The following is a 72,089-nucleotide window of genomic DNA, read 5'->3' as shown; positions in this document are numbered from 1 at the left end:
ATTCGTGCACCCCGTACGAATCATGGGTGGATCGGCTCTTTGAGCCGATTCACAGGATAACCTGAGAGCCGATCGAGGCTCTTATTTAATGTTTACGTGTATGCCATGCAGGAAACTAAGCGAGGCATCCCCATCACCTTCCTGACCAGGTATAGGTCAGGTGGCATGCCCTTGCACTTCGCATCGCCGCGTGTGACCAGAAGAGCATTGCGGGCCGTCGCTCGGAGGGGTCTCAGCCAGCCGCAGCTCTAGGCTCTTCCCGGCTCTACTAGTGTTGACAGTCGCTGCCCGCCGGTGGGTTTTGGCAGTCAACATAAGCTCAACTAAGTGTAGCAATAGCAACTAGAGCTAAGCAAGATAGGCACAAGATATATGTAGCACAAGTGATAGCAAGATATATGTACTTCAAGCACGATGGTTATCACAAGGAAAGAGAGCTCGGGTATAGAAATAACCGAGGCACGCGGAGACGAGGATGTATTCCCGTGTTCCCTTCCTTTGCAAGAAGGTACGTCACGTTTGGAGGAGTGGAGGTCCCACGAAGGATTCCCCGCACCACGAAGGCTCACCCTATTCTCCGAACCACACCCACGAAGGATAATGGCCCTTTTCTTATGGTTAGCTTTTCCTCCGCTCCGGAGATGGCAAGCTCCACAACCACTTCACAAGCTCCACGAAGAAGAAGCCCGGGCCTCTTCACAATCTTCTTGAAGAGATCACCGGAGCACCAACCGCCAAGCCAACTAGGAGGTCTTCCTCCAAGAGTAACAAGCTCACGGTCTCTCACTCGAACTAATCGTGGTGGAGAGCTCAACACTATGCAATGATGCAAAGAAAGAACACTAGAGGTGTTCAAGTCCTTCACTCTCAAATCCCACCCAAGCAACAAATGCTAAGATGAGATTGGAGATGAAGAACAATGGGGAAAGTCAACAAAAGACTCCAAGATCTAGATCCAAAGGGTTCCCCTCACTTAGAAGAGAAAATGATTGGTGGGGATGTAGATCTAGATCTCCTCTCTTAGATCCCTCAAGAAATAGCAAGAGTTATGGGAGGAATCAAAGGGGAGAGCAAGTTCTTCAAAAAGCAACAATGGAGGACAGAGAATGGAAGAACTAGCTAGCTCAAGGTGGAAGAAAGGTCTATTTATAGCTAGGAAGCAAATATACCCGTTGGGGGAAAAGACAGAGAAAAAGACAAGAAAATCGGGCAGAAAACAGACTCAGGCCGGCCTGGCGACCGGCTGACCGGATTGTGGGCTGGGGAGGCCGGTGGCCAGTCCGGTCGGGCCGGCCTGCCAGCCGGGCGGGGCGCATGGGCCGCGCGGAGGAGTCTGGCCCGGGCGGGCGAGCCGGCTGCGCCCACCGCGCGTGGGCGGCGCGTAAGCGCGCGGGCCAGGGGGAGGATCCGGTCGGACCGGGGACGCCGGGCGGGCCGGTCGTGGACTGGGCCCGAGGCCGGTCACGGGCCAAAAGCCGGTCCGGTTGGCGCCCGGTTGCGGACCGGGTGGGCCGGTGGCTGGCCCGGTCGGCCGGCTGGCCCCTCCCCTTTTCTTTTCTTTTTCTTCTTTTACTTTTTCTTTAATAACAAATGCTCCCGAACTCCGATTCGAATGAAACCAATTTTGTTTGAGAGATAAGAACAAATGCTATCCTATGGAAAGTGAAAACACAAGAATCTGTAGGAGGGGATTTTGTCATAAATATAAAAGGTAGAACCTTATATCATGAATAACCGATAGAATCACCCAACCTCGAAAACGCAATAGAAGATGCATGCGAACTCCGTTTTCGATGAACTTGGGCTTGTTGTAAAGCTAGCAACAAGATCAAGAACCTTACACATAGAAACACCAAGAAGCAATAAGGATATGCAAAGTATGCAAAGGATTGAGCTCCCTAAGACGATGTGATCAAGTTACCCAACCGAAAGCCCCTCTTGATAGTGCGGCTATCTATCCTATAATCCGGTCTCCCATCAACCACCTTGAGACCGGTAAAAGGAAAACCTATCAAGGTCATACCTTTGCCTTGCGCATCCCGCTTGATCTTGATGATAACTCTTCAAGCTCTACACAAACCAGAATGCCTCACTTGATCATTGTTGCTTTGTGAAGACTCACAAATGCTCCCCCATACACTATGATGGGAAAGCTCCATTGATGCACGTCTTCACATGTCCATTATCACCAAATGGACGGCAAGCTTCAAGCATGTGATTCACTCAAGATGCTCATCTTGAACTTGCCCAACTCAACCTTGTATCTTCTCATACTCACATAATATAGAGCATTGCTAATATTGAGTTCCACATAAGAACTCCATCTTCATTTCTTCTTCTTGATCATATCACATATATATCTTCATACCGATGATCTTGATGCCAATACACAAGGTATACCTTTATCTTCATGGCATCCATACTTGAATCCAACACATGGAGTACAAGTAGTACCTATGGAATATTCCTTCATATAAACTCAATGAAAACATTAGTCCATAGGGGTTGTCATTAATTACCATAACCACACATAGGGGCAATGTACCCTTACAGAGGAGGACCCGGACCTCCGCGCCACGCTGATGATCTCGGCGGCGGAGGAGGAGGCGAAATGGCCGCACCTCCATGCGGCCATTCGCACCTCCGAGATGGAGGAGGCGGCCCGGCGGGAGGTCGAGGAGGCGGAGGGCTGGGAGCTCTACGCCCAGGCCCGCCAGGCGCGACGGGAGGAGGAAGAGGCGGCACGGCGGGAGGAGGCCAGGCGCCGCGCCGACGAGGAGCGCCGCGAGGAGCAGCGGCGGCAGGAGGCCAGGCGCCGCGCGGAGCAGCGACGGCGCCGGGGAGGCCAAGGGCCGCGCCTGGCAGGAGAGGCAGCAGCGCCTCAGGGAGGAGGCGCTGCTCCGTGCGCCGCCGCAGCCTCGGGTGGCTCCGGACCCCCACTCGGCCTGGGAGGAGGCCCTGTGGTCTCCGTGGCCGGAGTCCCCGGCGCGGTCGAGCCACAACAGCGCCTCACCGCCCGGGGACGTCGTCCACGACGACGACGTCGCCGACGACGCCCACAGGGGCTAGGCGGCGCACCGGCGGCCACCGCGCCGCCGACCAAACCCTAATAGAGGGTTTTTAGTTTAAATTTAAAAGCCCATATAGGGGCTTCTTTTGTTAGTTATATTTGCCCAAAATAGGGCTATGTACAAATTTGCCCAAAATAGGGCATATGTTGAATGAAATTTCGTTTAAATTTGCCTTTTTTTTTGTTTTCGTGTTTCTCCGGTTATGCGATGCGTCCGCGCGTTGGGCGCAGCGCGCGACCCAAACGGACACGCGGACGCGGGCCGCTATCCGCGTGTCCGCTCGGCCACCCAAACTGCCCAAACCGGACGACCCAGCGCGTCCATTTGGGTCGCGCGGTTGAAGATGCCCTGAAAACCCTAAATCCCTTGGATTGGACGGCCGCATTCTGGTGTCGTTTCATCTTCGGAGGCATCGCCTTGGGACGACGGTGATGTGAACGATGTGGTATCGTGATGGGTGGTCGATGTGTACCGAGCCTTCCACCGGTGTTTCTGTTGGCACAACTTCTTCACGCGTCTTCTTTTGGCGGCTTCATCCTTCATCTTGTATCGTGATGGGTGGTCGATGCTGCAGACGGCAATATTCGTGAGTACCTCGTGTGAGGAGTTGGCCATGTTTGATGTTTTTCTCGTTGGCATCACATCTTGTGTGTTAATGCAAGCTCTAGGGTGAGCTGCTTTGGCTGCTGATGGTACGACACCTTTCGACCTAGAGCGAGAAGGCATGGGCCTTTTTCGGAGGATGAGGCGGATGACACGGCAACGACGACTAGCTAGTCGGGAACTAACAAAATGGTGTAGATGGATGAAGGCTTTGTTCCCAAGTGGTGTTTCTTACTATACTTTCTTATTTTGGGTGCATTGCCTGTAAGCTTGAACTTTCAGCATCTAAAGCCATATGTTCAAGGTGAAACTAGGATGCGATGGAAACTGAGCCGTCCTATCTGAACTCAAAATGGTGTGTTCCGCTGATATAATCTTCCAGTGATCACGTGGCGTACAATTTTCTTCTCCTTTTTCCAAATCATTTGGAAAAGTACAAGGTAAGGTTTAGACTGTCACTACTACTCGTTCTACTCAGTGGGCAAAAAAGGTACTCCCTCCATTCCAAATAAGATTTATATTTTATTAAAAATAAGCTAAATAAATTTTGATTAAACTCCGTCTCCTCCCCCTCCTCCTCCATTCACGCCTTCAGGCGCGCCGCCAACGCATCCGCCCGCCTCCCCCAGGCCGCCTCCGTTGCCGCCAGCGCCGACTCCCGCTGCTGACGCTCCTCCGCCGCCAGCTGCAGCGACCGCTCCATCGACTCCCGCCGCCGGCGCTCGATCGCCTCCCGCCATTCACGGTACTGCGCCTCCCGCTCCTCGCGCTGGCGATGGCGCTCATCAGTCCACCGCTGGCCAATCTCCTCCGTCCGGCGCCGCCGCACCTCTTCTGCCGTGGCGGCATCGAACGATGCAATGGTGTCCGCCAGCGCCTCCTCCTCCCACGCTGCTACCGCCGCGTTCTCATCAGCTGCGGGGTCTCCAGCGTAGAACGCCGCTGTTGCCGCCGCCTCCGTCGCATCACGCTGTTGACGGGCCCGTTGCTCGAGTGCCTCCCACCGCTGCCGCCGCCCTTCACGCCAAATCTCCGCCCCGCGTCGCCGCCGCTCTTCCTGGGCGGTGGCGGAGATATCGAGCTGCGAATCCGGTGGTGGAGGTGGAGGAGATGGTGGTGGCGTCATTGTGCAGTGGTGGTGGAGGAGACGAGGGCTTGTGGCGGAGAAAGGGGTGCCGGTGGCTGTGGTGGTTGCCATTGAGCCGGGAGGGCCTTTTATAGACGGTGGCGTTGGGAAGAAAGATGTCGTTGCCTATTCGACGGTGCCTCGGAGGAGGGATCCTCACGAGGGGGAGAAGAAGTAGGGGCCATAGGGCGGAGTGCACACGGGACGGTGGTACGCGATTTACCCAGCTTCGGAACACCTGCACGATGACAGGGCCTACTGCTGCTTGTCTGGAATTATCTGGGCGCTTTCGCGTTGTTACAATGAGTTGTGGTTGTGCCTCTAGGGATCCCAGGATCCGGCTTATAAAGACGCACAGATCTAGGGTTTACATGGAGAGTCCTAGCCGGAATACAAGTTGCCTAACTACGGTACAATGTCTTGCCGCGTACGTAAAGGATCCGCCTTCCTCCAAATACGTGCTGGATCCGGATACTTCATGGGCTGTCACGGATCCAGCCTCCTTCGTAGGTCGGTTGAGATCCGGCTTCCTGTTCCTGGGCTGGACTTCATCCTTCAGGATCTACAGCAACTGGGCCGCCCGATGGGCCACATGCCTCACCACCAACTATGGGTGACAAGGTATCAACTTGTCAATGCCTATGGATTGTAGGCTAGGGTTAAGTTGGAAGTAGAGGGTAAGTAGATCTCGAAGGTTTCAGCCGAAAAGTACTCGACGATTATGAAAACTAGGGTTTGCAGACAATGATTCGATTGATTCGTCGTCCCTCGACTCCCCCTTTATCTAGGAGGTGGAGCCGAGGGATTCGTGTTATACAAGTTTACAGAGTCCGGGACGGTTTCTAACTCATCCCGCCAGATTACAAATAACACTTCCTATTACAACTCTATCTTTCCTTAATAGATCTTGGGCTCCCGAATCTTCTTATTCTTCGGGTATTGGGCCTCTAGTAAACCCCGGGTACCATCTTCGGCAGGCCCATTTGGGATGCCTATGTCAGTAGCCCCCGAGATTTTGCTTGAATCGTATAATCAGGGAAAATCTCCACTGTTTATTTTTATTCGAGAGCTTTAACTTTTTTATATTTCTTCACATAAAATTCTATATTGTACAGGGATAATGGTAGTTGGGGCTAGTTCATCTGACGGATCAGGTACTAGTTAACTGCTCTAGTGGCAATCCGCAAAAACCTACTTCAAAATCACGTCCCTGGACATGATCTCGGGATACTGGTGTAAACTTCGACAGGTGCCGCTTAAGGTCTTACCATTCTATCGAGTCCCAGTCAAATTTATCGGGTACCTAACGCGTCCGTTAGGATTTTTCTTCGTATCTGTTGATACGGATAAAGGCAGCAGAGCGCAGTCTTTGGCGATGCCACGCCCAGCAGAACGGATCTGAGGTCTTACCTTCGCAAATTTGCGGCATTCAGAAATTGATCGCAACTTCGGCGTTCTGAGAATATATTGTCGAGTGCTTTTCCGGCTGTTGGAATGGCACATTTTACCGAGTCAAATATGACTTATATTGCTCTCCCGATGGGAGTATATGTCGAGTTAATTATAACTCGAAATATACTCTCTTGCTTTTCTATTTTTCCTTTGTTAATTTCATCGGGCACGCGAACAGCGTTCCCGATGGGAGTAGCCCCCGAGGCTACAACCAAGAACTTGTGCTTGGTTGTAGGCTCAACATTTTAGTCCACCTTGTCGCTATATTGCCATTATTTCCCAATATAATCTCTTTCTTCTTTCTCTTTTTTTTTTATCTCTCGGGTGCGCGAACAGCGCTCCCGATGGGAGTAGCCCCCGAGGCTACAGCCAAGGACTTGTGCTTGGTTGTAGGCTCCCGCAATTTCTATATTGCCATAGTTGAAATTGTACTTTTTGTCGAAGTAGCCCCCGAGCATTTGGGCAAAAACTTGTTTTTGATCAAAGGCTCCCGAAGTATTGAATAATTCTTCCTGTCGCCAATCTTCTTTTATTTTTCTTGTCGACATGCTTCCCTTAATCAAAATTACTTCATCCTTCTCGAATAGTCGTGATTTTTCTGCCCTGTGGGTCCATTGCTTCCACCACGTTGACACGTCGTGCAAGTGGGGGACACACGTCCTCCGCTTTTTCTGGCGCACGTACGGTAACGCCTATCTCAGTAAAAATACTTTTTTGCCCTTGTATCTAGAAGATCTATTCTCACCACACGATTTCTTCATCCAACGGCACACTGCTTCACCCGATTCTTATATAAACCTTTCTTCAACCTCCGTTCATCCCCTCGCTTGCGCCGCTCACCTGTTCCTCTTCGCAAAACTTCCCCTGCGCCCAACTCTCTCTGATCTTCCGCACTCGCATACATTGCTCTGCCCATTGCCGTTGATGCCACCGCGCGCGCGTCTGACTCGCCACAGCACTCCGGAATCCAAGATGGCCGCCGAGGATCTTGAGTGGGAGAGATCCAAAATCTCCAACCAAGACACCAACATGCTGAAGAGGCTTGGCCTCATGAAGAAGGAGGACGTCATCCGCTTTCCCAGCAAAGAAAGCTACCCCAAGCCTCCAATGGAGTACCGGGTTAGTTTTGTTGATCATCTCATCCGCGGCCTTTCGACCCCAATCCACGATTTCCTCCGCGGCCTTCTTTTCGTTTATGGGATTCAACTGCACCAGTTGACCCCCAATTCCATCCTTCACATTTCTATTTTCATCACGCTTTGCGAATGCTTCCTCGGAATCCCTCCCAACTGGGCTCTGTGGAAGCGCATTTTCTGCCTCCGCCGCAATGGCTCCCACAACGTCACTTATAACATAGGTGGCGTTGTTATCTGTGTTCGTACTGATGTCGACTATTTCGACGTCAAGTTTCCTGATTCTGTCCAAGGATGGCGCAAAAAGTGGCTCTACATTCACGAAGAAAACGCCAACTCCGTTGAGCACAACATAATTCCTTTCGACGGAAGTGCCAGAATTCAGCGCCGCCGCTCCTGGGATGCCGAAGCTTCTGAGGAAGAGAAAAAGGCGACAGAGGCACTCATGTCTCGCATTCATCAGCTTCAAAACACTCGAGGCAAGGAGCTGTCTGGTGTTCAAATCACTGCCTACTTCCTTAGGATTAGAGTGCAGCCTCTTCAGGCTCGCAAAAATCCCCTTTGGACGTACTCTGGTAAAAATGACGCCAACAGAATCTCCGGTGATCTTTCCACCAAGGACTTGGAGAAGTTGGTTCGAAGACTTTCTCGCCTGGGCAAGGACCCAGTTCCTTCCTCTTGTCGCGTGGAACCATACAGCTCCGCCAATCCACTCCCCGAGGTATTTTGTCTTCCCGAATTTTTATCTTGTTCCGCACTTTCTCTGCATCTCATTGTATTGTCATCTCTTTAATTTTCCTTTGGTCACTATTTTTTACAGAACCATCCTACTATGACTTCCCTTCCTCCTCTTCCTGAGGGTGGAGAAGTCGAAGAACAGGCCATCGTTGCCGAAGATACTCAAGGTTCTTCTATTCCCGAAAGTGAAGTCGCGGGTTCTCACAAATCTGCGGCTTCTCATGAAAAAGAAGTTGAGTCTGAGGCCAGTGAATCGACGCAATCCCTTCCTCCTGTTGTTTCTCCAAGGAACAAAAGGAAAAGGACTGATGCCGAGGATTCTGGCACCTCTAAGGCTGAAGAAGTTGTTCCTTCTCATCCGAAGACAGCTTACGATCCTTATGTTGAATCCCTCGTCAGCTCGTAAGTCGTCTTTATCTCTCCCTATTTTTGTACTCGAAATATTTATCTTGTCTTGCTTTTTATACTGCCGATTTTTTGATCAACAGTGATGAGGAGGAAGAAGTACCAGTTACTGACGTGGCTTCTCGGACAAGCACGTCACGTACTGTACTTGCCTCAGACACGCTAGTTGAAGGAGAAGAAACCTCGCCTCCTCAACAAAACGTCGTCACCACTACTCCACCATCAAGCCCTCTTGCTCCTTCACCAAAAAGGACAAGGGTTGAAAAGATTGTTGAACCTGCCCCTCAGTTGGGCAGTTCATCGACTCTGCTCTTAGATGATGTAAGTTTGTCGACATCTATATTTTCCTTATTTTGTTTTTTCACCTTTTCTCTTTTTCATGCCGATGTTTCTCTTGCTGTGTTCACCTTGAACAGCCTATGATCAAAGATCTTCTCCGCATCGGTTCCCAATTTATTGGGTACCGTGAATATGCTAATAGAGCCGAAGGTAACGACTTTTATACTTGCTGTTTTTCCTTGATTTTTTACTCCTGTTGCTTGTCGCGATTTTTGATCTTTCTTCTCTCTCTTTTTCATATCTCGACAGAGAAACTTGCAGAGGCCAACGAACGCGCCGACGCACTTGCTCGAAAACTTGAGCAAAGTGAGGCGGCTCGCAAGAAAGCCGAACTCGCTGCTAGCAAAGCCAAGACCGAAGCTGATGAAGCCAAGGCGAAAGCTGCTGGTGTCGAGGAACTGCAGAAAAAACTTGAGGATGCTACAGCTGCCTTAGATGAGCACAAAGCTGCGCAAGCTTCTCGTGAAGAAGGAATCCTCAAGCGCCTGAAAACTCAGAGTCGCCGCACTTTCGGTAATTTTGCTGATCCCTTCTGTTTTTAAGAGAATCGTTGTTTCTTGTCTTTTCACTGATGCTTTGTTTCCTTGACAGTCCAAACAAACCAGGAGTTTGATCTGACGAATCCTGTCGATGACCCGCTCCTTGACGCACTTTCCTATCTGGAGCTTCATGGGTCCGAGATTCGTGAAGGTGTGTCGAATGCCAACGCAGTATTGTCGGCGTTGTTCCCCTACTTCTTCCCGAAGAAAGAGGAGCCCGCGACTTTCCTCAACCTTGCCAAGATGTTCAATACGCCGGAAGACCTTGGACTGAAGATGCGCCAAGAGAATATGAAGGTTGCCGTTGAAAACACTGTCGCTTTGGTTGCTGACAGTCGACAGACTATTGACTGGATGAAAGTTGGCGACACCGAGCAAATAGAGCAATCAAGGTGGAAGTCGCTGATCAAGGCAGCCAAGCCCAACACGAAGAAGATCTTGGCCTATCTCGGGATTAAGCCAGCGTCGACTCCTAGCTCGTCAAGGCCGGAGGTCTAGTTGCATGCCTCTGTTTTTTCTTTCTGTTTCTTTTGCTCTTGTCGCCAAAGTAGTCATTTGGCGACACGTATTTCTTAGCTCCACTGTAATGCCCTTGTAATTATTCCAAGAGATTAATGAAAAACTCTATCTTTTCTTGTCGTTTGATGTTGTCCTGTTTAAATTTCAGTTGATATTTGATAACTATACTCCAACTTCCGCTCCTTCCAATGTTTCGCCTTCTTCTTCTCGCGCGAGGAGAGCTTTTGCTGATACTGCACCTGTCGACGATACCTTGTCGCAAGAACTGGATGAACTTCGACAACAACTTCAGTATGCGAAGAAGCAAACACTTGTGATGATGGAGCAATCTCGTAAGTCATCTGAAGCCGAAAAAGTTGCTCTCCAGCAAGCTCGCGAGGCCGTGGCTGCTGAGGAAATTGCTGCTTCCGAGGCTGAAAAGGCGACTACTCGAGAAAATTTCATGCTCGAATTAATGAATGAAGCCAGTGCAGATATGTCGGGTATGCCTGTTTCATCCTCTGATATCTTTCATCTTCATGCTATTGTCTCTTAAAGGTTTCCACTTCTTTGTTTTGATAGGTGCCTTTACTGATGCTGCTGCCGAGGATGAGAGGGTAAATGCTAGGACAAACCTCCTTGTTAATCTTTCCCTGGACCATGGTTCGTTGTTTTGGGCTACCCCAGAGAGGACCCGCCAAATTGTCAGATTTCAAGATCGCACCTCTCAAACTCGCGATTTCCTTGACTTCTGTACCAAGACCTTGTCCATGGTTTACAACTCCATGTTTCCTCAGAACGTCCAACCAAAAACTCTTCCTGAATTGATGGAAAGGTTCAAGGATGCTCGCAGTATCCATGATTTTGTCAAAGCTCAACTAGTAGCTGGCACCAGATTTGCTCTTATCATGCTCCAGATCTGCCACTCGAATCTTGACCTTACCCAAGTTGTCGCGAAGGTTCACCAAAAGGTAAAACGTCGGAGAGTTGGTGTTGACAGAATTAACACGAAGGTTACGCCTATAGCCGAAGAAATGATTGAGGACCTTCTTCGGATGGACGCCGACTTTTTTGCCGATGGCCATTATGCCGATTTTCTTGGTGCTGCTCCTGAGGAAAACAGAGTTACTCTTGATGACATATTGAATCAAGACTAGTTATTTTCTTCTTGTAGATATTTCTTCTTTGTAGTCCATGACTGTATTGTAAGGCAATCATTATATTTCTCTGTTTGTCTAGCCCCCGAGTGTTTCGGTGACTCTTTACTGTATTTGTATATTTGCGAGGTTTTGAACCAAGGCATTTATATATTTATGGCGAATATGAGCCCCCAAGCTTTTTATTGAGTACTATTTTGTATTTTTATTGACTCACGAGGTATTTGAATACCAAGGCAAGGCTTTTCTTTTGTCGATGAACTATATTGAAATTCGTCGGAGCAAAGACTTTGATCATGTCGATAAAGAAGAAAAGTTATTTTGACACTATCTTTATTATATTGCAGCACCGCGAGCCCGCCTCATTAAAAACCTTCTCCGGCCCCACTCGGTGCCCCGAAAAAGGAAAAGAGTGCGTCTGAAAACTCGCGGGCGTTTCAGTACATTGAAGTTTTACAAGGACTATATTTCGACTCTAGGCGTAGAACCGCCTAAGTTGCGCCACGTTCCAGGGGTTTGGCTCCTCCACCCCTGTCTTCTTGTCCTTTATCCTGTATGCTCCTCCTCCGATTACTTCCGTGACAATGTAAGGGCCAAGCCATGGTGACTCGAGTTTTTCATGACTTTTTTGCGTGAACCGAAGAACTAGGTCTCCCACCTGAAAAGATCTTGGCCGCAAGCGTCGACTGTGGTAATTCTTCAAGTCCTGTTGATATTTGGTTACCCGAGATAATACTTCATCTCGAGCTTCATCAAGTGCGTCGACGTCGTCTTCTAGCGCTCTTCTCGACGTTTCTTCATCATATTCAGCGACACGTGGAGAGTTGTGCTCTATCTCGATTGGTAGTGCTGCCTCTGCTCCATGAACCAGGAAAAACGGAGTTTCCTGCGTTGCTGTGTTTGGTGTTGTTCGGATGCTCCACAACACGCTTGGTAGTTCTTCTGGCCAGGTATGTCGAGCTTTTTCCAGTGGTCCTAACAAGCGCTTCTTGATGCCATTGCAGATGATGCCATTGGCTTTCTCGACTTGCCCATTGGTTTGAGGATGTGCAACTGACGCAAAGTTCAGCTTGATACCCACCTCTTCGCAATAATCTTTGAATTCATGGGATGTGAAGATTCTGCCGTTGTACGTGACGATGCTGTGGGGCACTCCAAATCTGAAGACGAGGCCTTTTACGAATTTTACTGCGGATGCTCCGTCTGGTGAATTTATCGGCTTCGCTTCTATCCACTTTGTAAATTTGTCGACAGCTACTAACATGTACTCCTTTCCTCCTGGCCAGGATTTGTGTAACTTGCCCACCATATCAAGTCCCCATTGAGCAAAGGGCCATGACAATGGTATTGGTGCTAGCTCTGCTGCTGGAGAGTGAGGTTTTGCGGCAAACCTTTGACACGCGTCGCAAGTTCTTACTATGTCCTTGGCGTCCTCGATTGCTGTCAACCAGTAGAATCCTGCCCGAAAAACCTTGGCTGCGATAGCTCGACTACTTGCGTGGTGGCCACATATTCCTTCGTGTACATCCTTCAGAATTATTCTTCCTTCTTCGGGTGTGACGCACCTTTGCAAGACGCCTGAAATACTTCGCTTATACAATTCTCCCTTGACCACCGTGAAAGCTTTGGAGCGTCGAATTACTCGCCTTGCCTCAACTGGGTCATCGGGTATTTCTTTCCTGAGGATGTATGATATGTACGGCTGCATCCACGGTATCTGTATCACCATGACCAGGTCCTGATCTTCTTCTTCATCCTCTTGCTTTTCCTTGGTAGCCCCCGAGGGTTTCTTCTCCTTCTTTTTTGATTTTGTCGACTTAGTGGATCTCTCTGTTATCTCTTCCCAGAATACACCTGGCGGGACTGCCAGGCATTGCGACCCGATGTTTGCAAGAACGTCGGCTTCGTCGTTGCTCAATCTACTAATATGATTTACTTCGCATCCATCGAACAACTTCTCGAGCTCGTTGTACACCTCCTTGTATGCCATCATGCTATCATTGACTGCGTCACATTGGTTCATAACTTGCTGTGCCACCAACTGTGAGTCGCCAAAGATTTTTAGTCGAGTTGCACCGCAGGCTTTCGCCATCTTCATCCCGTGTATGAGAGCCTCATATTCTGCTTCATTGTTAGATGCGTTAGGGAACGTCATCCGAAGGATGTACTTCAACTTGTCGCCTTCAGGTGATATGAGTACTACTCCTGCGCCAGCCCCTTCTAGTCTCTTGGACCCATCAAAGTTCATGGTCCAGGTTCTCGATAAGTCTGGGGGTCCTGTGTTTTGCAACTCCATCCACTCTGCGATGAAGTCCGGCAGAACTTGCGACTTGATTGCTTTTCTTTTTTCATACGTGATGTCCCGAGGGGAAAGTTCTATTCCCCAAAGGGAGACACGACCCGTAGCTTCTGGGTTGTTCAATATATTTGACAAAGGAGCTTCATTGACCACTACGATCGGATGTGCCGAAAAATAGTGGCGCAATTTTCGTGCTGTCGTGAACACTCCATATGCTATCTTTTGGTACTGAGGATACCTTTGTTTTGAAGGCGATAAAACTTCGCTTACGAAGTATACTGGCCTCTGCACGCCGTGGAGTTTTCCTTCTTCTTCCCTTTCGACAACTAGCACCGTGCTCACCACTTGGGGCGTGGCTGCGATATACAGCAGGAGGGGTTCCCTTTCTTTTGGTGCTACCAAAATTGGTGGTGTCGAAATTGTGCGCTTCAAATCCTCGAAAGCTCTGTCGGCTTCTTCGTTCCACTGGAATTTATCTCCTTGTTTTATCAAGGCGTAGAACGGCAGCGCTTTTTCTCCCAACCTCGCGACGAATCTGCTCAAAGCTGCGACTCGCCCAGTTAGCTGTTGTATTTCTTTCAACTTTGTTGGCTTTCTCATTGTTATGATAGCTTGTATTTTATCGGGATTTGCTTCAATCCCTCTTGCTGAGACTAGGAACCCCAGAAGTTCTCCTGCTGGGACGCCGAAAGAACACTTCGTCGGGTTCAGTTTGAGGCAGAACTTATCAAGATTTTCGAAGGTTTCCTTGAGATCCTCGATCAGCGTTGCCCCCTTTTTTGATGTTATGACGACATCATCAATGTATACTTGCACGTTCTTCCCAATCTGTGTCGCCAAACACTTCTGCATCATCCTCTGATATGTTGCTCCCGCATTTTTTAGACCAAAGGGCATTGTTCTGTAGCAAAACACGCCGTAAGGTGTAATAAACGCAGTTTTTACTTCATCTTCTTCTTTCAATCTGATCTGGTTATAACCAGAGTATGCATCCAGGAAGGAAAGACGTTCACATCCAGCCGTGGAGTCGATAATTTGATCGATCCTTGGGAGGGGAAAGTGATCCTTTGGACAATGTTTATTGAGACACGTAAAGTCGACGCACATGCGAAGGACCTTAGTGTTTTTCTTCGGCACCAGCACAGGATTTGCTACCCATGTGGCTTCTGTGAATATCTCTTTGATAAATCCAGCTTCTTGTAGTCGATTGATTTCTGACAGCATGGCTTTGCGGTTTGGTTCCGAAAAACGCCGCAAAGGTTGTTTGATTGGTCTCGCTAGTGGATCCAAGTTTAGGTGGTGCTCGGCAAGTTCCCTGGGTACTCCTGGCATGTCAGCTGGACACCATGCGAAGATTTTCCAGTGCTCACGGAGGAACTCGACGAGCGCGCTTTCCTATGCGATATCCATGTCGTTTGCGATAGATGTCGTCTTTTTTGGATCTGTCGGGTGAATCTGCACCTCTTTTGAATTTTTCTCGGTACTAAAAGTTGATTCTTTGTTTGGCCTTCCAACGTCTGGCAGTACGTCGTAATCAGTCATGCTTTTTGACGCCAAGTACTCAGCTTGCATCCCGAAAGTTTCTGACAACCGGTGGAAATCCTTGTCGCACTTATCGGCTAAGGCAAAGCTTCCTTTGACTGTGATTGGTCCCTTTGGTCCAGGCATCCTCCACAACAAGTATGTATAGTGTGGCACTGCCATAAATCTAGCATATGCTGGTCGTCCCAACAGAGCGTGATATTGCGACGGAAAATCCACGACTTCAAACTCGAGCCTCTCGATTCTATAATTTTCTCGGGTCCCAAACTGAACGTCGAGATTGATCTTTCCCAATGGATAACTTGGTTTTTCCGGTGTGATGCCGTGGAACCTTGTGTCTGTTGGTTTCAAGTTTGCTAAAGATATGTTCATCTTCCTCAATGTATCTGCATACATAAGGTTTAAGCTGCTGCCGCCGTCTATGAATACTCGAGAGACATCAAATCCCGCGATAAGCTTCTTGGCGAATAAGTGCTGACTGCCCTGGTCGAGGAACTTGCTGCGGATGATCTGCTATTGTGAAGCCGATATCTTGTCCTGACCAATTAAGGTACTCAACTGTTGGTGGAGGCATTTTCTCTGCCATAAACACCTGTCGTGAGATTACTTTCTGAGCTCTATTGGACGGCCTTCCCTTCTGAATCATCGACACTGCTCCATTGGAGTTAGGATCAACATAAGGTGGTGGTGCAGGTGCTGCCGCTATTCTGAGCTGATGCCGATTGTCTTCTGTAATCGCGGGAGGAGGCGGCAAGTGAATCTCGCTTCTGGGTTCTCGAGGATTTCTCTGTGCTGCCCGCGCATTAGCGTTCTCTGCATACCGCAACATTGCTTGAAAATTTCGACAGTCCTTCTGCAAGTGCCCTGACTGCCTTTTGCCGTTACTGTCGAGGAAAAAGTGCATCTGGCACGGTCCGTTCATCATCTCTTCAGGGGACACGAAAGGTCTTGGGAACCTAGGCCCGCTATTTTGCCTGTTGCGTGAATCATCCCTGTTATCACCTCGCTGTTCACTGCTTCTCTGGTAATCATCTCTGTTGCTTCCTCCTGTATTTGTCCGAAAACCTGCCGAAATTTGTCCTGGAGCGTCGTAGTTCTGGTACGTCCGAGGAAAACTTCGCCTCGGTTGATAGTTTCGACCGCGGTCCTCCTCTGGCGACCTGTGTCGTTTGTTGTGGACAGCGTCTTCTCCATCTGCCCATTTATTTGCTATCTCCATTAACGCGGATACTGTCTTTGGATTGGTCCTTCCCAAGTCCTCGACAAAATCTCCACGCCTGACTCCTGCGACAAACGCATCTATTGCTCTCTCGTCAGATATATTTTCTGCCGAGTTTTTGATGATATTCCACCTCTGGATGTACTTTCTCATTGGCTCATCTGGCTTTTGTCGACACGCTCTCAACTCCTCTAACGACGCGGGTTTTTTGCATGTGGATCTGAAGTTCTTGACGAACACATCCTCGAAACTTTCCCAGCTGTCGATGGACCCTGGAGCGAGTTTCTTTATCCAAGATCGTGCGGCTCCACTCAAGTGCACCTGTATGCTTTGCATGGCTGTTGCCCTGGTTCCTCCTGTGAGCTTCACCGTCTCCAGATAGTCGACTAGCCAATCCTCTGGATCTTGAAGACCGTCGAACTTCTTGAAATTATCGGGTAACTTGAATCCTGAGGGGACTCGAGTTTTTCGGACTCTCCTCGTAAAGCATGGCAAGCCACACATATCTTCATCGTTCAGTTCCGGAGATTGCCGATGATCCCTTCTGCTCTGCCGCGCTCTGTCGACTCTTGCTTGTGCTGCTGTGTCTCTTGCTCCACTTGGCCCTTCAGGTGCTGCCGCTGTTGCTGCTACGGGTCGTGGACTATTTTGCCTTGCCGCTCCTTCGGGAGGCGTTGATACAAACGCTGTCCCCATAGCTCCAACTCCTGCTACCGCCATATTGTACAGTGTTTCCCTTGGATCACCTGGAGGTGGTTTAGATGCAAGGATAAAAGCATGTGTCGCCATATACCCAGCCTCTGGTGTCTTAGGGATGATGTTTCCTCTTGTATCTATCGACATAAAGGACATGTCGAGGTTTTGGACCAAGTGCACTCTTTCTGCTTCGGGTATGTGTTGCAGCCTTGATCTTGCTCTGTTCCGCGCCTCCCGATGGCTATCACCCGTAGTTCTAGATTGTCGACTTAGATCTGCCCTTCTCCTGCTGGATGCAGAAGCTGCCTCCTTTCTCCTGTTCAACTCAGCTGTCTGTTTTTCCAATTCCCTGGCAGCTCTTGCGAGCCTATATTGATATGCTTGCAGTTCTTCTGGTGTGGCTGTGGTAGCCATTGGTTCTGTGCCGTTCATAGCTCTCGCGGCTCTGTCCCACGCTGCTTGTGAAAGTTGAACTCTATCTCGCGGCTCTGGCCCGACGTATTTGTTGCCCAGGCCTTGTCGCAGATTGGAGGGATCGACGTATGGATTTCCCAGACTGTCGAAAGCCTCAGATGTTTCCTCTTGATCTTCAATGGCGTAAATCTGATGATACTTTGTACTCAGATCTACGTTGGGTTTGGTGATATCATCGTTGAGATTGATGAAGACCTTGCCCACTGTGAGAGATTTGTCGATGAAGTCGTAACTGTCGACATCGCTTGAGCCATCGCTTATATATGAGTCCGCAGATGACTCAAACGACATGTCGTTGAAGATCTTGGCGAGTTTCTCTCTTGCTCTGGTGCTGACGTAGCGTGTCGCCGAGGTTTCTTCTCCTGACTCGGTTGACGATGCATAGTTTGAAAAATCGGAATCGACCATCGACGATCCCGACGAAATCGGAATCTCGACACGATACGATCCTTCCTTCTCGACGCGAAAGTGAAACCTTCCGAACGTCATCTCCATGGGCTCCGCCAGATACGCATATGCATCCAAACGGGAGGGTGGGTGAGGAACAAAATCGACAAGACCAGCAGCGATCTGTTTACCTCGATCCATTGTGTTGCTTGCGGTTGACGATGTCGAAGATCTTGAGCGTGCCATCGAGATCAGCTCCTTACGCCTCTAGTTCCCACAGACGGCGCCAATTGACAAGGTATCAACTTGTCAATGCCTATGGATTGTAGGCTAGGGTTTAGTTGGAAGTAGAGGGTAAGTAGATCTCGAAGGTTTCAGCCGAAAAGTACTCGACGATTATGAAAACTAGGGTTTGCAGACAATGATTCGATTGATTCGTCGTCCCTCGACTCCCCCTTTATCTAGGAGGTGGAGCCGAGGGATTCGTGTTATACAAGTTTACAGAGTCCGGGAACTCATCCCGCCAGATTACAAATAACACTTCCTATTACAACTCTATCTTTCCTTAATAGATCTTGGGCTCCCGAATCTTCTTATTCTTCGGGTATTGGGCCTCTAGTAAACCCCGGGTACCATCTTCGGCAGGCCCATTTGGGATGCCTATGTCAATGGGCCACCCGGGCTTGCCGGATCTAGGCCATGCCGTTGATATACCCATAAAGTATACCCACAACAGTAGCCCCCGAAGTTCTCCGAGATTCATCATTCCTCCGACTCCATTCAGCTCAGATCCGAAGAGAATCTCGAAGAGCTTCAAAACTTTTACTCGATTCCGGGTTCATTCACTCGGAAATCCTTTGTCTTCAGATCGGGTATTGCAACGGAGATTCCATCTTTCCCACGCATAACCTCCTTATTTCCCGCGCTAAATTTTCGCAGATGCAAATCTCTAACCGGAAATTTCGGGAATGCATGGTTAAGTTACCTCCACGTCGTTTTACCGCACTTGACCTAAGACACGTGTCATCCATCCAACGGTGCGACCGTTCCGTTTCCACCGTCGGATCCGAATCCTGAATCTCCGCGCGTGGCCTATAAATACCCCGCGGCTCGGTAATTTCTTCATTCTTTCACTGCACCTCACCACTTCATCTTCTTCCTCGCACCGCGCCGCCCGACGGATCTCAACTCCGGCGAACCTTCCTCACGGGAGCTTCACGCGCCGCCGCCTCAAGCCTCTCCTTCAACCAAGATTGCCACGGTTGATCAAGAAATCAACTCCGCCGCCGATTCGTGGTCATCGGAGGCTCGAAATCGCCAGCTCATCGACCTCCACTTCGCCGGAACTTCGCCGGACCGTCGCGCCATTGCCGGTACGTGCACCGGTCTTGTAGAAGAAGAAGTAGTCGTAGCGTAGATTTTCCGGTTACTCAACTTAGCTCGCATGGGTGCAGCCGGAAGCATGCCTCACGGTTCTCCCCATAGCACTGGTAGTTCTCCGAGTAACCCGGATCCCCTTGCATTCCTACCACCATATGTTTCCGACATCCGGCTAGCTCAACCATTTTCCGCATCTTCCAGCACCACTCCAGGCCGGATCCCCTCCCTCAAAGAACTCCAAGAGGAACTCGAAGGTCAAGCGAGGATGGCAACCAAAGTGCAGGAAGCGGAAAACAAGAGGGCTTCCAAAGCTCGGATCCGCGAAGGAGAACGGGGTCAATGGTGGCCCTGTGAAACCACCGATGCGGAGCTTAGAGAGCTCCAAAACGAGGGTATGATTTCCGCCCACTGGAGCTTCATACGCGACACCGACGTCCCCAAGCCCGGAGCCGATGAAGTGGTTATGACCAAAGCTTGGGTGGAGCGCGGATTGTCGCTCCCTTGTTCGAAGTTTTTCCTCTCCATCCTCAGCACATATGGGCTCCAGCCTCACAACATCTGTCCAAACTCATACCTCCTCCTCTCCAACTTTGCAACACTTTGCGAAGGGCACCTCGGAATCCGACCGGATGTCAAGTTATGGCAGTTTTTCTTCCGAGTGAAGAAGGAAACAAAAGACAAAGCAATGGTGAACTGTGGGAGCATGACGTTTATGCTCCGACCTGGACGCATGTATCCATCACATGATTCGCATGAATCCGTCCGGTACTGGAACGCCGGATGGTTCTATGAAAAGAACATTTCAGTTCCGAACATCCATGATGGCCTGCCCAAGTTTGTCAACGAGCCTCCGGAAGAATTCGCAAGCTGGAGCTTCGTTCCCTCACTCGCTCAAACTCCGATCTTGGAGAAAGCGGCGCGGAGAATATCTTCGTTAGTCCATGACGGGCTAACCGGAGCTCAACTCACTCTTAGCTGGTTCACCCGGCGGATCCAGCCACTGCGGCACAATGCGCGGTTAATCTGCGCATACACCGGGGCGGACGACCTGCTCCGGGCTACCCGCCACGACCTTCCGGCTGACTCCCTCAAAAGGAGAATCAAAACGCTCATGAAGATAGGCCGGGGCCAACCGGTCCCGGAATTGATCAGGGATATTCACACAAACAACCAGTGTCCTCCGGTAAGCTCTATTTCTTTTGCTACTTCAAACTTCACAAGTTTTTGGATATTGACTTTAACTTATATTCTTATTCCCTCCAGCTCGATACTCTGGCGAAGGAAAACTTTCGCACCATTCTTCGTGTTCCTGTCAGCGGCGACGGGGCGGAGGAGGTTCCGGATGACGAAGAAGAGGAAGAGGAACACGCACCCCGTAAGGCGGCCCCTCAACCTTCAAAGCGTCCCCGCGCCAAAGCTTCCGGCTCAGAAGCCGGAGCCAGCGGCGAGGCCTCCGCCAAAAAGCCCAAAACCGTGAAGCCCCCTCCGCTAAATTCGAAGAAAGCGGAGCAAGCTCGTCTGAAAATGCTGGCAACAGCTGGCAAACGCTCGCGCCCCATCATCCACGGTGCCCCGTAAGTTTCCGAGTATGGCGCATCTCTATTTTGATGAAGTTATTTATGATGTGAACCCCTTCGCTTGCTTGTAGGAATCCAAGTACCGCCGCCACCCGGACCACCAGCCAAGAGCCCATTACCAAATACATGAAAAAGTCTCCGGCTGTTGGTCCCCCTACTCCAGCTCCGCCAAGCACATCTCACACTGCTCCTCAAGCGTCCCCCTCTCAAGGTGATCGTTCTCCCCCTCCTACCGCCAATACTCCACCGGAAATTGTTCTGATTAGTAGCGAGAAGGTGGGCGGGGAAGATCCTAAAGACAAAGGACCTGCTCAAGACGAAGCAGGAGTACAAGGTCAAGGAGAAACTGAAGTCACTTCTTCCGAAAGAGCCGGAGCCGGTGCTGGCGATATTGTCGTGTTTCCGAAGAATTTTGGAGATCCGACTGACCTCACTTCCACCCCCAAGGCATACGCGACTAAGTTTTTCAATAAACTTACTGAGGCGGAGAAATGGGAGCTTGAACAAGACTTGCTCAATGCCATGATGAACAACGCCTGGGGGAAACCTGATGTCGCCACATCGGAGATTCAGGATTTTAAGAAGAACATCGGCCAGTTCCTCGACAAACTCGTCTGCAAGCAAAAGGTACTCCTCAGTAGCCCCCAAGCATGTAGGCGGAAACGTAGATGCACGTTAGCGCTTAAATGCTTAGACAAATATCACTTCTGGAGAGATTTTTAGGTTGAAGCAGTAGCCCCCAAGCATGATGGCGGAAAGGTTCCGGCAATAATGCTTTAAAGGAATCCACTGATACAGGCGGAATTTTTACTCCTGCTCTATCTAATTTTACAGGAACAGCAGGCGCTGCATTACGAGCTGCACAAAAACATTGCCCTTCAGCGCCGCGTTACCTTAAGTCAGGCGGAAAATATCCGGACTCTGAAAGATGCGAATGCAGAACTGAACAAACAACTGGCGGAAGCTCAAGGTTGGTTTCCGCCCTTTGCTCATCACTTAATTCACATTCCGATTTTGACCTGTGTTATTATAGGCGCATCCTCGTCCCTTGTCACAGCCTCCTCGGAACTTGAGAACCTGCGCTCCTCGTACCAAGAATTGGAAACGAAACTAAAGGAGGCGGAACTAAAAAGGGGGCAAGCCGAGAAACAGCTGGCGGAGAAAAACTCCGAGCACGTCAGGGAGAAAGGCAAATTTGTATTGAAAAGAAATGCTGACAGCGAGACCATCAAGAAGCAGTAGAGAGAGCTCAATGGGCTCCAGAAGTATATGGAGACCGCGGAACATCACTGGGACTTGCTCAGCGAGAACATCTTGGGTACTATGCTGGAACCTTGTCTAGATGTTTGCTCCGACCTTTTTCTTGTGCTCAAATTGCATACTTATATCCTGATTATCTCATGCAGAGCCGCTTGGGTATCCGGAAAAGCGTCGGAATTTGTTCCCCCGAGACGACCTCCTTCAACTAGCAGGGGATGATTGCAAAGACCTCATCTCCGCCTCCCAGAAGATATGCTACAACTTATCCATCAAGAGGAGTCGTACTTGCAATGTTCGCAAGCTTATACAAAAGATGGACGTTCTTCCGGAGCTGGTGACGGATCTACAAGCATCATCAGCCCGAGGCGTAGCTGCGATGGCCTTGACCATGTGTTTGGCGCATAACTCGGAGCTTGATCTTGACCAGGTGACCGCCGGTGTTCCTCCGGATGCGAATGTCAATGCGCTCCTAGATGCAGTAAACGGCTACGACACCCGCATCGCGCGCAGGATCCGGCATGAAGAATTCTACGACAAGTTCGTGCTTCCTGCAGACGAGCCCCTGGAAGCCGAACTTCAGAAGGAGCGTGACGCGGAGGCACGACCTACGGAATCCGGCACCCAGTTTACCTGGACCAGCTCCAAGGATGCCCCCCAAGAGGAACCCAAGGATGGCGCTGCAGCTTCGAAGGAAGAAAGTGAAGAGGACGTGTCATCTCCGGCAGAGGATGCCGAGGAAGGGGACCCAAAGGGCAAAACTTCTCCAGCTAAGGGGGAGTGAAAACTTTCTTCCCGCGGGAAAAACAATGCATCATTTTGGCCCCAGCGAGGGTTTGTAATATAACTTTAAATTCTTAAGTAGCTAGGGACGAAACATTTTATGCATGGGCGGAAACAACTTATCCTGCTATCCTTTAATAGTGTTTGCATGTTTCGTTTTGTTTGGAAAGCAAGTGCTGATTTCTATGTTTTCCAGCTTACTCGCTTGACCTTCCACGAGCCGGAAGACCTTTAGCCGGAAACGCTCGCCAGCGGCGACGAAGCCCAATGGCAATCCGTCAATAACCGCGGAAACAAGCCCCCAGCCGAGGTGCCGGAAATCGCTACTAGGAATCCACGAGTTCGCAACAGAAAAAATTTCCATCAGAAAACTTAAGCTTACGTCCTAAAGGACGATTTTGAGAAATCACAACTTTCATACACGCCTAGGCGGAAATATCCAGCTCTGCGGTTTTAGTCGGAAAAAGCATACACGATCTAAAATGAACAAGTAAAGGAGGTAAAAGACTCAAAGAGTGAACCAAAAGCTTTATTTCATTGATCATGTATGATTGTTACAATGTATGTAATTCTATGCTAAGTGTGGAAAGGACGTAGCTGTGCAATGTTCCAAGGACGCTCTGTTTCGTCGTAGATGTCACCCGGATCCTCCCTTTTGCGTTTCCGGCGCCAGTTAGCAGGTCTATCCTTTAGCTCTCGGAAATCGACAAGGTAGTACGATCCGTTGTGAAGCACTTTGCTAACGACGAAGGGTCCTTCCCATGGAGATTGGAGCTTATGATCTTTCACCTGGCGAAGGCGGAGGACCAAGTCTCTGGCCATGAATGAGCGATTCCGAACTCGGCGACTATGGTAGCGTCGGAGTTTCTGCTGGTAAATGGTGGAACGTTGGTCTGCTAAATTCCGAGCTTCTTCAATCAGGTCCACAGATAGCTGTCTGGCCTCGTCAGCAGTTTCTTCGTTGTAGGCGGAGACTCGCGGTGAATCATGGATGATGTTGGAGGGGAGCACGGCTTCGGATCCGTAAACCAGGAAAAACGGAGTGAATCCTGTTGACCTGTTGGGGGTAGTTCGTAAACTCCACATGACGGAGTCTAACTCCTCTGCCCAAGCTCCGGCTGCGCGGCGCAGCGGTTCTTCAAGGCGTGGTTTTATTCCGGATAAGAGGAGTCCATTGGCTCTTTCGACCTGACCATTGGACTGTGGATGAGCCACTGATGCCAAGTCTAGTCGGATCCCAACATCCTGGCAGTAATCCTTTAATTCTCCTTGAGCGAAGTTCGTGCCATTATCTGTGATTATGCTGTGCGGGATGCCGAATCTCGTTACGAGGCTGCAGACGAATTTGAGTGCCGTAGCACCATCGGCTTTTCTCACTGGCTTTGCCTCGATCCATTTACTGAATTTATCAATAGCGACCAAGAGGTACTCAAAACCGCCAGGAGATGATTTCTTTAACTTATCAACCATATCAAGCCCCCAGACCGCAAACGGCCAGGTGATAGGGATGGTCTTCAGCTCTTGGGCTGGAGCGTTTGGTTGAGTAGCGTAGTACTGACAACCTCGGCAAGTTTTTACCAGTTTATCAGCATCTTCTTTGGCTGTGAGCCAGTAAAATCCAAGCCGAAAAGCTTTTGCAACGAGTGATCTGGGAGCGGCGTGATGCCCGCAATCCCCAGCATGGATCTCTCTGAGTATCTCAATACCATCTTGACTGGAGACGCATTTGAGGAAAACTCCCGTTGCGCTTCGTTTGTAGAGCTGTCCATCAACGATTGTGTAGGATCTTGCTCGTCTGATGATCTGTCGTGCTAGGACCTCGTCCTCTGGCAACTTCTGATCAATGAGATAGTCCAGGAAAGGCTGGGTCCAAGCCGGAATGATAGCCATCACTTCCTTTGCCGGAGATACTGCCACCTCTGGGTTTTCCGGGTTAGCGCCCTTAACTGAGGGTATCCGTAAGTGCTCCAGGAAAATGCCAGGCGGAATTTGCTTCCTGCCGGATCCGAGCTTGGATAGCATGTCTGCCGCTGCGTTATCGTCTCTCCTGACGTACTTGACTTCGTATCCGAGGAAGCACTTAGCGATCTCGTCAACTTCGTCTCTATAGGCCGCCATGACGGAGTTTCTGGCGTTCCAGGTTCCGGCTACTTGTTGTGCCACCAAGTCGGAATCTCCACAGCATATAATGTGTTTGATCCCGATTTCCTTAGCGATGCACAGACCGTGTAGTAGAGCCTCGTATTCCGCCATATTGTTTGTGGCTTCGAAGTGGATCTGCAGAACATAGTGCAGTTCTTCTCCGGTAGGGGACTTTAGGGTGACTCCGGCTCCTGAGCCTTGATGCTGCTTGGATCCATCGAAGTGCATGACCCATGTTTCTGGTTCCGGCTCCAGACTTGCATCCGGAGCTTCTGTCCAATCTGCGACGAAATCTGCCAAGACTTGGGATTTAACCGCAGTCCTAGGTTTGTAAGCGATGTCGAAGGCGGATAATTCGATGCCCCATTTTGCCGTACGTCCTGTTGCGTCAGCGTTGTTGAGAATCGTCGATAGCGGAGCCTTGCTCACGACTGTTACTGGGTGCTCTTGGAAGTAATGTCTCAGCTTCCGGCTGCCTAGGAACACTCCATAAGCTAGCTTCTGAAAGTGAGGGTATCTTTGTTTTGACTCCGTCAGTACCTCGCTAATGTAATAGACTGGCCTTTGGACGTCATATTCATGACCTTCTTCCTTTCGCTCCACCACGATGACGAGACTGATGACTTTGTTGGTAGCTGCCAGGTAAAGGAGCATTGGCTCTGACTCTGCTGGGGCTGCCAAGATAGGTGGGGAGGTGAGTATTTCCTTCAACCCCCGAAGAGCTGCGTCAGCTGCGTCGTCCCAGATGAATTTGTTTGTTTTCTTCAGCAGCTTGTACAAAGGTAGCGCCTTCTCGCCAAGATGACTAACAAACCTACTGATTGCTGCGACGCAACCAGTTAGTCGTTGCACATCTTTGAGACAAGTTGGCCGTTTGATACACAGGATTGCCTTGATTTTTTCCGGGTTAACCTCAATGCCTCTATGGGAGACTATGAAGCCAAGGAGTTTTCCGGCTGGCACGCCAAAGACGCACTTCAGCGGATTCAATATCATCTTGTACCTGCGGAGATTGTCGAAGGTTTCTGTGAGGTCGCTGATCAAGTCGGATCCTTTCCGGGTCATGACCGCGATGTCGTCGACGTAGGCGTGCACGTTCTGGCCGATTTGGTCCTTCAGGCACCGCTGCATCGTACGTTGTTTGGTGGCACCTGCATTTTTCAAACCAAAGGGCATGGTGACATAGTAGTAAGTGCCGAAGGGGGTGATGAACGAAGTCGCCTTTTGGTCAGACTCCTTCATCCGGATCTGATGATACCCGGAATACGCATCAAGAAAACACAGAAGTTCCGCCCCCGCCGTCGAATCAATGACTTGGTCAATGCGCGGCAAGGGGAAAGGATCCTTCGGGCAATGCTTGTTCAAGCCGGAGTAATCGATGCACATTCTTAGTATTTCAGTGTTCTTTTTGGGTACAAGGATGGGATTTGCGACCCAATCAGTGTGGATAACTTCTATTACAAAACCTGCCTCTAGTAACTTAGCTAGTTCCATTCCTATAGCGCGGCACTTCTTATCTCCAAAGCGTCGCATAGCTTGCTTCACCGGTTTAGCCCCCGGATTTATGTTGAGGTAGTGCTCGGCGAGTTCCCTAGGTACTCCGGACATGTCAGAAGGTTCCCATGCGAAGATATCCATGTTAGCGCGGAGGAACTCGACGAGCGCGTCTTCCTATTTGGGGTCCATGTTGGCTCCGACTGAAACCTGTTTGGAAGGGTCGCCTACAATGAGGTCGTGCTTCTTGGTTTCTATCGCGGCCTTGAAGGAGGTCTTCTGTTCAGAGATCTGCTTCTTGGTGGTCTGCATCTCAGTCGGATCCACCGCGGCTTTGTAGCCTCGCAGCTCCTCTCCAGATATCACAGACTCTGCGAAGGCGGCTTCGCCTAACTCGCATTCATGAGCCTTTTTGTAGTCTCAGGATACGGTAATCATACCTTTGGGACCCGGGATCTTGAGCTTGGTGTAGATGTAGCACGCTCTAGCGTGAAACTTGTGGTAGGTGGGCCTGCCGAAGATGACGTGGTAGGAGCTCTTGAAGGGCACGACCTCAAATGTGATCATCTCTTGGCGGAAGTTATTTGCATCGCCGAAGGCCACGGGAAGTCTGATGCTGCCCAGGGAATTTGCCTTTTTACCCGGAACCACACCATGAAACTCAGTGGTGCTGTGCTTTAGCTGTTCCTTGGTAAGGTTCATCCGCTCCAAAGTTTCCAGGTACATGATGTTTAGGCTGGCTCCTCCATCCATGAGGCATTTGGAGAAATCATACCCGTCGATGCGGGGACTTACAACCAAGGCGTAGCACTCTTTCGGAATGACAGTAGGATGATCCTTCCTGTCAAACGTACATGGAGTTTCTGACCACCTGACATACTGCGGCACAGCGGGAACTGTGGCGTTCAGGATCCGGAGAGCTGATTTGCTTGCACGGACTGTTGGAGTTCCAAGGAAAGTGTGGTATGCGCCCGCACTCTTTTTGTCGAATGGGTTAGGTTTAGCTGCGGATCCGGCTTTGGGATCTGGCGAAGCGTCATCCTCATCCATCGCCTCGGATCTGTCTTCATCCTTGTCCTTGTTCTTGCCCTTGCCTCCTTTGCCTCGTGGGCGGTGCTTCCGGGCTCGCTTGTATCCTGCTTCCGGGTCAGATTTTAGGTCATTGACCCACTTGCAGTTGCGATTTGTGTGAGTGGACTTCCCTGTAGCCGGATCCAGGTGGGCCAGGCAAGGCATGTCTCTGTACTCTTCATAAGTTTGGGGAGCGCGAGTTCCGGCAGCAGTGACCTCATCGCCATGCTGCTGGGCCCTTCCAGCTCCACCACCGCGGCCGCGGCCTCTTCCGCCTCCTTGGCCTCCGCGCTGGAAGGCCATGGCGATCAAGTCGGATCCACCGCTCTTTTGGTCATCAGGGTTTTTCCGCTTGGTGCCACTGCTGCTGCCGTTATCACGGTTCTTCTTTTGCTGGTGCAGGGGGATTGCTGTAGCTGCTAGATCTCCGCCTGCGTCGTCATCGGCGGCAGTATGATCACTGGCGATGGTGATCATGTCATCCAAAGTCAGCTTATTTGCATTGACCAAGCAGGTCAGCTTGTGCCGCAGCAGTCCTCCTCGCTGCAAGCCACCAATGAAGGCGTGCATTGCTGTGCGGTTATCGACGTTCTCGCACTCATTTCTGCATGCCAACCATCGGGTGAGGAAATTCCTTGATGTTTCACCCTTCTTCTGGATACATGCCTGCAGGTCGCTTGTTGTGGCAGGTCTCTTGTAGGTGCCCCTGAAGTGTTTCTCGAAAGCGTTCTTCAGGTCAAACCAGCAAAAGATGGAATTCTTCTCGAGGTCGCTGAGCCAGATCCGGGCTGGACCTACAAGGTACAACTGAAGCATGCAACAGGCGATGTTAGGGGTTCCTCCGGCGAAGGTTACAGCATTATAGTAATCCTCAATCCAGGTATCTAGCCTTTCCGTGCCATCATAATTCTTCAGATTTCCGGGTAGCTTGAGATTCATCCTTGGCTTTGGTTCCTCTCGAATCATCCTTCCAAAGCATTTTGGGCCAATGTAGTCAGATCTGTACTCATTGAGGCGTTCTCGGGCATCGCGTGGGCCGCCGCCTGGGGTTTTTGAGCGGTAGCGGGATCTTCGGCCGCCGCCTCCGCCTCCGCCGCTGGGTGGTGGTGAAGGGGACCTGCGAGGGGGCTTGTAAGATTTTTTGCTTCCGCCTTCTGAATCCCGGCGGTCTTCCCGAGGCTCGCTCCGGCTTCGGTGGCTACCTTCACCTTGGTGATAGTCTCCTCCGTCATTCCGGCTCCGGTGAGGCTCTGGCGCATGTTCCGCGTTCCGGCTCCTCCTGGGCTCCGGCTCGCGATCATTATTCCGGCTCCTTCTGGGCTCGGGCTCATGATCGTTGTTCTGGTTCCGGCGTGGTTCCGGCGCACGCGCCCTGGTCCTTGGCGGCAGCATATTGTCGCGGATGTTAATTCCACCAGCCCCATGGGGCCTGGTGTTTCCGGCTGGACTGCGGCGGCGGGGTGGCGGGGGACGCGGGTACCCATTAGGCGGAGGTGACGGATCTCGGTACTTGTTCCTACCAGTGTACATTGCATCCTTTCCCTTCTTCGGATCTGACGGAGGCGTCTTTGATGGCACGGGGATTGGATTCGGGTGCTCCCTTGCTTTTCTTCTGCGCTCCGTGGATCCGGTGCGCGACTCATCATCAGGGTAGCGATTGATACGGGCGTCCTTCTGCGCGGTGGATAGACAGTGATCCGGATTGGATTACAACCTGCGCGAAGTATCGGCCTTACTCTGCTGCTGCATTGCAGAAGCAACGAGCTTGCGGACGTAATCAATATCAATTTCCTCGTCCTTTTTGTTCAGGATTTCCGCTGCTTTCTGCATGTTATCCTTTGGAGTTGCGAGCGGCTGCTGTTCGACGGGGGTTGCGAAGTTGATCCTGCGGGGAGGGATTGCTTCTCTGATGATTCTATCAGCCTCCGCCTGTGCGTAGGTCATTTTCACCTCCCACTCTTTTCTCATACTCTTGACTTGCTCGAGTGTTGCGGTGATTTCGCGATCCTGTCTTTCGAAACGGTCCATGAGATGCGCAGCTTCTTCCCTCTCATCCAATATAGCAGCTGCGGTATTGGCAAACTTCTTGGGTGTGGCCAGCATCTCCTTTCTGGTGGCCTATAAAGCCTCTGGATCTGCGGCGTCGCCAGGAGTTATTGGCTTGTTGAGGACGTCTGACTTTGCGACCAAATCCATGCGTGCTTGTGCAACTATTTCTTCTGGAGACAGGACATCCTCGTATGGTAGTCCCCGATCTAGCGGAGATCCTACATTGGACGGTCCCTGATGAGGTCTAAGACCCCGTGTGTGGCCCGATCTCGCGGATTGACTTCGAAACCAAGAGGGAAGATGGGAAAACGCGAGGAACACGAAGAACACGACGAACACGAGGAACTCCGAGACTCACGCACGCACACCAACCCGATACACCCGATACTTACCCCCGTGGCTCGATGGACCACGCCAATAGAATCACCCGGAAGAGGCACGCGGCAGAATTCCCGGTGAGAGATTGGTGTTGGAGAAGAAGAGATTGGTGAGGGAGAGAGAGTAGCTTGTACTAGAATCTCACTCAACAATATCCAAATCAGCAACAAGGATGGCCTTGATTATAGAGGGATGATACCCAAGGGAGACTAAGCTCAAAGGTAGGTTTGAGTTCAAAACAAGTCTAAAGAGGTAAAGGGGCGTCTGGGGTGCTTATATAGTCTTACAAGGCGTTACGGGCCGAAAAGGTATAAGTGAAACAAGTTCGGGCCGATTTGGCGACTTAAGTCGTGCAGGCCGGTCAGGAGGCCGGTCAGACTGGGCCTGGGACCGGGCTGGCCGGTTCAGACCGGGCCTGGGACCGGGCGGCAACCGGACGAGGTTCCGGGGCCCCTGGATAGCGCCCGGATGGCACAAGCGGAGAATCCGGTTTTGGACCGGGTGGCCCGGTCAGGAGGCCGGTCAGACCGGGTTATGGACCGGGTGACCCGGTCAGGAGGCCGGTCAGACCGGGTTCTGGACCGGCCGGCCATCTTCTCTTCCTTGCGCTCTTCGGGCGACTTCCGGTCCAGCTCCATGTCCATCTTCGCGTCCAGCTGCTCCTCTCCTCCTCTTGACCATGGTGTGTCCTCCTCTTCGTGCTCTTGATGCTCCTTGTACCTAATGACACATAACACGTCGGCATGAGGTAGCAATCCATCCAAAGGGGTACCAAGATCAAGGGTGGTGAGGAGCGAGTTCACCTCATCATGAAGAGCTTTAACTCAGGCTCGCGTCATTGGTCCACTTGGGGGACTTGTTGGTCTTGGTGTGGAGGTGACCGAAGGCCACCCCGCATCATCTCCCCCCCCCCCTTGGGAAAGAGTTGTCCTCGACTCTTGTTCCTCCTCATCTCCATGATATGGCGATAAGTCCGCAACGTTGAATGTGTTGCTCACCAAGTACTTGGAGGTGGGGATGTCGATGACGTAAGCGTTGTTGTTGATGCGTTTGAGGACCTTGAAGGGGCCATCTCCTCTTGGCTTGAGCTTCGAGTTGCGTTCATGAGGGAATCTTTCCTTCCGGAGGTGGATCCAAACGAGGTCGCCTTCTTGAAATATGCGTTCCTTCTTCTTGGCGCTGAGGCGGGTAGCTTGACGACGCACATGTTCTTGAATGGTAGCTCTTGTTTCTTCATGAAGTTTCTTCACGGCGGCGGTGCGCTTGTCGAAATCCATGTTGATCCGCTCATGAAGGGGGAGCGGGAGTATGTCGAGTGCCGTGAGCGGCTCAAACCCGTAGACGACCATGAAGGGACTCCTTGATGTAGTCGAGTGCTTGGCACGGTTGTAGGCGAACTCCGCGTGTGGAAGACATTCTTCCCATGACTTCAAGTTCTTCTTCACGAGAATGCGTAGGAGGGTGGAGAGGCTTCGATTGACCACTTCCGTTTGGCCGTCCGTTTGCGGGTGCGATGATGATGAGAACAAGAGCTTCACTCCAAACTTCGCCATGAGCGACTTCCAAAGATAACTCATGAACTTGACGTCTCGATCCGACACAATGCTTTGCGGTACTTGATACGTCTCCGACGTATCGATAATTTCTTATGTTCCATGCCACATTATTGATGTTATCTACATGTTTTATGCACACTTTATGTCATATTCATGCATTTTCTGGAACTAACCTATTAACAAGATGCCGAAGTGCCAGTTGCTGTTTTCTGCTGTTTTTGGTTTCAGAAATCCTAGTAAGGAAATATTCTCGGAATTGGACGAAATCAAAGCCCAGGGGCCTATTTTCTCACGAAGCTTCCAGAAGTCCGAAGGAGAGACGAAGAGGGGCCACGGAGGGGCCACACCCTAGGGCGGCGCGGCCCCCCCCTTGGCCGCGCGGCCCTGTGGTGTGGGGCCCCCGTGCCGCCTCTTGACCTGCCCTTTCGCCTATAAAAAGTCTCCGTGACGAAAACCCCAGTACCGAGAACCACGATACGGAAAACCTTCCAGAGACGCCGCCACCGCCGATCCCATCTCGGGGGATCCAGGAGATCGCCTCCGGCACCCTGCCGGAGAGGGGAATCATCTCCCGGAGGACTCTACGCCGCCATGGTCGCCTCCGGTGTGATGTGTGAGTAGTCTACCCCTGGACTATGGGTCCATAGCAGTAGCTAGATGGTTGTCTTCTCCCCATTGTGCTATCATTGTCGGATCTTGTGAGCTGCCTAACATGATCAAGATCATCTATCTGTAATCCTATATGTTGCGTTTGTTGGGATCCGATGAATAGAGAATACTTGTTATGTTGATTATCAAAGTTATGCTTATGTGTTGTTTATGATCTTGCATGCTCTCCGTTACTAGTAGATGCTCTGGCCAAGTAGATGCTTGTAACTCCAAGAGGGAGTACTTATGCTCGATAGTGGGTTCATGCCTGCATTGACACAGGACGATGTCAGAAAGTTCTAAGGTTGTGTTGTGCTGTTGCCACTAGGGATAAAACATTGATGCTATGTCTAAGGATGTAGTTGTTGATTACATTACGCACCATACTTAATGCAATTGTCTGTTGCTTTGCAACTTAATACTGGAAGGGGTTCGGATGATAACCTGAAGGTGGACTTTTTAGGCATAGATGCAGTTGGATGGCGGTCTATGTACTTTGTCGTAATGCCCAATTAAATCTCACTATACTCATCATGATATGTATGTGCATGGTCATGCTCTCTTTATTTGTCAATTGCCCAACTGTAATTTGTTCACCCAACATGCTGTTCGTCTTATGGGAGAGACACCTCTAGTGAACTGTGGACCCCGGTCCAATTCTCTTTACTGAAATACAATCTACTGCAATACTTGTTCTACTGTTTTCTGCAAACAATCATCTTCCACACAATACGGTTAACTCTTTGTTACAGCAAGCCGGTGAGATTGACAACCTCACTGTTTCGTTGGGGCAAAGTACTTTGGTTGTGTTGTGCAGGTTCCACGTTGGCGCCGGAATCCCTGGTGTTGCGCCGCACTACATCCTGCCGCCATCAACCTTCAACGTGCTTCTTGGCTCCTCCTGGTTCGATAAACCTTGGTTTCTTTCTGAGGGAAAACTTGCTGCTGTGCGCATCATACCTTCCTCTTGGGGTTGCCCAACGAACGTGTGAAATACACGCCATCAAGCATATTTTCTGCGCCGTTGCGGGGAGATCAAGACACGCTGCAAGGGGAGTCTCCACTTCTCAATCTCTTTACTTTGTTTTTGTCTTGCTTAGTTTTATTTACTACTTTGTTTGCTGCACTAAATCAAAATACAAAAAAATTAGTTGCTAGTTTTACTTTATTTACTATCTTGTTCTCCATATTAAAAACACAAAAAAAATTAGTTACTTGTTTTACTTTACTTAATATCATGCATGTTTTTACTTCACTAGTTAAGCATAATGGAAAACAACAAAAATATGAGAGATCTTTATGAATTTTATCTTGAATTAGGACATGATGTGTTTGAAGAGAGAATTAAAAAACCCATGGAACTTTATATGCATGCTAATGGGAATGTTATTACTATGAATGCTTTGAACACCATTGTTGCTAATGCTATGGAAAATTCTAAGCTTGGGGAGGCTGGCTCTGATGAGCATGATCTTTTTAGTCCCCCAAGCATTGAGGAGAAAATTTTCTTTTATGATTACAATATGCCTCCTATATATGATGATAGCCACTTTGTTGAATTTGCTCCCACTACAACTAATAAAATTGATTATGCTTATGTGGAGAGTAATAATTTTATGCATGAGACCCATGATAAGAATGCTTTATGTGATAGTTACATTGTTGAGTTTGCTCATGATGCTACTGAAAATTATTATGAGAGAGGAAAATATGGTTGTAGAAATTTTCGTGTTACTGAAACACCTCTCTATGTGCTGAAATTTTTGAAGCTACACTTGTTTTATCTTCCTGTGCTTGTTACTTTGCTCTTCATGAACTTGTTTATTTACAAGATTCCTATGCATAGGAAGCATTTTAGACTTAAATGTGTTTTGAATTTGCCTCTTGATGCTCTCTTTTGCTTCAAATACTATTTCTTGCGAGTGCATCATTAAAACTGCTGAGCCCATCTTAATGGCTATAAAGAAAGAACTTCTTGGGAGACAACCCATGTTTTTACCTACAGTACTTTGTTTTTATTTTGTGTCTTGGAAGTTGTTTACTACTGTAGCAACCTCTCCTTATCTTAGTTTTGTGTTTTGTTGTGCCAAGTTAAGCCTTTGATAGAAAAGTAAGTACTAGATTTGGATTACTGCACAGTTCCAGATTTCTTTGCTGTCACGAATCTGGGTCCACCTCCCTGTAGGTAACTCAGAAAATTAAGCCAATTTACATGCATGATCCTCAGATATGTACGCAACTTTCATTCAATTTGAGCATTTTCATTTGAGCAAGTCTGGTGCCATTTTAAAATTCGTCAATACGAACTGTTCTGTTTTGACAGATTCTGCCTTTTATTTCGCATTGCCTCTTTCGCTATGTTGGATGAATTTCTTTGATCCACTAATGTCCAGTAGCATTATGCAATGTCCAGAAGTGTTAAGAATGATTGTGTCACCTCTGAATATGTCAATTTATATTGTGCACTAACCCTCTAATGAGTTGTTTCGAGTTTGGTGTGGAGGAAGTTTTCAAGGATCAAGAGAGGAGTATGATGCAACATGATCAAGGAGAGTGAAAGCTCTAAGCTTGGGGATGCACCCGGTGGTTCACCCCTGCATATATCAAGAAGACTCAAGCGTCTAAGCTTGGGGATGCCCAAGGCATCCCCTTCTTCATCGACAACATTATCAGGTTCCTCCCCTGAAACTATATTTTTATTCCATCACATCTTATGTGCTTTTTCTTGGAGCGTCGGTTTGTTTTTGTTTTTGTTTTGTTTGAATAAAATGGATCCTAGCATTCACTTTATGGGAGAGAGACACGCTCCGCTGTAGCATATGGACAAGTATGTCCTTGGTTTCTACTCATAGTATTCATGGCGAAGTTTCTCCTTCGTTAAATTGTTATATGGTTGGAATTGGAAAATGATACATGTAGTAATTGCTATAAATGTTTTGGGTAATGTGATACTTGGCAATTGTTGTGCTCATGATTAAGCTCTTGCATCATATGCTTTGCACCCATTAATGAAGAAATACATAGAGCATGCTAAAATTTGGTTTGCATATTTGGTTTCTCTAAGGTCTAGATAATTTCTAGTATTGAGTTTGAACAACAAGGAAGATGGTGTAGAGTCTTATAATGTTTTCAATATGTCTTTTATGTGAGTTTTGCTGCACCGGTTCATCCTTGTGTTTGTTTCAAATAAGCCTTGCCAGCCTAAACCTTGTATCGAGAGGGAATACTTCTCATGCATCCAAAATACTTGAGCCAACCACTATGCCATTTGTGTCCACCATACCTACCTATACTACATGGTATTTTTTCCGCCATTCCAAAGTAAATTGCTTGAGTGCTACCTTTAAAATTCCATCATTCACCTATGCAATATATAGCTCATGGGACAAATAGCTTAAAAACTATTGTGGTATTGAATATGTAATTATGCACTTTATCTCTTATTAAGTTGCTTGTTGTGCGATAACCATGTTTACTGGGGACGCCATCAACTTTTCATTGGTTGAATTTCATGTGAGTTGCTATGCATGTTCGTCTTGTCTGAAGTAAGGGCGATCTACACTGAGTTGAATGGTTTGAGCATGCATATTGTGAGAGAAGAACATTGGGCCGCTAACCGAAGCCATGTTCCATGGTGGAAGTTTCAGTTTTGGACAAACATCCTCAAATCTCTAATGAGAAAAGAATTAATTGTTGTTGAATGCTTAAAGCATTAAAAGAGGAGTCCATTATCTGTTGTCTATGTTGTCCCGGTATGGATGTCTAAGTTGAGAATAATCAAAAGCGAGAAATCCAAATGCGAGCTTTCTCCTTAGACCTTTGTACAGGCGGCATAGAGGTACCCCTTTGTGATACTTGGTTAAAGCATATGTATTGCGGTGATAATCCAGGTAGTCCAAGCTAATTAGGACAAGGTGCGGGCACTATTGGTACACTATGCATGAGGCTTGCAACTTATAAGATATAATTTACATGATGCATATGCTTTATTACTACCGTTGACAAAATTGTTTCATGTTTTCAAAATCAAAGCTCTAGCACAAATATAGCAATCGATGCTTTTCCTCTATGAGGACCATTCTTTTACTTTCAATGTTGAGTCAGTTCACCTATTTCCCTCCACCTCAAGAAGCAAACACTTGTGTGAACTGTGCATTGATTCCTACATACTTGCTTATTGCACTTATTATATTACTCTATGTTGACAATATCCATGAGATATACATGTTACAAGTTGAAAGCAACCGCTGAAACTTAATCTTCTTTTGTGTTGCTTCAATGCCTTTACTTTGAATTATTGCTTTATGAGTTAACTCTTATGCAAGACTTATTGATGCTTGTCTTGAAGTGCTATTCATGAAAAGTCTTTGCTATATGATTCACTTGTTTACTCATGTCATATACATTGTTTTGATCGCTGCATTCACTACATATGCTTTACAAATAGTATGATCAAGATTATGATGGCATGTCACTCCGTAAATTATCTGTGTTATCGTTTTACCCGCTCGGGACGAGCAGAACTAAGCTTGGGGATGCTGATACGTCTCCGACGTATCGATAATTTCTTATGTTCCATGCCACATTATTGATGTTATCTACATGTTTTATGCACACTTTATGTCATATTCGTGCATTTTCCGGAACTAACCTATTAACAAGATGCCGAAATGCCGATTCTTTGTTTTACTGCTGTTTTTGGTTTCAGAAATCCTAGTAAGGAAATATTCTCGGAATTGGACGAAATCAAAGCCCAGGGCCTATTTTCTCACGAAGCTTCCAGAAGTCCGAAGGAGAGACGAAGAGGGGCCACGGAGGGGCCACACCCTAGGCGGCGCGGCCCCCTTGGCCGCGCGGCCCTGTGGTGTGGGGCCCCGTGCCGCCTCTTGACCTGCCCTTTCGCCTATAAAAAGTCTCCGTGACGAAACCCGCAGTCGAGAACCACGATACGGAAAACCTTCCGGAGACGCCGCCACCGCCGATCCCATCTCGGGGATCCAGAGATCGCCTCCGGCACCCTGCCGGAGAGGGGAATCATCTCCCGGAGGACTCTACGCCGCCATGGTCGCCTCCGGTGTGATGTGTGAGTAGTCTACCCCTGGACTATGGGTCCATAGCAGTAGCTAGATGGTTGTCTTCTCCCCATTGTGCTATCATTGTCGGATCTTGTGAGCTGCCTAACATGATCAAGATCATCTATCTCGTAATCCTATATGTTGCGTTTGTTGGGATCCGATGAATAGAGAATACTTGTTATGTTGATTATCAAAGTTATGCTTATGTGTTGTTTATGATCTTGCATGCTCTCCGTTACTAGTAGATGCTCTGGCCAAGTAGATGCTTGTAACTCCAAGAGGGAGTACTTATGCTCGATAGTGGGTTCATGCCTCGCATTGACACCGGGACAAGTGACGAGAAAGTTCTAAGGTTGTGTTGTGCTGTTGCCACTAGGGATAAAACATTGATGCTATGTCTAAGGATGTAGTTGTTGATTACATTACGCACCATACTTAATGCAATTGTCTGTTGCTTTGCAACTTAATACTGGAAGGGGTTCGGATGATAACCTGAAGGTGGACTTTTTAGGCATAGATGCAGTTGGATGGCGGTCTATGTACTTTGTCGTAATGCCCAATTAAATCTCACTATACTCATCATGATATGTATGTGCATGGTCATGCTCTCTTTATTTGTCAATTGCCCAACTGTAATTTGTTCACCCAACATGCTGTTCGTCTTATGGGAGAGACACCTCTAGTGAACTGTGGACCCCGGTCCAATTCTCTTTACTGAAATACAATCTACTGCAATACTTGTTCTACTGTTTTCTGCAAACAATCATCTTCCACACAATACGGTTAACTCTTTGTTACAGCAAGCCGGTGAGATTGACAACCTCACTGTTTCGTTGGGGCAAAGTACTTTGGTTGTGTTGTGCAGGTTCCACGTTGGCGCCGGAATCCCTGGTGTTGCGCCGCACTACATCCCGCCGCCATCAACCTTCAACGTGCTTCTTGGCTCCTCCTGGTTCGATAAACCTTGGTTTCTTTCTGAGGGAAAACTTGCTGCTGTGCGCATCATACCTTCCTCTTGGGGTTGCCCAACGAACGTGTGAAATACACGCCATCAGTACTCCATGTAGGCGGACAATTTCCCTGAAAAACAATGAAGCAATGTGTGAAGCATCGTCGCTCTTATGGCAAGGTATGAAATGAGCCATCTTAGAGAATCTATCCACTACCACGAATATAGAATCATGACCATGCTTAGTGCGAGGCAATCCTAGAACAAAATCCATGCTAATATCGGTCCATGGTGCATGTGGAATAGGCAAAGGAGTGTAAAGGCCATAAGGGTTGGAGGTAGACTTAGCTTGTAAGCATGTGGTGCACCGGCGGCAAAGGCGTTTGACGTCGCGGTACATTCTTGGCCAATAGTAGTGGGTTGAGAGCATGGCATATGTCTTCTCTCGACCAAAGTGTCCCATAAGACCACCTCCATGTGACTCTTGCAAAAGCAATTTTCGAAGCGAAGACTCGGGAATGCAAATCTTGTTAGCTTTGAACAAGTAGCCATCATGCAAATAGAAATCATCCACTCCTCGCTCAACGGAGCACTTCTCAAAAATTGGAGCAAAGAAAGAATCGGAAGGATAGAGTTCTTTGATCTCTTCAAGTCCCAAAACATGAAAATCCAAACGAGTTAGCAAAAGGGTGTTTTTGCGGGAAAGAGCATCCGCCACAACATTGTCCTTGCCCTTCTTGTATTTGATCACATATGGGAAGGACTCAATGAACTCGACCCATTTTGCATGTCGTTTGTTCAAGTTGTGTTGGCTTTTCAAATATTTCAAGGACTCATGGTCGGAATGAATGATAAACTCTTTTGGCCAAAGATAGTGTTGCCAAACTTCAAGAACACGAACCAAAGCGTAGAGCTCCTTGTCATATATAGGATAGTTGAGGCGTGCGCCATCTAACTTCTCACTATAGTATGCCACGGGTTTGCCCTCTTGCATAAGAACACCACCAATACCAAGCCCACTTGCATCACACTCAATCTCAAAAGTTTTTGCAAAATTTGGAAGAACAAGAAGGGGAGCTTCGGTAAGGCGTTTCTTCAACTCATCAAAAGCATTTTGTTGGGCCTTGCCCCAAACAAACGGAACATTCTTCTTGGTAAGCTCATTCAAAGGGCAAGCAATGGTGCTAAAATCTTTCACAAAGCGGCGGTAAAACCCGGCAAGTCCATGGAAGCTTCGGACTTGACCAACATTTGTAGGAGTAGGCCAATTGTGGATGGCCTCCACCTTGGAAGAATCAACTTCAATCCCATTAGCGGAAACCACAAAACCAAGGAAAACCAATTTGTTTTGAGCAAAGGTGCACTTGGGGAGGCTAGCATAAAGCTTTTCATGACGCAAGATGCACAAGACCTCTCTCACATGTTGCACATGGTCCTCGAGGTTTTTGCTATAAATAAGAATATCATCGAAGTAGACAACCACGCTCTTGCCAATGAGAGGACGCAAGATGTGATTCATGAGGCGCATGAAAGTTGATGGAGCATTGGAAAGACCGAAAGGCATAACGAGCCATTCATAGAGACCGAGTTTGGTCTTGAATGCCGTTTTCCATTCATCACCAATAGCCATGCGGATTTGATGGTAACCACTACGCAAATCGACTTTAGAGAAAATCGTGGCACCACTAAGTTCATCAAGCATGTCATCTAAACGCGGAATGGGATGGCGGTAACGGACGGTAATGGCATTGATGGGGCGACAATCCATACACATCCGTTGTGTCTCATCCGGTTTAGGCACAAGAATCACGGGAACCGCACAAGGGCTAAGGCTTTCGCGGACGTACCCTTTGGCGAGGAGATCTTGAATTTGGCGTTGGATCTCCTTTGTCTCTTCGGGGTTGGTGCGGTAGGCGGCACGGTTTGGAAGCGGAGCGCCGGGTATGAGGTCGATGCGGTGTTCTATGCCTCGGAGTGGTGGTAGTCCATGAGGGAGCTCGTCGGGGAAGACGTCTTGAAATTCCTGCAAAAGAGACAACAAAGACGGAGGAATGTTGGTTAAGTCGTTAGCCGCCGACGAGGGTCCCTTGCATATGAGCACGTAGTGCAATATGGTGGATGGGTTCTCTTGGAGCTCTCTCCACTCACTCTTGGTGGCTAGAAGGACACTCTTGGACTCACTCATATATGGCTTGTGGCACTCACTCTCTTTGTGGTGGGTCGCTCCCTCTCCTCTCATCTCACTATGGTGGGTGCGGAGTTGTGCCCTCGCTAAAGCCTTCGCATTATCCGCGATGATTTGGCTAGGAGTCATCGGGCGCAACTCGAACTTCTTGTCGTTGACCTTGAAGGTGTATGTGTTGGAGAGTCCATCATGTATAGCCTTCTTGTCATATTGCCAAGGGCGGCCAAGCAACATGTGGCACACCGTCATGGGTACCACGTCACACTCGATAGTGTCCTCATAAGGTCCAATATTGAAAGTGACGGTGACGGTATGTTGTATCTTGACGTTCCCTTGTCACTCAACTATTGGATATGGTAAGGGTGAGGATGCTTGCGGAGAGTGAGGTTGAGCTTCTCACACAACTCGGTGCTCGCAAGGTTATGGCAACTTCCACCATCTATGATGACCTTGATCGACTTGCCACCAATTCCGGCACGGGTTTGGAAGATGTTGCACCGTTGTTCTTCCATAGCATGAGGTTGTGTGGTTAGCACCCTTGTGACCACAAGTGAGGGACTTGGGTCATGCTCACATAAGAGAGGATCTTCTCCACTTTCTTGCTCATAAGCTTCTTCACTTTCCACGGCGGCTTGCACAAGGGCCTCGTATTCTTCTTCATCTAGTGTCTCGATGTCACCATTCTCCATAGTGATCATAACCTTGGTGTTCTTGCACTCAAACGATTTGTGACCTTGGGTGCCACACTTGAAGCAAGTGACACTAGAGGGTCCCGTGGATGCCTTAGAGGAGGCGGTGGAGGAGACCGTTTGCTTCATGCGACTTTGGATAGTCGGTTTCTTGGATGGAGTAGAGGACACGTCGGCCTTGGCACTTGTAGCATGAGGAGTTGATGTAGAAGGAGGAGTCAATGTAGCGAGCTTGGAGGAGAAATAAGTCTTGGCCTTGGAGTACTTGATGTCCTCAATCACTTGGCGCTCGGCCTTCGATGCTTGGTGGACCAACTCAACCATGTTGGAGTAGGGTTGGAACTCGACGATCCTCTTGATGGGGTAAGTAAGGCCATTGAAGAAACGAGCAATGGTTTGTTCCTCGGACTCTTGGATGTTGGCTCGCATCATAGTGAGCTCCATCTCCTTGTAGAACTCCTCAACGGTCTTGGTGCCTTGCTTCAACTTTTGGAGCTTGTTGAAGAGGTCGGTCATGTAGTGCGTGGGGACAAAGCGAGCATGCATCTCTTTCTTCATGTCTTCCCAAGTGTCAATAGGAGGTTCACCCTTTTCTTCTCGAAGAGTGAGGACTTGCTCCCACCAAGTGTTAGCGTAGTCTTCAAACTCAAGAGACGCCATAGCCACCTTCTTGGCACCGGAGTAGTTGTGGATGCGGAAGATCTTGTCCACCTTGAGTGCCCATGAGAGGTAGGCTTCGGCGTCGTCTTCACCTTTGAACTTGGGCATGTTGAACTTGAGTTTGCCATACATGTTCTCTTCATCCTCCAAGGTTCTTCTACGAGGAGGGGCGCCTTCATCTCTTGCGGCTAGAGGAGGAATAGGAGGTCTTCTACGACCAACCATAGCATTGGGTTGGCGTTGAAGATGAACGCTTGCTTCACTTGGTTCACGGTGAGGATGTTGTTGAAGATCTTGTCGCGGTTGAGGGCGATGCTCAATGTTGGGTCTCTCATCTTGATCATAGTGCGGCTCTCCTCGTCCACGTTGGTCATGGCGAGGGTGGCGACGGAGATCTCGCCGAGGTTGATCTTGAGGACCTTGGTCTTGGGGATGGCCATCACGCCCATGGTGGGCATGGCGATTCGCTTGGTGACGATCTTGTTGAAGGTCTTGGTCTTGTGGAGGACGCTCATGTGGACGAGCATGGCGATGTATTTCTCCACGCCTAGAGTTGGAGCGAGAGTCTTCATGACGAGCATGTGGGCGATGAGGTCGATGATGGTCTTCATGCCTTGAGGAAGAGCTTGAGGACGAAAGGCCACCATGAGAGTAATAGTCTTGTGGCGAGCTTGATGAAGATGAAGTAGAGCGGTGTCGACGATGACGACCCAAGTTGGTGATGGCGCGCTCGAGGCTATCCATGCGCCGCTCCATGTTGGCATCATTGGCCGCCATTTGGCCATTCAAGTTGTCCGTAGCTTCACGAAGAAGAGCCAAGTCTTGGTTCACGGCGGAGAAGTTGTGAGCCACCTCATCGTATTGCTCATCGATGCGGGTCTCGAAGAGGGTGAGTTGCTCCTTGAACTCTTGTCGTTGCGTCCATAGGTTGTGTTGAGTAGCCAACCTCTCGGTGTTGCGGAGGATCTCTTCATCCCTATTGGTATCTCCGTTCCTATCCATGATGGAAAGACAAGAACTATGTTGTGTATGTTAGTGGAAGGAGACTACCTCACACTCTTACCAAGGTAAGATAGTATTGAGGCAATCCACCAAGCCGAAAGCAAGATCAAGTGTATCGGGAACACACGCAAAACCACACGCAAAAGCTAGCAAATATGGTGTTAGGCGAGTGTTGTGGAAAGCCAAAAGACAAATCCAAGATCGAGTATGTTGTTAAAAGTGGGTGAGGTCCAAAAATCCAAATGTCAATGTGAAAATCACTATAAACACGGAAAAAGTTGTGGAACACACACACGAGATAAGCGGGGTTAGTGCAACCAAAAGTGAGCGGAAAAGTGTATGTATAAGTGCTCGGTGTCACACTAACACAAGGAGAGCCAAAGCTTCGGTTGCAAAGGAAGAGACAACAAGATTCACACGTGGCCTCTCTTCTCCTATCTCTCTTTTGCTTAAAAGCTTTTTCTCTTTTGTATATGGTGGCACTTGCACTCGTTTGTATCTTTGGTGGCACGTGGACACTTTTGTATGTATGGGCGTATGGATGTATGGATGTATGGATGTATGGTGCTACTCGCACTCTTTTTGTGTTTTTGGGGCTTTTTCACGCACTATGTTAGCGTTAGCCTCGCTTTTGCTATCTTGCCACACGAGTGTTTGCTTCGGTGCCTTACTCAACGCGACACACACACCTCACAATGCGGGGCCACGTGCAATGTCTCGCAACACTAGACAAGCAATGCTCGATGGGATAGATCGCAAAAGGAAGAGGGGTTACAAGGTGAAAGCTGCAAGTTATACCTGCGATGGTGGTGGTGGTGGTGGTGGTGGTGGAGATCGCCGGAAGACGAGGTCGAAGGAGGGCGCGAGGAGGCGCCCGGTCTGGGGCCCGGTCGGACCGGATCCTGGACCGGCTTGCCCGGTCGCCGCCCGGTCGACCGGGTTCTGGGCTGGCTCGGCCGGTCGTGGGCCCGGTTGACCGGGTTCTCAACCGGATTTCGCGGGCTGGAGCTTTCTCTCTCCTGTTCTTCCCCAAACCAAATCCAAATCGACCAAAACGAAGGGAAACGATGGAATCGGAGGCTCAAAGTTGGGGAAATAGTAGATCAAGCACAACAACACCAGATCCACGGACCAAAACCACTCAAAACGCAACCAAATCACAGATCGGTCAAGAGGCAATTTAGGGCTATTTTTTTTGGGATTTTTTGGAAAATTTTCTAGGAACGAAATCGAGTGGGTGGAAGGTCAAATCCGCGGTAACCAAGAGCTGCTGATACCATATGATGAGGTCTAAGACCCCGTGTGTGGCCCGATCTCGCGGATTGACTTCGAAACCAAGAGGGAAGATGGGAAAACGCGAGGAACACGAAGAACACGACGAACACGAGGAACTCCGAGACTCACGCACGCACACCAACCCGATACACCCAATACTTACCCCCGTGGCTCGATGGACCACGCCAATAGAATCACCCGGAAGAGGCACGCGGCAGAATTCCCGGTGAGAGATTGGTGTTGGAGAAGAAGAGATTGGTGAGGGAGAGAGAGTAGCTTGTACTAGAATCTCACTCAACAATATCCAAATCAACAACAAGGATGGCCTTGATTACAGAGGGATGATACCCAAGGGAGACTAAGCTCAAAGGTAGGTTTGAGTTCAAAACAAGTCTAAAGAGGTAAAGGGGCGTCTGGGGTGCTTATATAGTCTTACAAGGCGTCACGGGCCGAAAAGGTATAAGTGAAACAAGTTCGGGCCGATTTGGCGACTTAAGTCGTGCAGGCCGGTCAGGAGGCCGGTCAGACCGGGCCTGGGACCGGGCTGGCCGGTTCAGACCGGGCCTGGGACCGGGCGGCAACCGGACGAGGTTCCGGGGCCCCTGGATAGCGCCCGGATGGCACAAGCGGAGAATCCGGTTTTGGACCGGGTGGCCCGGTCAGGAGGCCGGTCAGGGTTATGGACCGGGTGACCCGGTTAGGAGGCCGGTCAGACCGGGTTCTGGACCGGCCGGCCATCTTCTCTTCCTTGCGCTCTTCGGGCGACTTCCGGTCGAGCTCCATGTCCATCTTCGCGTCCAGCTGCTCCTCTCCTCCTCTTGACCATGGTGTGTCCTCCTCTTCGTGCTCTTGATGCTCCTTGTACCTAATGACACATAACACGTCGGCATGAGGTAGCAATCCATCCAAAGGGGTACCAAGATCAAGGGTGGTGAGGAGCGAGTTCACCTCATCATGAAGAGTTTTAACTCGGGCTCGCGTCATTGGTCCACTTGGGGGACTTGTTGGTCTTGGTGTGGAGGTGACCGAAGGCCACCCCGCATCAGTCCCGGATCGGAGGCGGTGTTTTCATCTTCGGGTTCCTGCTGATCCAGCTGTGCCACGGTTGCGAGAACCTGCATGGGCTGGGCGGACTCAACGTCGGGTTGTTCACCGTATCCGTATTCTTTTATCTTCCGATCGAACTCTTCGGTGTCCATGGAATCCCCGGACATTGGGCTTAGGTTGCCGAGGATTGATTCCTCAGGGTTTCCGGCACCCTCTGGACCCGGAGCGTCGCTTTCTCCGACAGCCTCCTGCTGATCCGGAGCGACAGCGTTTTCCGGCGCCTCATCCTGCACGGGGCCAGCTCCGTCTTCTTGAGGGGCGGCTCCGGCGGTATGGGCTATGAAGTGCACGAAGTGACACCTTTGCTTCTCTAACACCTGGGAGACCCAGGCGGATCTGCATTGGTCTTCCACCGTTATTTCCTGCTCAGGGGCGGATTGGGTGGGTTTTGATTTTTCCAGATCTAAGGCGGAATCTTCCTTAGGAAATTCCTGCGACTCAGATCGGATCTTCGCGACTGCGTCCTGCTCAGCGGCGGTCGCGTCTGCGCTACTTACCAGTGGGTTTCCGTCGGAATCGACGGTTTCCCCGATGAAGATGTGTATGCCGCCAACTGGGACGATGGAGAGCTTGACGGGGTCTGTCTTAGCCGGAATCCAGCACTCATCCGGAGGGACGATCGGCAGATTTCCGGCGTAGAGGACGCGCCCCACAGCGATCGTGTCGTCGTAGCTTCCCATGGCGGAACCCTCCCGGTTCCGGCCTCCAGACGCCGCAGGCCCCACGGTGGGCGCCAACTGTCGTTGCCTATTCGACGGTGCCTCGGAGGAGGGATCCTCACGAGGGGGAGAGTCCTAGCCGGAATACAAGTTGCCTAACTACGGTACAATGTCTTGCCGCGTACGTCAAGGATCCGCCTTCCTCCAAATACGTGCTGGATCCGGATACTTCATGGGCTGTCACGGATCCGGCCTCCTTCGTAGGTCGGTTGAGATCCGGCTTCCTGTTCCTGGGCTGGACTTCATCCTTCAGGATCTACAGCAACTGGGCCGCCCGATGGGCCACATGCCTCACCACCAACTATGGGCCACCCGGGCTTGCCGGATCTAGGCCATGCCGTTGATATACCCATAAAGTATACCCACAACAAAAGCGACAGAAGAGGCGAGAAACAGCGGGAAGAAAGCGCGGGAACGTGCGGTGGCGTGCGAACGCCGGCGACGCGTGGAGGCTACGCAGCACCGACAAGACGTCCCGCTTGCCCCTCCGTCGCCATTAAGGCAAAGCTGCGACGCTTCGGTCGTGTGTCACTGCGCGCGAATAACTTCTGCCTCGAGGTAGGCGACGGTTAGGTCCAAACTTGAATGTGTCGCTGATGCGTCGGTCCCGCCACTTCCCGCCTCGCTTTTCGTTGTGTCCGGCGTGCCCGGAGCGTCCCCTGTGGGACGGGGACGGGCTCGGTGCGCCGAACACCGTACCGGGCCGCGCCAGACAAAAAGAGGGTTTGGGGGACGCGGCTGGGAACATTTTTTTGTCCGGCGCGCTCCAAATCCCTTTGGGGAACGATTTGGAGGACGCGGCTGGGAACATTTTTTTTTTTGTCCGGCGCACCCCAAATCTCTTTGGGGAACGATTTGGAGGACGCGGCTGGAGATGCTCTAAGGTTTAGACTATTACTACTACACTTCTACTGCGTGGGTAAAAAAGGTACTCCCTCCGTTCCAAGTAAGATTTATATTTTATTAAAAGTAAGCTAAATAAATTTTGATTAAACTTTTAGAAAAAACTAAGGAGTATTGTAATATTATGTACATATCATATAAAAATACATTTCAAACGACATTGGTTTTATATTACACATATTAATATTTTATATAAAAAACTAGTCAAAATGTACATATTATGACTTTTCAAAAATAAATTATTCGTACAAGCTGACGAAATTGAAAGAGGTGGGCCGGGTCAACTTTGAGCGGCCGCTGGTCGTTGGCATGGCACGGTGGAATTGACCAGCAAGTGGGTCGGCGCGCGGTCCGGACGTTGCTTCTACGGTGGTGCAGAATCCGATTCCGCCTCCGGTTACGATTCAGACCCTGCTCCTCCAGCCTATATAGCAGCACCTCATCGGCTCCGGGTTACATATGCGATCTGCAATCGCTGGAAGATCGCGTGCCGTGGTGATTAGCTCTCGATCGATCCTCGGTCGCGCGCCTGCACGCACGAGCACGGACGATCGAACCGCGGCGCGCGATGGCGGCGGTGGCGCAGCGGAAGACGAAGGGGCCATCGGCGGCGAGCGCCGGCGGCGCCAAGACGAAGAGGAGGAGGAAGACGAAGGTGCTCCCGCCGCTGCTGTCGCCGGGGACGGCCGTGGAGGTGCTCCGGAACGGGAAGTGGGTGGGCGGCGGCACGGTGACGATCCGGAACGACCGCACCTACATGGTCAGCCTCCCCGAAGGCATGACCGTGCTCATGACACGGGGGAGGGTCCGGCCTACCGACGGATACGGCACGCTTTATTCGTAGGGATCAATCGGATCGGACAGCCTCAAGGAACGGCGGCGACGCCGGAGCGGAAGGGTCTGCTCGCCGACTTCGGGGTTTCTTTACTTCCACGTCTAGCCCTTAGATTCTTTTCTTCCATTTACATAGATTCTTTTCTTCCATTTACAAGAATAGAGAAAGGAAGATCTGACATGTAGTGTCTCGGAATCAAGGTTTGTTTCAGGTTCCATCTCACTGTATTTCTGCTGTGTATTTGTACTCATGTAGTGTAATTATATTGGATATTACCTGATGCAGTTGTTAATATCTTATCTGAATGAAAATTTGAGCGAAATCAGTCAAATTCCCAGCCTTGCAGGCTGGACATAATCTTTGCGGCAACGTCCATGATTTTGCCAGGTCTCAATTTACTGTTTGGTCGATGGTACATCAGGAAGAAAATTAAATCTATATTACCATCAATTATCACGAGACAAGTTGATGTGTGCAGGTGAATAAATAAACCATACTTCAGACCAGAGTCAAATAAACTCATTCCGAAATCAGTAGCAAGATGAATCTTGATTGACCTAATACACAGTGCAGCTTGGCAGCAAGGAGAGTATTTCAGCACTAACTAGACCAGGGCTCAATTTACACCAGGGAAAACAACTAAACCTATATTCCAAGTACCAGCATACATAAACCCAGTCTTCAGACGAGATGGAACAAACTCATTGTGAGATCAGTAGCAAATTGAGTCTTGATTGACCTAATACAGAGTGTAGCTTGGCAGCAAGCAGGGTATTTCAGCATTAACTAGTAAAATGAAAAAGCTGCGAAGCAACTACTTGGTTCTCTTGACTGCACGCCTTCCCTGGCCCTTCTTTGGTGGACCCTTGCCACGACGCTTGAGCATTTCAAGCTTGGTAAGACGCCTGCATAGTTTACAGAGAAAGATACAAGTTGTTAAGACAGAGTTGTCACAGCACACTATTAAGCATCAAATCAGCCTTCCTAGAAGAAAATCTTTCGTCTATGGTTGTTATGAATGATATCACGGCAAAGGAAATAAACCATGTGAGGTGGTGAAAATGGTAAGAACAGTGATGCATTTCACAACAGGGGACACCACTGATAACTACAACATTTTCTATCTGAACATCCCATGCCGTTGGTTCCATCGTGATTATGCAAATTTCGCATGACATGAAAAAATGCACCTAGGTACATGCCAAGATGGTCAATCGATTCAGCCTATGAAAACAGGACAACTTCAGGGAATTTCGCAGAAAATTTGGTTAGCTCAAATATTGGCCATATAATATCATGTTTATTACAACTCAAGTTCTTACAGTTGACTACCACTACCAACATATTCATTCTAAAGGGACAAATACAGAGTAAGCAAGCAACCACTATGCCCACAGTATTTTGGTAAAGCCAGAAAATAAAGACTGAGATAGGACACGATGCAAAATTGGTGCAGCCCAATGAAGAATTGCCACATGGTGCGTGATGTCAGCAACACGAAAATCTTGTCATCCGCTCCAAGATCACATGGTTGGGATCGCATCGTGCCCTATGGCAAGAGTTGCCACATTTGCCCAATATTTTCCTGAAAATAGTCTTGCTGGGCCTTTCAGTGGCAAAGCCAGCAATAGGAAAGGATTTGATAGACCACACATTTTGAAAGTCATTACTTGTTAGCGAGCAAGGAAATACAAAGGTGGTCACTCATGCCAAATGTAAAGAAATACAGCCAACCTATCAAACAAAATATACGCATCTGGTAAGACTTGCTTTTACATGATTATAATCAGCACTCCAGTTACCTCTGACTAACCGAGTAACCGATCACAAGAACTGGCCTGACTGAAGCAGATGCATAAAGTACTCATGGGCTAAAGGTAACAGATTTACCTAACATCCTCTAGCATATGCATATGCACATGCATATCCACACAGCCAAAAAAGATACAATTACCTATTCATAAAAACCAACATTCGCAAAATTGCACATCACTCAGGCATACCAATAAGAGAGAGATGCATAGCAAGTACACACCAAATATATGCAAAACAACAGCCAAACACAATCCCTGTCTTGATCAAACTACCCTAGATTTGGACAAATGAGACCTAGAGAAGCAAATGGAATAGGTATTTGTGATCTTAAGAGCGGCAATCTAAACATTAGTGCTGAAAGTAGCTTTCTCAAAACTACGGTCAAGAATCAAAACAGCGAATTTATAGCAATGACAGGCTGTTAATCCGCTCTGAGCCTGCAACCACAAAATGATGCATGTACCAATAAAAATCACCGCACATTTGCTACCTGGAATCGCCGAGCTAGTAATTAGCGAGGGCAGTCGGGCGACCAAATGCGTAGACATCAGCAAGCAACGAAATAATACTGAGCCAGCACCTGACGGCTCACCAGGGCGGCGAGCCATACAAGCAATCACATGGCGTCAACAACACCTCTCCGAGGAATGAAGCATAACGACGAACACTTGGCGGGCGAGCGCAACCCCAAGACGGCGCAACGAAGGTATTAGTTAGAGAGGAAAGAAGCGCGCGAAAGGCGTGTGCTGGGAGCTTACTCTTTCTCCTCGCGTGCCATGACGATGGGGTCGTCCCGCTTGATGTCGTAGGGGTACCACTGCGCCAGCTGCTCTCCGATGAACTTCTTCCGCAGCAGCTTCGTCGCCGCGCGCTTCCCCGAAGGGTTGACCGCGTGGCCGAACACCGCGGCGTGCGCCTCCGCTGCCCCCGCCGTCACCGCCGCCGTCAGTAGCTGCCGCAGCCCGCCCGCCGCCGCGCTCATCTCGCTGGCTCTTTCTCTCGCTGGATCGGACGCTCCCGGGCTTTTGGGGCCTCTTTACATTGTTTCTTATTACGTGGGCCTGAGGATCAGTGGGCTGGCCCGGATCAAACTTTTTTTGCAAAATACCATCCTTCCATTTGTAGTGGTCGCACAATGCTCAAATTTGTTTTTGTAGTGGTCACACTCAAAGAAACCTTATTTTTGTAGTCTAGCCATGCGTGATAGCTATGAATTCTAAGAAAAACATGATGAATATATCGGAAAGTATCACATGATCCCAAACTTGGAATGATACCACTTCTTAAAAATCAAATTTACTAGTTTCTAAAATAGTTGAAAAATATATGTTAAGTGTTCACAAGATGTGTGATGATGGCTAAGCCTTAATTGTGTGGCCCGATCTCACGAATTGACCTAGAAATAGAGGGAATGAGGGATGAACAAGAACAACAACGAAGAACACGATAAACGCACGCAACATAACCTAATACGATCTGGTTTGCTCTCAACGCTCAAAAACACCGTTCGATAGAATCTCTCGAGGAAAGACACGAAGTAGAATCTCCAAGAAAGAGATTGGTATGCAATTGATGGAATCACTCGTATGAGAGACCGAAATAAAATCACACAAGTGAGCAATCAATCACATAAAAGAGGGCTTTGATACAACTCATAGATTTGTGTCTAATAGACAAGGGGGTTTCCCTAATCCACTAAACCAAGTTCTAGTTCATCATGGACTAGCTAATTAAGGGGTGGGTGGGTGCCTATTTATAGGAAGCCACTAAGAGCATCACTACTAGAGCCCTTAAAAGAGCTAAACCCTTAAAATAATTGTTTTTAAGGGCTGAAGCATTTTCACGGCGCAGATCAGTGCCCCTAAAACTATAAAGCCGTAAAAAATTAGAGATCCGACCCTCTTTTGACTCGTCAACCCTCACTTCCCCTCCCTCGCTTGCACCGTGGCTCTCCTGGAAACCCTATACCCCTTCCCTCTCCCTCGCGACGTCGCATCCCCTTTCTCCCCTCTTTTATCTCTTCTCTGTGAGCACGAGCGCACCCACCGCAACCATGTCGCCGTCGCGCCAATGATGCAGACCACCTCGGAATAAGATGTGTGCACGTTGAGCTCCATCTCGTCTCCCCTGCGTTCTGGGTGAAGGAATTTTCCCGGGAGTCCCTCAGTGCGTCGTCACCGTCGTCGATGTCCTCTCCGGCCACCGCAAACCTCCATCGATTTTGCCGGACATGGACCTCCTCCTGCTTTTATGAAAACACCAGCGTGCTCCTGGTACTGCAGCGCATCTCCCGAACCACTCGCTCGTCTCCATCCCCTCTGTTTCATCTTCCCGGTGGTGATCGGTGCTGTTTTCCGCAAGTCCTCGTTGACGGCTACAGTCCGGCGGTCCTCCGGTGACCCTTTCGAAACTGATGAGGACATCCCATCTATTGATACAACCGCTGTACCTACAGCCACACAAATACAAGGACCAATCACTCGAGCTCGTGCCAAACAACTTAACTATCAGGTACTTTCGTTTCTTGGAACTGTTCCTCATATACATGAGAATATGATGCTGCCTAAATCAGATATGTTTGTTACTCTTAGGAATGATGGATCTAGCATGGATGAGGAGGACAAGCATTGGAGCATGATCACACATGGAGGAGATGGCAGCAAGCACTTGAGGATTGAAGATGACGCCACAAGTGGAGATTTCAGGACTTTGAAGCCACCATAAGAAGAGATGAAGACATGGACGAAATATAGAGTTCTCCACTTCATAATTTCGTCCATAGCATAATATGGTGCTGCGTCACCTTTAGTGCTGCGTCACCTTTAATACGTATGGCTGGTCGAAACCCCACCTTTTCCTCCTTTAAATACCCCCATAGCCGTCACGTTTAGACTCGGATTTTGATTAGATTAAAAGTTAGCCATTGCTGCAACTCTCGTGTACTTCTTTTGAGGCCAACGCCCAGAACAAGACCGACTATTCGGAATCCCACCTTTTCAATAAAGCTTTCATCTATATCCGCAATATTCTGATTGCATTATTAGTTCTTATTTGTTCTCGATTTCAGGTAGGAATTAAGACCCTCGCTAGTCAGGCTGATCGTGCATCCGCAAGATCAGTAGCTCCCGGAGATTGTCCTAGCGATTGCATTGGCGCACGAGCTTTGCACGTGTAGTCGGATCGTCAAGCACGAACTCCACCAACAAATCGACGCTATCATACTCTCATCGAAAGATCGGCCACCTTTGTCCTATCAAGTGGTATCAGATTTCAGGTTGCTCGGTGAGATTTTACTGTTCTCCTAGTGTAGATTGCATCTGCCATCATACCCATAAACCACGAAAAAGCCAAAAATACAGTTAGGGTTTAGATCAGCTCGTCCCATAAACCCCCCTGCCACGCCTTGCATTGTCTTTTCAGTTTTGCATAGTTGAATTTGTGTCTGCATCTTCGTGTCGAGTTGCTGGTCTTAGCGTCTAGTTCCTTTAGAGTTTCGAGTTCTGGTCATAGTAGTTACGCCGCCGCCGCATACTCGCATCGCTCGCAGATCATCACCCACCATATTCTTCCGCCATCGCCAGATACACCTGCCGTATACATACTGCCATATACTTCCGCCATCGACATATACACCTGCCATATACATCCTGCCATATACTTCCGCCATCGCCATATACACCTGCCATATACCCCGGTTCCTACCACGACACGGATTTGTGCTGTTCCTCTGCCGCGACAGAGTCCGTGTAGACTAAGGTTTTTCTGTTTTTCCTTAATAGCTGTTGCCTTCTAACTTCATCCTGTGCTGTAGAAAAATTTTCCGTGAGATAAGTTTCGGCCGCCAGTAAAGAATTGGAAGGAGAGCAAAAAAAAAAAAAAGTCTGGAACCGCCTCCGAAAAAAATTTCTGGCTACATTGGTTTTCCACCTTGGCGATCACTTTTCGCCACTGGCCGTTATAGCGACATTTTTTTTGCGCCTGCGCGCTTTTCAGAGCACTTTCCAGAAATTTCGACAACAAAATTTTCTGAGGCTATACTGTTTTTAGACCTTGGGGATCAGTTTGAGACACTTGCCATCATAGTGATTTTTCGCACCTCGCGTCGCCACATCATCGCCACCTCATCGCTGCTAGTTGCTTGTGTGCCGCGCCGTGACCTCGTTAGTGTTCTAGGCTCGCGTCTCTAGTACGGACTAGCCTAGGACCAGCACAGTACCGTTGTTGAGCATACTTTCAATACTGCATCGCTGTTTTGACAATTGCTGTTTTGCTACCATATATAAGCCATCCTACAGCTCCACATATTGTCTCCACGTGCACTGTGTCGACCCCAGGTAATCGCTTTGGCAATCTTTGGAGACGCTGATCCTTGTTGGTTGCCGTATCACCTTCCTCCTGTTTGGTAAGAACTTGTAAGAGCTTTGTATTTTGCTTGACGAATTGTGCGTGAACCACCATATTCCGTAGTTTCTAGGCATATACATTGTTGCTTGTTGCATACTAACTATGACAGGCACAGAGTCGGCGAACGTTGACCCGGATAAGATGATGAATGCAGAGATGCATGCTCACTTCACCCATCTTTTGGGCGGGCATGCAACCGACGTGGATGGGCGCCTCGGTGATGTTGACGCCAAACTCACCGACGCGCTAGACAAGATCGATGGCCTCGAGGCATCCTTCAACTCCAAGCTCGACGCCAAGTTCCAGGAGTTGTTGACTCGGTTACCGCCGCCTCGCGCCAATGTGCAACGCCGCGCACGCCGCGTTCCTCGTGCGGACGTTCCTGCAGGTACCGCTGCTGCTGCTGCAGCCGCACATGACGCGTCTTCTGATGAAGGATACGAGGATTATGGAGGGAACGAGGATGAGCACGTAGATGAGAACGTGCTGGATGATGAGGAGGTCCAACAACCTGCTCCTGGTCGTCCACGGCAGCTGAACCGCCACGCTCGACCACCTCCACGGCCGGTACGTGATGATGATCATGTTGCTAAACTAAAATTGAATATTCCGCCATTTGAGGGTAGATATAATCCTGATGCATATCTTACATGGGAATTGAAAGTAGAGCAACGCTTTGCATGTTTACGCTATCCTGATCATTTGCGCGTTAGTGCTGCTACTTGTGAGTTCACAGATTTTGCATCTATTTGGTGGTCTGAGCATTGTAGAGTACACCATGCTAATATTCCTACTACTTGGGTTGGTTTAAAACTTGCTATGCGTACTCGTTTTGTTCCTCCACATTATCAACGTGATTTGCTTAAAAAATTGTCTCGCTTAGAATAATGAAAAAATTCGGTAGAAGACTATTATCAAGAATTGCAAACTGGTATGATTCGCTGTGGTATTGTAGAGGATAATGAGGCTATGCTTGCACGTTTCTTTGGTGGTTTAAATAAAGAGATTCAGCATATTTTAGATTATAAGGAGTACAACACTATTACTCGCTTGTTTCATCTTGCTTGCAAAGCTGAACGTGAAGTACAGGATCGTCAACCACCATGGAGAAAAGCTAATGTTTCTGCAGGTCGTACATCGTCATGGACTTCGCGACAATCAGCGCCACCATCTCGTGGGGCTGCACCAGCACCTCCTACCTCCAAGTACACCGCGTCTGCATCACGAACTCCATCTGCTGCTGCTCCACCACCATCTGCTGGTCCTCCTCGGAGTTCATCTTCGATGGCCTCCACGGGGAAGACGCGCGACATACAATGTCGCAAATGCTTGGGATTTGGACACATAGAGAGAGAATGCAGAACCAAGCGTGTGATGTTGGTGCGTGAAGATGGCGAATATGATTCTGCAAACGACTTTGATGAAGATACATTGGCCCTTATTGCTGCACGTGATTGTGCCAATTCTGATTCTGAGAGAGAGATGGAGGTAATGGAAGCTGACACTGCTGATCAGTACAGGAGCTTAGTTGCACAGCGTGTGTTGAGCGTGCAATTGAGCAAAGCTGAGCATGATCAACGCCACAATCTGTTCCAAACACGAGGCGTTGTAAAAGAGCGAGCTATAAGGATCATCATTGATGGAGGGAGCTGCAATAATCTGGCTAGCGTTGACATGGTGGAGAAGCTTTCTCTCCCTACAAGACAGCGCACACATCCATACTACATTCAATGGTTTGAGAGCTCTCGGAAGCTCAAGGTAACAAGAACTACACGTGTGCATTTTACTATTGGTACATATTCTGATTTTGTTGATTGTGATGTTGTACCTATGCAAGCTTGTTCTTTGTTACTTGGTAGACCTTGGCAATTTGATAGAGAATCTGTTCACAATGGTAAAACTAATCAGTATTCTCTTATGCATGATGGAAAGAAAATTGGTCTCAAACCTATGACTCCTGAACAAATACTAAAAGATGATCTTGCTAGAGCTAGTAGAGTAAAAAACGAGGAGAAACATAAGAGTGAGAATCAGATTGTTGCTGCAGATTTTGTTCCACATAAGGCTAATACTAAATCTGATTCGAACCATGCTACTGAAATTCGTTTAAAAAATCCTTGTTTGCTTGCTAGCAAATCTGATATTGCTGAACTTGATGTGAACACTACTCAATGCTATGCTATTATTTGCAAATAAGTTCTATTTTCATTTGAGGATATGCCTCCTTCTTTGCCACCTGCGGTTGCTAACCTTTTGCAGGAGTTTATTGATGTGTTCCCACAAGATGTACCACCTGGACTACCACCTATCCGTGGGATAGAACACCAGATTGACTTGATTCCAGGTGCTTCGCTGCCCAACCGTGCGCCATATCGTACCAATCCTGAAGAGACGAAAGAGATTCAGCGACAAATTCAGGTTCTCCAAGATAAAGGTTACATTCGTGAGTCTCTTAGTCCATGTGTTGTTCCTATTATTTTGGTACCTAAGAAGGATGGTTCTTCACGCATGTGTACTGATTGTAGAACTATTAATAATATTACCATTCGTTACCGTCATCCTATACCTCGTTTAGATGATATGCTTGATGAATTGAGTGGTTCTATTATGTTCTCTAAAGTTGATTTGCGTAGTGGTTACCACCAGATTCGTATGCAATTAGGAGATGAATGGAAAACAGCGTTTAAAACTAAGTTCGGTTTATATGAGTGGTTAGTAATGCCTTTTGGTTTAACTAATGCACCTAGTACTTTCATGAGACTGATGAACGAAGTTTTACGTGCTTTTATTGGACGTTTTGTGGTGGTATACTTTGATGATATTCTGATTTATAGCAAATCTTTGGAGGAACATTTGGATCATTTACGTGATGTTTTCAATGCTTTACGTGATGCACGTTTGTATGGTAATCTTGAGAAGTGCACCTTTTGCACCAATCGAGTTGCGTTTCTTGGCTATGTTGTTACTGCGCAGGGAATTGAAGTTGATCCAGCCAAGATTGAGGCAATTGAGAGTTGGCTGCAGCCTAAGACGGTCACACAAGTGAGGAGTTTTCTTGGCCTCGCTGGTTTTTATAGGCGCTTTGTGAAAGATTTTGGATCCATTGCTGCGCCGCTGAATGAGCTTACAAAGAAGGATGTGCCCTTTGTGTGGGGTGATGCACAACAAGAAGCCTTCATGATACTAAAAGATAAGTTAACACATGCTCCATTACTCCAACTTCCTGATTTCAATAAGACTTTTGAGCTTGAATGTGATGCTAGTGGAATTGGATTGGGAGGTGTGTTATTACAAGAGGGCAAACCTGTTGCATATTTGATGGCGTGTATTTCACACGTTCGTTGGGCAACCCCAAGAGGAAGGTATGATGCGCACAGCAGCAAGTTTTCCCTCAGAAAGAAACCAAGGTTTATCGAACCAGGAGGAGCCAAGAAGCACGTTGAAGGTTGATGGCGGCGAGATGTAGTGCGGCGCAACACCAGGGATTCCGGCGCCAACGTGGAACCTGCACAACACAACCAAAGTACTTTGCCCCAACGAAACAGTGAGGTTGTCAATCTCACCGGCTTGCTGTAACAAAGGATTAACCGTATTGTGTGGAAGATGATTGTTTGCGAAAACAGTAGAACAAGTATTGCAGTAGATTGTATTTCAGTAAAGAGAATTGGACCGGGGTCCACAGTTCACTAGAGATGTCTCTCCCATAAGACGAACAGCATGTTGGGTGAACAAATTACAGTTGGGCAATTGACAAATAAAGAGAGCATGACAATGCACATACATATCATGATGAGTATAGTGAGATTTAATTGGGCATTACGACAAAGTGCATAGACCGCCATCCAACTGCATCTATGCCTAAAAAGTCCACCTTCAGGTTATCATCCGAACCCCCTCCAGTATTAAGTTGCAAAGCAACAGACAATTGCATTAAGTATGGTGCGTAATGTAATCAACAACTACATCCTTAGACATAGCATCAATGTTTTATCCCTAGTGGCAACAGCACAACACAACCTTAGAACTTTCTCACATCGTCCCAGTGTTAATGCAGGCATGAACCCACTATCGAGCATAAGTACTCCCTCTTGGAGTTACAAGCATCTACTTGGCCAGAGCATCTACTAGTAACGGAAAGCATGCAAGATCATAAACAACACATAAGCATAACTTTGATAATCAACATAACAAGTATTCTCTATTCATCGGATCCCAACAAACGCAACATATAGAATTACAGATAGATGATCTTGATCATGATAGGCAGCTCACAAGATCCGACAATGATAGCACAATGGGGAGAAGACAACCATCTAGCTACTGCTATGGACCCATAGTCCAGGGGTAGACTACTCACTCATCACACCGGAGGCGACCATGGCGGCGTAGAGTCCGCCGGGAGATGAGTCCCCTCTCCGGCAGGGTGCCGGAGGCGATCACCGGGATCCCCCGAGATGGGATCGGAGGCGGCGGCGTCTCCGGGAAGGTTTTCCGTATCGTGGCTCTCGATCGGGGGTTTCGTCACGGAGGCTATTTGTAGGCGGAAGGGCAGGTCAAGAGGCGGCACGGGGGCCCCACACCACAGGGCCGCGCGGCCAAGGGGGGGGGCCGCGCCGCCCTAGGGTGTGGCCCCCTCGTCGCCCCTCTTCGTCTCTCCTTCGGACTTCTGGAAGCTTCGTGGAAAAATAGGCCCCTGGGCTTTGATTTCGTCCAATTCCGAGAATATTTCCTTACTAGGATTTCTGAAACCAAAAACAGCAGAAAACAAAGAATCGGCACTTCGGCATCTTGTTAATAGGTTAGTTCCAGAAAATGCACGAATATGACATAAAGTGTGCATAAAACATGTAGATAACATCAATAATGTGGCATGGAACATAAGAAATTATCGATACGTCGGAGACGTATCAGCATCCCCAAGCTTAGTTCTGCTCGTCCCGAGCAGGTAAAACGATAAATACGTATAATTTCTGGAGTGACATGCCATCATAATCTTGATCATACTATTTGTAAAGCATATGTAGTGAATGCAGCGATCAAAACAATGTGTATGACATGAGTAAACAAGTGAATCATATAGCAAAGACTTTTCATGAATAGCACTTCAAGACAAGCATCAATAAGTCTTGCATAAGAGTTAACTCATAAAGCAATAATTCAAAGTAAAGGTATTGAAGCAACTCAAAAGAAGATTAAGTTGCAGCGGTTGCTTTCAACTTGTAACATGTATATCTCATGGATATTGTCAACATAGAGTAATATAATAAGTGCAATATGCAAGTATGTAGGAATCAATGCACGGTTCACACAAATGTTTGCTTCTTGAGGTGGAGAGAAATAGGTGAACTGACTCAACATTAAAAGTAAAAGAATGGTCCTTCATAGAGGAAAAAGCATCGATTGCTATATTTGTGCTAGAGCTTTTGATTTTGAAAACATGAAACAATTTTGTCAACGGTAGTAATAAAGCATATGCATCATGTAAATTATATCTTATAAGTTGCAAGCCTCATGCATAGTGTACTAATAGTGCCCGCACCTTGTCCTAATTAGCTTGGACTACCTGGATTATCACCGCAATACATATGCTTTAACCAAGTATCACAAAGGGGTACCTCTATGCCGCCTGTACAAAGGTCTAAGGAGAAAGCTCGCATTTGGATTTCTCGCTTTTGATTATTCTCAACTTAGACATCCATACCGGGACAACATAGACAACAGATAATGGACTCCTCTTTTAATGCTTTAAGCATTCAACAACAATTAATTCTTTTCTCATTAGAGATTTGAGGATGTTTGTCCAAAACTGAAACTTCCACCATGGATCATGGCTTTAGTTAGCGGCCCAATGTTCTTCTCTCACAATATGCATGCTCAAACCATTCAACTCAGTGTAGATCGCCCTTACTTCAGACAAGACGAACATGCATAGCAACTCACATGAAATTCAACAATGAAAAGTTGATGGCGTCCCCAGTAAACATGGTTATCGCACAGCAAGCAACTTAATAAGAGATAAAGTGCATAATTACATATTCAATACCACAATAGTTTTTAAGCTATTTGTCCCATGAGCTATATATTGCAAAGGTGAATGATGGAATTTTAAAGGTAGAACTCAAGCAATTTACTTTGGAATGGCTGGAAAATACCATGTAGCATAGGTAGGTATGGTGGACACAAATGGCATAGTGGTTGGCTCAAGTATTTTGGATGCATGAGAAGTATTCCCTCTCGATACAAGGTTTAGGCTAGCAAGGCTTATTTGAAACAAACACAAGGATGAACCGGTGCTGCAAAACTCACATAAAAGACATATTGAAAACATTATAAGACTCTACACCGTCTTCCTTGTTGTTCAAACTCAATACTAGAAATTATCTAGACCTTAGAGAAACCAAATATGCAAACCAAATTTTAGCATGCTCTATGTATTTCTTCATTAATGGGTGCAAAGCATATGATGCAAGAGCTTAAACATGAGCACAACAATTGCCAAGTATCACATTACCCAAGACATTTATAGCAATTACTACATGTATCATTTTCCAATTCCAACCATATAACAATTTAACGAAGGAGAAACTTCGCCATGAATACTATGAGTAGAAACCAAGGACATACTTGTCCATATGCTACAGCGGAGCGTGTCTCTCTCCCATAAAGTGAATGCTAGGATCCATTTTATTCAAACAAAACAAAAAACAAAAACAAACCGACGCTCCAAGAAAAAGCACATAAGATGTGATGGAATAAAAATATAGTTTCAGGGGAGGAACCTGATAATGTTGTCGATGAAGAAGGGGATGCCTTGGGCATCCCCAAGCTTAGAGCTTTCACTCTCCTTGATCATGTTGCATCATACTCCTCTCTTGATCCTTGAAAACTTCCTCCACACCAAACTCGAAACAACTCATTAGAGGGTTAGTGCACATTATAAATTGACATATTCAGAGGTGACACAATCATTCTTAACACTTCTGGACATTGCATAATGCTACTGGACATTAGTGGATCAAAGAAATTCATCCAACATAGCGAAAGAGGCAATGCGAAATAAAAGGCAGAATCTGTCAAAACAGAACAGTTCGTATTGACGAATTTTAAAATGGCACCAGACTTGCTCAAATGAAAATGCTCAAATTGAATGAAAGTTGCATACATATCTGAGGATCATGCACGTAAATTGGCTTAATTTTCTGAGCTACCTACAGGGAGGTGGACCCAGATTCGTGACAGCAAAGAAATCTGGAACTGTGCAGTAATCCAAATCTAGTACTTACTTTTCTATCAACGGCTTAACTTGGCACAACAAAACACAAAACTAAGATAAGGAGAGGTTGCTACAGTAGTAAACAACTTCCAAGACACAAAATAAAAACAAAATACTGTAGGTAAAAACATGGGTTGTCTCCCATAAGCGCTTTTCTTTAACGCCTTTCAGCTAGGCGCAGAAAGTGTGTATCAAGTATTATCGAGAGATGAAGTGTCAACATCATAATTTGTTCTCATAATAGAGTCAAAAGGTACCTTCATTCTCTTTCTAGGGAAGTGTTCCATACCTTTCTTGAGAGGAAATTGATATTTTATATTACCTTCCTTCATATCAATGGTAGCACCAACAGTTCGAAGAAAAGGTCTTCCCAATATAATGGGACAAGATGCATTGCATTCAATATCCAAGACAACAAAATCAACGGGAACAAGATTATTGTTAACGGTAATGCGAACATTATCAACTTTACCCAAAGGTTTATTTGTAGAATGATCAGCAAGATTAACATCCAAATAACAATTTTTCAGCGGTGGCAAGTCAAGCATATTATAAATTTTCTTAGGCATAACAGAAATACTTGCACCAAGATCACATAAAGCATTACAATCAAAATCTTTAACCTTCATCTTAATGATGGGCTCCCAACCATCCTCTAACTTTTTAGGAATAGAGGCTTCACGCTCTAGTTTCTCTTCTCTAGCTTTTATGAGAGCATTTGTAATATGATGCGTGAAAGCCAAATTTATAGCACTAGCATTAGGACTTTTAGCAAGTTTTTGCAAGAACTTTATAACTTCAGAGATGTGGCAATCATCAAAATTCAAACCATTATAATCTAAAGCAATGGGATCATCATCCCCAATGTTGGAAAAAATTTCAGCAGCTTTATCACAGGCAGTTTCAGCAGTTTTAGCAATTTCAGGCAGTTTTTCGCTTTGCATTCGAAGTGGAAACATTGCTAACACCAATTCTTTTATTAGTATTAGTAGTGGGTGCAGCAACATGTGTAGCATTAGCATTACTAGTGGTGGTAATAGTCCAAACTTTAGCTATATTCTTCTCTTTAGCTAGTTTTTCATTTTCTTCTCTATCCCACCTAGCACGCAGTTCAGCCATTAATCTTATATTCTCATTAATTCTAACTTGAATGGCATTTGCTGTAGTAACAATTTTATTATGATGATTCTCATTAGGCAAAACTTTTGATTTCAAAAGATCAACATCAGCAGCAAGACTATCGACTTTAGAAGCAAGTATATCAATTTTCCCAAGCTTTTCTTCAACAGATTTGTTAAAAGCAGTTTGTGTACTAATAAATTCTTTAAGCATGGCTTCAAGTCCAGGGGGTGAACTCCTATTATTGTTGTAAGAATTTCCATAAGAATTACCATAGCCGTTGCCATTATTATAAGGATATGGCCTATAGTTGTTACTAGAATTGTTCCGGTAAGCATTGTTGTTGAAATTATTATTTTTAATGAAATTTACATCAACATGTTCTTCTTGTGCAACCAATGAAGCTAATGGAACATTATTAGGATCAATATTAGTCCTATCATTCACAAGCATAGACATAATAGCATCAATCTTATCACTCAAGGAAGAGGTTTCTTCGACAGAATTTACCTTCTTACCTTGTGGAGCTCTTTCCGTGTGCCATTCAGAGTAGTTGATCATCATATTATCAAGAAGCTTTGTTGCTTCACCAAGAGTGATGGACATAAAGGTACCTCCAGCAGCTGAGTCCAATAAATTCCGTGAAGAAAAATTTAGTCCTGCATAGAAGGTTTGGATGATCATCCAAGTAGTCAGTCCATGTGTTGGGCAATTTTTAACCAAAGATTTCATTCTTTCCCAAGCTTGAGCAACATGTTCAGTATCTAATTGTTTAAAATTCATTATGCTACTCCTCAAAGATATAATTTTAGCAGGGGGATAATATCTACCAATAAAAGCATCCTTGCATTTAGTCCATGAATCAATACTATTCTTAGGCAAGAGATAGCAACCAATCTTTAGCTCTTCCTCTTAATGAGAAAGGGAACAATTTTAGTTTAATAATATCACCATCTACATCTTTATATTTTTGCATTTCACATAGTTCAACAAAATTATTAAGATGGGCAGCAGCATCATCAGAACTAATTCCAGAAAATTGATCTTTCATGACAAGATTCAGTAAAGCAGGTTTAATTTCAAAGAATTCTGCTGTAGTAGCAGGTGGAGCAATAGGTGTGCATAAGAAATCATTATTATTTGTGGTTGTGAAGTCACACAACTTAGTGTTTTCAGCGTTGGCCATTTTAGCAACAGTAAATAAAACAAACTAGATAAAGTAAATGCAAGTAAACTAATTTTTTTGTGTTTTCGATATAGCAAACAAGATAACAAGTAAAGTAAAACTAGCAACTAATTTTTTTGTATTTTGATTTAGTGCAGCAAACAAAGTAGTAAATAAAACTAAGCAAGACAAAAACAAAGTAAAGAGATTGAGAAGTGGAGACTCCCCTTGCAGCGTGTCTTGATCACCCTGCAACGGCGCCAGAAAATATGCTTGATGGCGTGTATTTCACACGTTCGTTGGGCAACCCCAAGAGGAAGGTATGATGCGCACAGCAGCAAGTTTTCCCTCGTAAAGAAACCAAGGTTTATCGAACCAGGAGGAGCCAAGAAGCACGTTGAAGGTTGATGGCGGCGAGATGTAGTGCGGCGCAACACCAGGGATTCCGGCGCCAACGTGGAACCTGCACAACACAACCAAAGTACTTTGCCCCAACGAAACAGTGAGGTTGTCAATCTCACCGGCTTGCTGTAACAAAGGATTAACCGTATTGTGTGGAAGATGATTGTTTGCAGAAAACAGTAGAACAAGTATTGCGTAGATTGTATTTCAAGAAAGAGAATTGGACCGGGGTCCACAGTTCACTAGAGATGTCTCTCCCATAAGACGAACAAAGCATGTTGGGTGAACAAATTACAGTTGGGCAATTGACAAATAAAGAGAGCATGACAATGCACATACATATCATGATGAGTATAGTGAGATTTAATTGGGCATTACGACAAAGTGCATAGACCGCCATCCAACTGCATCTATGCCTAAAAAGTCCACCTTCAGGTTATCATCCGAACCCCCTCCAGTATTAAGTTGCAAAGCAACAGACAATTGCATTAAGTATGGTGCGTAATGTAATCAACAACTACATCCTTAGACATAGCATCAATGTTTTATCCCTAGTGGCAACAGCACAACACAACCTTAGAACTTTCTGTCACTATCCCAGGTGTTAATGCAGGCATGAACCCACTATCGAGCATAAGTACTCCCTCTTGGAGTTACAAGCATCTACTTGGCCAGAGCATCTACTAGTAACGGAAAGCATGCAAGATCATAAACAACACATAAGCATAACTTTGATAATCAACATAACAAGTATTCTCTATTCATCGAATCCCAACAAACGCAACATATAGAATTACAGATAGATGATCTTGATCATGATAGGCAGCTCACAAGATCCGACAATGATAGCACAATGGGGAGAAGACAACCATCTAGCTACTGCTATGGACCCATAGTCCAGGGGTAGACTACTCACTCATCACACCGGAGGCGACCATGGCGGCGTAGAGTCCTCCGGGAGATGATTCCCCTCTCCGGCAGGGTGCCGGAGGCGATCTCCTGGATCCCCCGAGATGGGATCGGCGGCGGCGGCGTCTCTGGAAGGTTTTCCGTATCGTGGCTCTCGGTACTGGGGGTTTCATCACGGAGGCTATTTGTAGGCGGAAGGGCAGGTCAAGAGGCGGCACGGGGGCCCCACACCACAGGGCCGCGCGGCCAAGGGGGGGGCCGCGCCGCCCTAGGGTGTGGCCCCCTCGTCGCCCCTCTTCGTCTCTCCTTCGGACTTCTGGAAGCTTCGTGGAAAAATAGGCCCCTGGGCTTTGATTTCGTCCAATTCCGAGAATATTTCCTTACTAGGATTTCTGAAACCAAAAACAGCAGAAAACAGCAACTGGCACTTCGGCATCTTGTTAATAGGTTAGTTCCAGAAAATGCACGAATATGACATAAAGTGTGCATAAAACATGTAGATAACATCAATAATGTGGCATGGAACATAAGAAATTATCGATACGTCGGAGACGTATCAATATTTTAGTGAGAAATTGAGTGGGTCTAGTCTGAACTATTCTACTTATGATAAAGAATTATATGCGCTGGTTCGGACATTAGAAACTTGGCAACATTATTTATGGCCTAAAGAATTTGTTATACATTCTGATCATGAATCTTTGAAGCATATTCGTAGTCAAGCTAAGTTGAATCGTCGCCATGCAAAGTGGGTTGAATTTATTGAGTCTTTTCCTTATGTTATCAAACACAAAAAGGGTAAAGATAATGTTATTGCTGATGCTTTGTCGCGCCGTTATACTATGCTATCTCAACTTGACTTCAAGATTTTTGGATTAGAAACTATAAAGGAACAATACTTGCATGATGCTGATTTCAAAGATGTGTTGCTGAATTGTAGAGATGGTAGAACATGGAACAAATTCGTCCTCAATGATGGATTTGTGTTCCGTGCTAACAAACTATGCATCCCAGATAGTTCCGTTCGTCTTTTGTTGTTGCAGGAGGCGCATGGAGGAGGGTTGATGGGTCACTTTGGTGTCAAGAAGACGGAAGATGTACTTGCTGCACACTTCTTTTTGCCACGTATGCGTCGAGACGTTGAGAGATTTGTGGCACGCTGCACTACATGTCAAAAAGCTAAGTCTCGCCTTAATCCACATGGTTTATATATGCCTCTTCCTGTTCCTAGTGTACCTTGGGAGGATATTGATACGTCTCCGACGTATCGATAATTTCTTATGTTCCATGCCACATTATTGATGTTATCTACATGTTTTATGCACACTTTATGTCATATTCGTGCATTTTCTGGAACTAACCTATTAACAAGATGCCGAAGTGCCAGTTCCTGTTTTCTGCTGTTTTTGGTTTCAGAAATCCTAGTAACAAAATATTCTCGGAATCGGACGAAATCAACGCCCAGGTTCCTATTTTGCCCGGAAGCATCCAGAACACACGAGAACCGCCAGAGAGGGGGCACAGGCCCACCAAACCCTAGGCCGGCGCGGCCAGGGGGGGCCCGTGCCCCCCTATGGTGTGGCCACCCTGTCAGCCCTCCTGCGCCGCCTCTTCGCCTATTTAAAGCCTCCGTCGCGAAAACCCTGATACGTTCGACGAAACCCACAGAAACCTTCCAGAGCCGCCGCCATCGCGAAGCCAAGATCTGGGGGACAGGAGTCTCTGTTCCGGCACGCCGCCGGAACGGGGAAGTGCCCCCGGAAGGATTCTCCATCGACACCGCTGCCATCTCCACCGCCATCTTCATCACCGCTGCTGCTCCCATGAGGAGGGAGTAGTTCTCCATCGAGGCTCGGGGCTGTACCGGTAGCTATGTGGTTCATCTCTCTCCTATGTGCTTCAATACAATAATCTCATGAGCTGCCTTACATGATTGAGATTCATATGATGATGCTTGTAATCTAGATGTCGTTATGCTAGTCAAGTGAATTTTACTTATGTGATCTCCGGAGACTCCTTGTCCCACGTGTGTAAAGGTGACAGTGTGTGCACCGTGTGGGTCTCTTAGGCTATATTTCACAGAATACTTATTCACTGTTATGAATGGCATAGTGAAGTGCTTATCTATATCTCTTTATGATTGCAATGTATTTTGTATCACAATTTATCTATGTGCTACTCTAGTGATGTTATTAAAGTAGTTTTATTCCTCCTGCACGGTGTAATGGTGACAGTGTGTGCATCCGTGTTAGTACTTGGCGTAGGCTATGATTATGATCTCTTGTAGATTATGAAGTTAACTATTGTTATGATGGTATTGATGTGATCTATTCCTCCTACATAGCATGAAGGTGACAGTGTGCATGCTATGCTAGTACTTGGTTTAGTCGAATTGATCTTTCATGCACTCTAAGGTTATTTAAATATGAACATTGAATTGTGGAGCTTGTTAACTCCGGCATTGAGGGTTCGTGTAATCCTACGCAATGTGTTCATCATCCAACAAGAGTGTAGAGTATGCATTTATCTATTCTGTTATGTGATCAAAGTTGAGAGTGTCCACTAGTGAAAGTATAATCCCTAGGCCTTGTTCCTAAATACTGCTATCGCTGCTTGTTTACTGTTTTACTGCGTTACTACTGCTGCAATACCACCACCATCAACTACACGCCAGCAAGCTATTTTTTGGCACCGTTGCTACTGCTCATACTTATTCATACCACCTGTATTTCACTATCTCTTCGCCGAACTAGTGCACCTATTAGGTGTGTTGGGGACACAAGAGACTTCTTGCTTTGTGGTTGCAGGGTTGCATGAGAGGGATATCTTTGACCTCTTCCTCCCTGAGTTCGATAAACCTTGGGTGATCCACTTAAGGGAAAACTTGCTGCTGTCCTACAAACCTCTGCTCTTGGAGGCCCAACACTGTCTACAGGAAAGGAGGGGGGCGTAGACATCAAGCTATTTTCTGGCGCCGTTGCCGGGGAGGAAAGGTAAAAGGTACTCCCACTCCGGATCTCGGCTACTAAGCTATTTTCGCCGTCGTAAGTACTCGAAGCTATTTCCTTTAGATCCTGCAATTGCAACTTTTTGTTTCTTGTTTACACTAGTTTGGCATAATGGACAAGAATGATCTTCTTATTCTATTTCCTGATTTAAAACATGGATTGTTTGATGCAAAAATTAAAAAACCTATGGAATCTTATTTGCATGCTGGTAGTAATATTAGTATGAACGCTTTGAACACCATTGTTGATAATAATATAGAAAGTTCTAAGCTTGGGGAAGCTGGTTTTCATGATCTTTTTAGTCCCCCAAGCATTGAGGAGAAAATTTTCTTTGATGATACTTTGACTCCTATTTATGATGATTATAATGATAGTAGTCTTTTGTTTCTACCTACTATGGAGAGTAAATTTGATTATGAATACAATATGCCTCCTATATTGATGATAGCTACTTTGTTGAATTTGCTCCCACTATTACTAATAAAATTGATTATGCTTATGGGAGTAGTAATAATTTTATGCATGAGACTCATGATAAGAATGCTTTATGTGATATTTATATTGTTGAGTTTGCTCATGATGCTACTGAAAGTTATTATGAGAGAGGAAAATATGGTTGTAGAAATTTTCATGTTACTAAAATACCTCTCTATGTGCTGAAATTTTTGAAGCTAAACTTGTTTTATCTTCCTATGCTTGTTACTTTGCTCTTCATGAACTTGTTTATTTACAAGATTCCTTTTCATAGGAAGCATGTTAGGCTTAAATGTGTTATGGATTTTCCTCTTGATGCTCTCTTTTGCTTCGAATACTATTTCTTGCGAGTGCATCATTAAAACTGCTGAGCCCATCTTAATGGCTATAAAGAAAAGAACTTCTTGGGAGATAACCCATGTGTTATTTTGCTACAGTACTTTGTTTTTATTTTGTGTCTTGGAAGTTGTTTACTACTGTAGCAACCTCTCCTTATCTTAGTTTTGTGTTTTGTTGTGCCAAGTAAAGTCTTTGATAGTAAAGTCAATACTAGATTTGGATTACTGCGCAGAAACAGATTTCTTTGCTGTCACGAATCTGGGCTAAATTCTCTGTAGGTAACTCAGAAAATTAAGCCAATTTACGTGAGTGATCCTCAGATATGTACGCAACTTTCATTCAATTTGGGCATTTTCATTTGAGCAAGTCTGCTGCCATTTTAAAATTCGTCTTTACGGACTGTTCTGTTTTGACAGAATCTGCCTTTTATTTCGCATTGCTTCTTTCGCTGTGTTGGGTGGATTTCTTTGTTCCATTACCTTCCAGTAGCTTTGAGCAATGTACAGAAGTGTTAAGAATGATTGTGTCACCTCTGAACATGTGGATTTTTGATTATGCACTAACCCTCTAATGAGTTTGTTTCGAGTTTGGTGTGGAGGAAGTTTTCAAGGGTCAAGAGAGGAGGATGATATACTATGATCAAGAAGAGCGAAAAGTCTAAGCTTGGGGATGCCCCGGTGGTTCATCCATGCATATTTCAAGAAGACTCAAGCATCTAAGCTTGGGGATGCCTTGGGCATCCCCTTCTTCATCGACAAATTATCAGGTTCCTTCTCTTGAAACTATATTTTTATTCGGTCACATCTTATGTACTTTACTTGGAGCGTCTGTTTGTTTGTTTCTATTTTTGTTTTTGTTTGAATAAATGCTTGTGTGGGAGAGAGACATGCTCCGCTGGTTCGTATGAACACATGTGTTCTTAGCTTTTAATATTCATGGCGAAGTTTCTTCTTCGTTAAATTGTTATATGGTTGGAATTGGAAAATGATACATGTAGTAATTGCTATAATGTCTTGGGTAAATGTGATACTTGGCAATTGTTGTGCTCATGTGTAAGCTCTTGCATCATATACTTTGCACCCATTAATGAAGAAATACATAGAGCATGCTAAAATTTGGTTTGCATATTTGGTCTCTCTAAGGTCTAGATAATTTCTAGTATTGAGTTTGAACAACAAGGAAGACGGTGTAGAGTCTTATAATGTTTACAATATGTCTTTTATGTGAGTTTTGCTGTACCGGTTCATCCTTGTGTTTGTTTCAAATAAGCCTTGCTAGCCTAAGCCTTGTATCGAGAGGGAATACTTCTCATGCATCCAAAATCCTTGAGCCAACCACTATGCCATTTGTGTCCACCATACATACCTACTACATGGTATTTCTCCGCCATTCCAAAGTAAATTGCTTGAGTGCTACCTTTAAAATTCCATCATTTGCCTTTGCAATATATAGCTCATGGGACAAATAGCATAAAAACTATTGTGGTATTGAATATGTACTTATGCACTTTATCTCTTATTAAGTTGCTCGTTGTGCGATAACCATGTTCCTGGGGACGCCATCAACTACCTTTTGTTGAATTTCATGTGAGTTGCTATGCATGTTCGTCTTGTCTGAAGTAAGAGCGATCTACCACCTTATGGTTGGAGCATGCATATTGTTAGAGAAGAACATTGGGCCGCTAACTAAAGCCATGATCCATGGTGGAAGTTTCAGTTTTGGACAAGATCCTCAATCTCATATGAGAAAATTATTAATTGTTGTTACATGCTTATGCATAAAAGAGGAGTCCATTATCTGTTGTCTATGTTGTCCCGGTATGGATGTCTAAGTTGAGAATAATCAATAGCGAGAAATCCAATGCGAGCTTTCTCCTTAGACCTTTGTACATGCGGCATAGAGGTACCCCTTTGTGACACTTGGTTAAAACATGTGCATTGCGATGATCCGGTAGTCCAAGCTAATTAGGACAAGGTGCGGGCACTATTAGTATACTATGCATGAGGCTTGCAACTTGTAAGATATAATTTACATGATACATATGCTTTATTACTACCGTTGACAAAATTGTTTCATGTTTTCAAAATCAAAGCTCTAGCACAAATATAGCAATCGATGCTTTTCCTCTATGGAGGACCATTCTTTTACTTTCATTGTTGAGTCAGTTCACCTATTTCTCTCCACCTCAAGAAGCAAACACTTGTGTGAACTGTGCATTGATTCCTACATATTTGCATATTGCACTTATTATATTACTCTATGTTGACAATATCCATGAGATATACATGTTACAAGTTGAAAGCAACCGCTGAAACTTAATCTTCCATTGTGTTGCTTCAATGTCTCTACTATGAATTTATTGCTTTATGAGTTAACTCTTATGCAAGACTCATTGATGCTTGTCTTGAAGTACTATTCATGAAAAGTCTTTGCTTTATGATTCACTTGTTTACTCATGTCATTACCATTGTTTTGATCGCTGCATTCATTACATAAGTTTACAAACAATATGATCAAGTTTATGATGGCATGTCACTCCAGAAATTATCTTTGTTATCGTTTTACCTGCTCGGGACGAGCAGAACTAAGCTTGGGGATGCTGATACGTCTTCGACGTATCGATAATTTCTTATGTTCCATGCCACCTTATTGATGTTATCTACATGTTTTATGCACACTTTATGTCATATTCGTGCATTTTCTGGAACTAACCTATTAACAAGATGCCGAAGTGCCAGTTCCTGTTTTCTGCTGTTTTTGGTTTCAGAAATCCTAGTAACGAAATATTCTTGGAATCGGACGAAATCAACGCCCAGGTTCCTATTTTGCCCGGAAGCATCCAGAACACACGAGAACCGCCAGAGAGGGGGCACAGGCCCACCAAACCCTAGGCCGGCGCGGCCAGGGGGGGCCCGCGCCCCCCTATGGTGTGGCCACCCTGTCAGCCCTCCTGCGCCGCCTCTTCGCCTATTTAAAGCCTCCGTCGCGAAAACCCTGATACGTTCAACGAAACCCACAGAAACCTTCTAGAGCCGCCGCCATCGTGAAGCCAAGATCTGGGGGACAGGAGTCTCTGTTCCGGCACGCCGCCGGAACGGGGAAGTGCCCCCGGAAGGCTTCTCCATCGACACCGCTGCCATCTCCACCGCCATCTTCATCACTGCTGCTGCTCCCATGAGGAGGGAGTAGTTCTCCATCGAGGCTCGGGGCTGTACCGGTAGCTATGTGGTTCATCTCTCTCCTATGTGCTTCAATACAATAATCTCATGAGCTGCCTTACATGATTGAGATTCATATGATGATGCTTGTAATCTAGATGTCGTTATGCTAGTCAAGTGAATTTTACTTATGTGATCTCCGGAGACTCCTTGTCCCACGTGTGTAAAGGTGACAATGTGTGCACCGTGTGGGTCTCTTAGGCTATATTTCACAGAATACTTATTCACTGTTATGAATGGCATAGTGAAGTGCTTATCTATATCTCTTTATGATTGCAATGTATTTTGTATCACAATTTATCTATGTGCTACTCTAGTGATGTTATTAAAGTAGTTTTATTCCTCCTGCACGGTGTAATGGTGACAGTGTGTGCATCCGTGTTAGTACTTGGCGTAGGCTATGATTATGATCTCTTGTAGATTATGAAGTTAACTATTGCTATGATGGTATTGATGTGATCTATTCCTCCTACATAGCATGAAGGTGACAGTGTGCATGCTATGCTAGTACTTGGTTTAGTCGAATTGATCTTTCATGCACTCTAAGGTTA

At 47.1% G+C, this 72,089-nt stretch overlaps 1 protein-coding gene across 1 annotated transcript; it reads right to left on the bottom strand.

The window, feature by feature from the left end:
- Nucleotides 1–48,103: 48,103 nt before the first annotated feature.
- Nucleotides 48,104–50,255, bottom strand: LOC127335375 (uncharacterized). Its single transcript, XM_051362061.2, has 2 exons — nucleotides 49,986–50,255; nucleotides 48,104–48,317 (listed from the first exon to the last, which is right to left on the bottom strand). The coding sequence occupies exons 1-2, from the start codon at nucleotides 50,207–50,209 to the stop codon at nucleotides 48,227–48,229; spliced, it is 315 nt and encodes a 104-aa protein (XP_051218021.1). The 5' UTR covers nucleotides 50,210–50,255; the 3' UTR covers nucleotides 48,104–48,226.
- Between the last annotated feature and the right edge of the window lie 21,834 nt (nucleotides 50,256–72,089).

The sequence above is a fragment of the Lolium perenne genome, chromosome 1 (genome assembly GCF_019359855.2).
Source record: "Lolium perenne isolate Kyuss_39 chromosome 1, Kyuss_2.0, whole genome shotgun sequence".
NCBI classification, from domain to species: domain Eukaryota; kingdom Viridiplantae; phylum Streptophyta; class Magnoliopsida; order Poales; family Poaceae; genus Lolium; species Lolium perenne.
Note: the sequence above shows the minus strand (reverse complement) of the source record. Positions and strands in the feature narration are given on the sequence as shown.

Bases quoted from the DNA above. Each gene is read 5' to 3' on its own strand.
- LOC127335375 (XM_051362061.2), bottom strand. From the start codon at position 50,209: ATGAGCGCGGCGGCGGGCGGGCTGCGGCAGCTACTGACGGCGGCGGTG. The intron at 48,318-49,985 runs GTAAGCTCCCAG...TAAACTATGCAG, and splicing joins ATGGCACGCGAGGAGAAAGA to GCGTCTTACCAAGCTTGAAA.